The sequence below is a fragment of the Lactuca virosa genome, chromosome 7 (assembly GCF_052849685.1).
Source record: "Lactuca virosa cultivar CGN04683 chromosome 7, Lactuca_virosa_CGN04683_v6, whole genome shotgun sequence".
In the NCBI taxonomy this organism is placed as follows: domain Eukaryota; kingdom Viridiplantae; phylum Streptophyta; class Magnoliopsida; order Asterales; family Asteraceae; genus Lactuca; species Lactuca virosa.
The window spans coordinates 101,527,590-101,599,678 of NC_136432.1; the positions used below are offsets into that span (position 1 = coordinate 101,527,590).

At 40.2% G+C, this 72,089-nt stretch overlaps 2 protein-coding genes across 2 annotated transcripts; both read left to right on the top strand.

Moving 5' to 3' along the window:
* Positions 1-2,872: 2,872 nt before the first annotated feature.
* LOC145125371 (putative carboxylesterase 18) lies at positions 2,873-4,218 on the top strand. The gene is made up of 2 exons (XM_079060830.1): positions 2,873-3,561; positions 3,666-4,218. The coding sequence occupies exons 1-2, from the start codon at positions 2,965-2,967 to the stop codon at positions 4,104-4,106; spliced, it is 1,038 nt and encodes a 345-aa protein (XP_078916956.1). The 5' UTR covers positions 2,873-2,964; the 3' UTR covers positions 4,107-4,218.
* Positions 4,219-27,196: 22,978 nt separating this feature from the next.
* On the top strand, positions 27,197-28,975 carry LOC145126979 (uncharacterized). Its single transcript, XM_079062240.1, has 3 exons — positions 27,197-27,274; positions 28,217-28,408; positions 28,454-28,975. Exons 1-3 carry the CDS (start codon positions 27,197-27,199, stop codon positions 28,973-28,975), a joined length of 792 nt encoding a protein of 263 aa, XP_078918366.1.
* Positions 28,976-72,089: the final 43,114 nt, after the last annotated feature.

Genomic DNA, 72,089 nt, shown 5'->3' on the forward strand with positions numbered 1-72,089 from the left:
TATACTTAGTTCACTATAAACAATGCTCTGATACCAATCTGTCACACCCCAAACCGGAACGGTGGAAACGTTCGGGGGCGGATGACGTCTTGTACAGTATCACAACAATTGCATAATAGTAATCAAAGTACAACAACCATTACATTGATAAAGTATTGTTTTACATTCGTGTTCAAATCAATGTATACTTGACACCAAAATGTATAGCAAAAACTAAAAGACATGAGTCTATGAAGCTTCGTCTTCTCAAAACCTGTGGATACCTGTTACTGATTTCCTGAGAATACAAATAGTTTTGAAAAGAGTGTCAACAATTAAGTTGGTGAGTTCATGAGCATGTTTGTAACTGGAATCTATTATTTGTTCGTTGAAAATGTAAGTATGTTTTCCCAAAAAATCCTATATTTTCTGTTGTAATGTGTTGTAGTCTTAATACCCTTAGACCAAAATGTGTAAACGTTATTGTACTCTGATATAGTATGATGAAATTTTAATTCATATAAAACCATGAAAAGTATGTTTTCTCTGTACTGGAATAGTATTTTGTATTTGTACTTGTATAAAAACTATATAATTGTAAGTGCCTGGATTCACCAGCTGTACTTGTAAAATACTGTATTATAGTTTTATTATTTAATAAAACTATGTGAAGTTGTTTACCTATTCATACACTAATCGTTTTGTTCAATACCAAATTGTGAGTTATCATAACCATGCTTGGTGACCTAAGATGGCCTGAACACAACGTTCTTCAGGCGTCGTAGTTGGTACGACATTTGTCACCCAATGCATGTTGGCCTAACTATAGTGAATAGTTATGGTGCGGGATTGTCAGTCCCGTATAGATCTATACACAAGTGTCACGCTCTCCCTCCAGGAGACTTTGGTTATAATTTCAGGACTTGGTTGATACTTAGATAAGTACGTGAAGTGTGTCTCACAAATGCTATATTGGCGGTTACGTGTAGAATAATGAAAAGTTACTTTGAAATGGATAAACTGTAAATATATCTCATAAACTATATTTATTATAGTTTATATGTTTGTTTTCCATAATGTATTCTGAATATGTAAAATAGTGCATATGATTCATAAACTATGTCTATTATAGTTTATATGTTTGTTTTCCGTATTGTATTCTGAACTTTGAAAAGTAATATGTAAGTTCCATAAACTATACATATTATAGTTTATATGTATGTGTTCTACTGAAACGAAAACCTTTGTATTGTTAATAATTCAGCAAGTTTAATTCATATAATCTGTGATACCGTTGTTCCTTGAAATTCAATATTTACATCCAAATGGTATTAAAATAGTTTGCAAAAATATATTTTTGTTTAACAAGTTTTAAATAGTTTTATACTTATATAAATATAATATTTATATAATTATGATTAAATAAGCAGTCAAATAAATAATTCTACCCCAAGCCCACAACCAAACAAGAAACATCAAATGGAGTAAAATTATCAATTCTAAGTCTGTTGAACCTTATATATATATATATATATATATATATATATATATATATATATATATATATATATATATATGTTTTTAATAACGGCAACGATTGACAAAATATTGAAAACATTTAGATATTAACACAAATTTCTTGTGTTACACTTGTATTCCCCCCCCCCCCCCCAAAACAGTGAAAAATCATGAAAACGTAGGGGTATGGACTCACCTCGGTTGCGTGTTCTTGGTTGGTTACGATGTGTTTGTGATGATTCTCGGGTTAAAACACGTTTTAACAAACGTATCCTAATAATATTATACACACAATATTGTATTCAAAATTAGTGAAATGAATGATTAATAAAAATGTTATATTAACACTAAATAATAGAAGATACTTACCAAAACTTGTAATTATTTGGAAGAATCAAACTCTTAGAAAGAAAAGAGATTCGAAATTGAGAGAGAAATAAAGTGAAAAATATCGACTGGAAGTGTTTAAATGATCCATTTTGTTGTTTAAATATGAAGGAAAAAGGTAGGCGGTTTGAAGATTTCGGTCGAGAAAGGAGATGATTTCGGTCAAAGGTTTGCGGTCCGAAGTATAGGTGGCCTCGCACGTTTGTGATCTTAACCGCAAACCTGATTTCGGTCCGAGGAAAGTGGGTTTGCGGTCCAGCTGTTTGCGGTCCGAGGGGAGGCATCCATGCGAAGGTTTTCGGTGGAGTAGGTTTCCTGATCCATTTTTGATGTTTTCGGCCAAGTGTTATAAATTTCTAAATTCTAAAAATCAAAAACATATAGTATATAATAAAGTTATTTCCCTTATATTTAATTACTTAACGACTTTCCTTGACTTTTATTCAAATAAATTTAACTTACGTTAACTTAGTCAAATAAATTTAACTTACGTTAACTTGAAATAACGGGTTGATATACAAATCCATAAAATGTTTTCATTAGTGGACAATTAATGCAACATATGGATCAATTTTACAGGTTACTATTGTTTTTAAAGAACCAAACTAGTCTTTGGTTTTTTCTTCAATATAGGAGGATAATTTTTTATTAGATAAAAACAAAATGTTTTTTTTTTCTATTTTTTTTTTAAAGCATAGAGAATATAGTCAATAAACGACGGTAGGTAAAACAATTCACCTACAAAAGAGTTGTATTTTATCATAAATATTATAAGCAAAACAAGGTGTAAAGGTTCTCATCTTATTAGTAAATGTGGAAAAAAATTCTAGCATGATCAAACATTAAAGTATGTTATGTAGTGCGTAGAAAGCACGTTGTTTAAAGTTATTTAAAATAACAATTGGTCTAAATTATGTACCTAATATATGTTTTATGTTTGCAAATTTCCATATATAATAAAAGACATAATTTATTATTATTATTTTCAATTCAACTTAATCATACATCTTTAAACCTCTCACCTATTCCTCACAAGGTTGTACGCATTTATCAAACCAATTTCTCTTTAATATTTTGTCAATGGAGGAGACAACCAAACCTCCACAACCGTCACTCTCCTTACCATGGAAAACACGCATTCATCTTTCCTTTTTCTCCGTCGTCACGGACGCATGTTGCCGGAAAAATGGCACTGTCAACCGTCGTCTTCTTAACTTACTCGACTTCCGAATTCCGCCAACCTCAGAACCAGTCAACGGCGTAGCATCACACGACGTGGTTGTAGATGAGACTCGTAACCTCTGGTTCCGTGTTTACGCACCTACACAACACGCAGGTGAAGATCTCCCGGTGATCGTGTTCTTTCACGGAGGTGGATTCGCCTTTCTCTCCCCTGATGTCATGCCATACGATGCTGTGTGCCATCGATTCGCGAGAACAGTTCCGGCCATCGTTGTTTCTGTAAACTACCGGCTTACTCCTGAGCATCGGTATCCGGCGCAACATGATGACTGCTTCGATGTGCTTAAGTTTCTTGATGATGAAGAGAACAAGTCTAAATCGTTGCCGGAAAATGCGAATCTGTTACGTTGCTTTCTTGTTGGAGATAGCGCCGGTGGAAACTTAGCTCATCATGTTGCTCAACGAGCCTGTGAATTCAACTTCCGACGACTCAAGGTATATTAATCATTAATAACTAGAGCCACAAGCCCACAACAAGTGTCTTTAACAGTTTCTGTAATCATAACTATTGGTAAGAAAAACTTGCATCATGTTTGAAGGTGATCGGAGTTGTAGCAATTCAACCATTCTTTGGGGGCGAGGAGGGGACGGATTCCGAGACCCGACTCGATGGAACACCGATTATTTCGAAAAAGCGAACAGATTGGTTTTGGAAGGCGTTTTTGCCAGAAGGAGAAGGGTTCAATCGGGACCACCCAATCAGCAACGTTAGCGGCCCAAACGCGGTGGACATATCAAAACTAGACTTTCCGGCGACTATGGTGGTGGTGGCGGGATTCGACGCCTTATATGACTGGCAAAAAAGGTACTACGAGTGGCTGAAAAAGTCAGGGAAAGAAGTGTACTTGTTTGAGTATCCAAACATGTGTCATGCTTTCTATCTCTATCCTGAATTGCCTGAATCTGGACAAGTTCTTGCCCAAGTGAAAGATTTCGTTCACACAGTATCGAGTAATGTTGCCACTAAATTCACAAATTAAAACCTTGGCTAATAATTCGTTTTATTACGTATGCATTATTAGTTGTACCAAACTCTTATTATATCGAATGATTTTGGCCCGGTGGTTCATTGGTTGGTCTACAGATTTTAAATGACTTTTTCCAAAATAATATGTATATTTTATTTGCTTTTTTCATAATTTTTTTTGTGAGTTTTGAGAATATGATAGTTTATAAAATGATTGAAAATATTTAATTCTGACGTATGACCGATGATTGCCAACGTATCTAAATGACGGACTATTTCTTTTGGCACATATAAGGTATTGTAGAGTGCTTTCCAATCAGTCGGTGGACGTAGAAACATCCGATAATAATGGAACCAAAAAAATAATAGTGACATTAATTTTATATAAAGCATCATAATAGACTAATAGTGGCAAAAAAGGTAAACAACGCTGCTTTCCACCAGCACTAGGGATGAAAGTGGGTCCAAACTCGGATCGTTGGACCCGGATCGTTGAACCCGGATCCGGAAAACCAGGAACCCGGAATTGACAAATTATAAGACCCGATAACCGGACCGGTATACGAGAACCGGTTCCGGTTCGGTTCCAGGTATCAGACCGGGTAAAGTGGGTATGGAACCGGTTGGAACCGTAATTTGAACATTGGAACCGGAAACCCAAGATTGAAACCGAAATTTTGGAACCGAAATAAAAAAACTTCCAAAAATACCCCTGCTCTTATTTGCATTGAAGAAAATGTTTCAAATATATTGTCATGTTATTAGTCAAACACATAAAACATGTTACAGTTTACCTTGTTTCAATTAAATATAACAAAAATGAAGCTTGAATGGTAAAACCACTTCAAAACAGTCATGTAACACATGGTAAAACACATGTGTTAACTAAGCACATGCCGGGTAAGTGGGTATTATGCAACTTTACCAATTTAAAATGACAAATGACAATTCTATCCTTTGATTATCAAGTCTTTATGAAAAAAGTTAGGGGTATAATGTGGAATTGTGGATTAACAGAAAGCCATTGATAAGCATATGTCACGTGTTTCTTATACCTTTTCTTCTTTTTTAAAGTTTCAAGAAAGAAAAGTTGCATTTTGACTTTCAGAATGACCAAAAAGGTCAAAAAAAAAGGTCAAACTGTAACTTTTGTGCACAAAATCAAGATTGGAACTTAATTTATTTGAATGGGATGAAATAACCATTTGCCCTTTTAACATTTCAAATTCCAAGGCTACGATTGAAACACAAATATCACAATAGTTGATTCCATTACATAACATAATATTTGAATGTCCACCATTGTCGATTACAGTGAAGGGCAAAAAAAAAAAGAAAACAAAAAACAAAAACGAGTTGTGTATCTTCACAAGACATGAAATCAAAATTCTTGACACTTACTTGTGTATCTTCATTGTCGTCGATCACAGAGAAGGGCAAAAAAAAACATGATTGAATTTATTTGATGATTATCACAAACAGATGAGGATCCTTTCAATGTCGAGCAGAGAAAAGAGAGTTGTCGAACGTCGATCACAATAGATAACCCTTCAGTTCCGGTTCTTTTACCCTATACCGGTTCCTTGGACACTAAACCGGTTCGTTGGCCCACTAAACCCGGTTTCGGTTTTTTAAACATATCCGGTTCAAAAAAATTCGGATAACCCGGACCCGTTGGACCCATACCCGAAATACCCGGAACCCGGATAAGAGTAATTTTGGAACCCAATACCCGGACCGTTTAAGCATTTTCCGGTTATACCGGTTCCGGTTCCGGTCCGGTTTTTCGGTTTTATAACTCATCCCTAACCAGCACTTTGTGGCTTTTTAGGTGGCAACAACCACCACGGTGGTCGTGGTGAATTGTGGTATAGAGTACGAGCCATATCGAATGATTTCACTTGTTGATTAGCCTTTGAACGGCTAATTTTTTTTAGATTTTATTTATTTATTTTTATCTTTAAATACAACCCCATACAGCCATATTTTTTACATATTTCTTTTTTTATAATAATAAATAACATAAAATGGATTTTCTTTTTACTAATTTGATTCGGTTAATGATGAGGAGTTTATCGCAACATTCTTAATTGTTGTGCAAAACATAGCCGATGAAGATAGTATAATTGTTACTAATACAAGAGTAGTTGTCAAATTAGATCGGCAAGTCACACGTGAACTTCTGATATGTGATTATTTTGCTGATAATTGTCTTTATAATGATGCAACATTCGAATGTCGTTGTCGTCTTAATAGGGCATTATTTTTATGTATTAGTAATGTTTAGAGGCGCGGCATGAATTTTTCGGCAAAAACCAGATGCTAGAGGTAGAATGGTTTTAATGACATACATAAATGTACGACTACACTTAGGTATTAAAGTTACAGTGCCTATGATGCATTAGACAAGTATTTGAAAGTATCTGAGAAGGCCGCAATTGAGTGTGTAATCGACTATGATACTCGAAGCTGTTGCATCTCATGATTTGTAGATGTGACATGCGTTCTTTGGTGTTGTAGAGTCTGACAATGACAATAATGCTCTTGGTCAGTCTGCGATTTTCAATGATATATGGACCAGGAAAGCACTTTTATATGTCCTTCATAGTGAACCTGCATGAGTACAAACATGGTTATTATCTTTGTGATGGGATATACCCCGATTACTCCACTTCGAACTGAAAAACTAAAGATGTTCACAGAAAAAGGAATATGCTAAAAAGGATATAGAGAGCATCTGGAGTCCTTAATCAGAAATAAAGTTTTTTGAAAAAATGGGTCGAATTTAGAAACCCTTTGCAGGTTGATTTTTTTTCCATTTGTAAAAATGAGTTATTTTTTTGGCCCCACATAAAAACAAACAAAACAAACATATCAACATATAAAATTTACATTTAGCACCTTTAAGTTTCATAATAACCCCACAACTTATATATTATTTATTTTTTATATATTTAATTTTTCAAGTTTATATTTTAGTATTTATTACATATAATATATAAGTTTATTATTAAAATTACATAATCGAAATTTATGTAATACTTTAAGCAATAATTATTAGTATAAAAATTTAGACAAAGACTTCAAATATACAAATATCAAGTATGTCTTTTAATTTAATTTAATATATATATATATATATATATATATATATATATATATATATATATATATATATATATATATATATATATATATATGTGTGTGTGTGTCAAATTATTTGTAGAAAAAAAAAGTCATTGAAATGTCATCCTTTATCTACAAAATAGATGTCTCAACTGTCATTATCCACATGCAAAAGTAGATGTCTTAATTGTCACTATCCACATGCAAAAGCAAAAGTATGAATTGTCATTTTCATCTGAAAATATGTAAGTAAAAGTGAAAAAAAATAATTATAACTTTGTTTACGTTCAATTCATTTTTTGATGTATATATTGAATTCACCATTTTAGTTTCCATTGTCATTTTCATAAACCAAAGTTCTCACAAATTTGAAATCTCGGCTTTTCTACTTTAATTCTTTAGTCACATTTGTAACTCCATACACGAATCTTCATTCACAAGTAAACTGTAAGGTACATACTATTGCCTAAATTTCAAATATCTATTGTGAAACATTATATAAAATATGATAATTTATGTATTTTATATTATTGTTTATTTTGCAGTTAAAAATATTGTGGCATACGAATACTACTCTTGTAGATCTTCTTAACAATTATGGAGTATCACGGCCAGTTCAGTCTATTGATTTTATCACCAACCCCTTTAAGGTACAAATTCCTTTACCTAATGGTGATAGATGTGTGACAAATAATGACTTTGGATTTGATGAACCCAACTCCCAATTTAGTGAAGATAGTGTTAGTGAATCATTAAGTGATGTTGAGGATTAGTTTGACGATAATGTGAATGAAACTCTGATTGTGAGTAAAAGTCCAATTATGAACTTTATGAACGATATTGGAGACGAAAGAGACGATGACATTGTAACATCCCAAAATTCAAGACCAAAAATTTCATTTTTATTAGATTATTATAAAAGCAACCGTATAATAAAACATCCGTAATAACATCTCATGTCAAAACCAAAGTGTCAGTAATCAAAACATGTTATCATAAAATAATATCAGAGTATAATCCCAAAGATCTCATGTGCGGAAAACATAGTGTGATGCGCTGCGATCAAGCCGACTCCTTTCCTTTGAAAACGAAGTAACTGAAAACCGTAAGCACGAAGCTTAGTGAGTTCCCCTATCATACCACATACCATACTACACATATATTGCCAAGCATATCCGAGTGTTGGCCTACCTCTTCGGTATCGTTCAACCGGTATCCGGGGACTGTCCCCCTATCATTACCACGTAATAACATAGCATAACATACATAAATATATTGTCAGGCATATCTGGGTGTTCGACCTACCCCTTCGGTATCATTCAATCGGTAACCGGGAGCTAACCTCCCCTTCGGTATCTTTCAACCGGTAACCGGGGAGTATTGCACCCCTACCACTATCACATAATAAAATATCATGATCATACTGCTAGGCATGCATGGGTACTATCTACCCCTTCGGTATCTTTCAACCGGTAACTAGGGTTATATCACCCTACCACTACTAACACATATGTCGTAGCATCCTAGCACATAAAGCATATCAGATGATAACACACCAGATAATTATCACGAAGACAATCATCTAACAAACAACTCCTACTATTGGGCCGGCATTGTGGCCGTAGACCCACTCCTACTGGAAGGTAACTCACCTCACACTGTTGAAGTCCCGCAGACCCAACCCTACACTGCTGAAGTCCCGTAGACTCAATCCCAGCTGCTGGATGACAGATTCCCGAACAGTCAACACCAAAACATCACCCAATTAATAATTGGGTTCCAAAACATAACCATAAATACATACTTGGGGGGTAAATACTACTTTTCCCCTAACGTAGCTTTATTCAAGCCCAAGGCCAAATCCAAAGGCCCAAAAGTCAACTATGAGTCAAAGCCCAACACATTGCATCCAGCAGATTCCCGAACGGTCAACACCAAAACATCACCCAATTAATAATTGGGTTCCAACACATAACCATAAATACATACTTGGGGGGTAAATACTACTTTTCCCCTAACGTAGCTTTATTCAAGCCCAAGGCCCAATCCAAAGGCCCAAAAGTCAACTATGAGTCAAAGCCCAACACATGGCCCAATTTTCCAAATTGGGCCCAAACCTTTATAAGGTCTTACCATAAAGCCCAACCATTTAGTCCAGTCCAACATTCAATATTCTAATGGCCCAATATCACATAATCATAAAGGCCCAAACTGTGGCCCATCTATGGCCCAATTTTCAAAATTGGGCCCAACCCCTCATATGGGCGTTACCCAAAAGCCTAACAACATATTCTAGTCCATATGATTATTATTGGATGGCCCATTAATAATCCCATCACCAAGGCCCAATGGAAAGGCCCAACTCGAGGCCCAAGTGAAATTAGGGTTTCACATAACATGATGATTAGGGTTAAGTTTTCCTACTTAACCCATTAAGGACTTAATCCATTAAGTCCAATATTGACTTAGGTTGATTGCAAATGATTATTAATTAATATATTAAATTCATTAAATAGTTCCGATGCGGTCCCGATAAGTCCCAAATTAGGGTTTCATGGCATTAGGGTTTTCCAAACCCTAATTAGGGTTTCCAACCCATCTTAGCCCAATAGGCCCAATAGCTAGGTCCTTTGACCAATTAGGGTTCATTAGGCCCCTTATGATTTCACTAAGCCCATTAGGGTTTTAGTCCCTTTAACGAGTCACAATCCAAACAAGGCACACCGCCTCCCGACAGGGCGGCCGGTGGCGGCAGGGGGCGGCAGCCACCACCTCACGGTGGTGGTTAGGGCTTCTTTCTCATTATTCCATTTTTTTACAATTTACAATGGAAAAACCAAAAGTAACACACATACACTAACTAACACACACACATAACCACCTTGTGGTGGCCGGCGGTGGCGAGTGGCGGCAGCCACCACCTTACGGTGGTGGTGGTGGCTTTTCCGTGAACTCCGGCCAAAAAAGCTCCTGTAGCCCCTCTTACAAGTGAAACACACACACGTAAACACTATAACACACCCACAGCCACCCATACACGACGGTTAAGGGTGGCAGAAAAGAACTAGCGGCAGTAGCGACATGGGAAGGCGGAAGAGCGTAACAACCCACTTAGCACATCGTTAGGAGAAAGGTGCTTCACTGCGATGGTCGGTGGCCGATGGTGGCGACAAAACTCGGAAAAGAGCGTAACAACAAGAGAACGGGCAGCAGCAATGACCAACAATGGCCGGATATGGAACCATCATTGAAGTGGTAGCGGTGATGCAACTGCAAGACGGTAACCGACGGCTAGAAAATCACCAATCGACGGCACCCACAACGTCCACTCCTCTTCCAGTCTTCAACTGATGCAGCGTCCCATTCCCGGTTTGTAGCCGATGACAAGAGCCATTCGACGGTTCTAGGTGGTCGGAGTCAGTACCGGCGGGTGGAGGTAGAGAGGAAAGTGGCGACTGTCTTCACCCGTTAGGGTTAGGGTTTAGAACGGGGGTGACGGGTTTATATACCCCGATCCCCCAAACTTGTTTCCATAACAACAAGTTCAGCCCCTCCCTCCATAAATTATTTCGAAATAAACCCCCATAATTACCATTTAAACCCTGACCTCGAAAATCCCTTTCAAATTAAGTCCAACCTTTACCAATTAGCCCCTCTCTCTACATTTATATTCAAATGAAGTCGAGAATTTACTATGTAGCCCCTTCTTCCATAATTCCTTTCATATTAGGCCCAAATTATACCAAACACCCCCCTGTCTTCTAAAAATCTTTACAAAATAAGTCTTAAATTTACACTTTAACCCCCAATCTCTAAAAGTGTGACAATTAGCTCCTCGAGACAAACACCTTGCTATATAGTTATTGATTTTAGGGCTACTATTCATATAAACTTTTATCTATCTATTTATTTACTAAACGGGGTGTTACAACTCTCCCCCGCTTAAATTAGATTTCGTCCTCGAAATCATTCCTTACTCACCCAACCACTCTAGTAACACGGTCACCATCTTGGGAACACCCTAGCCATCCCAGGGTAGCCGTGACCAACCTTCGCAAAGCCCTAATATTCGCAGGTGAACGAATTCCTCACAACAAGTTCACATCTACTCCGTTTGAAATATGCTGTCTTTAGATGGTCTGATTCCCTGACAGGCCATTCATACTGAATCATTAATGATGAAACCAGCCCGCTTATCCCTCAACTGACTACTCGACTTCTGATAACTCGAGGTTCCCACTATAAACAGGATCACCAACCAAAGTATCCCTACTGGTCACTTATACTTGGCCGAGGCTCATCTAATCCTGCTGGGAGTGACTTGTCACTTCCCAATCAACCAGCTATTCCGTTTGTATATGCAACCCGAAGCACAAATGCTAAAACTGCCCACACGCTGAAACTGCTTGAAAACTGAACTGCTTGAAGCAGTATGCTGCTACATAGCTGCTTCCCAAAATCTATCGAGACCTTCTGTAGCACCTGGTTCCTGGTATGTATTTTATTTAAGTAATTTCGCATTTTTGGCCTGGGACTCGGCGAGTTGAAGGCCCAACTCGGCGAGTAGAAGCGGGATGAGACGCGGGATTTAAGTGATGGACTCGTCGAGTCGGGTCCCGGACTCGACGAGTAGGCTCTGACTGGACAAAACCCTAATCTGAGGGTTTGCACCCTATTTAAACAACCTTATACAACCTCCATCGCCCCTTTATGCTCCCAGAAACCCTCCATAGCAAACCCTAAGTGTTTTGGTGCAAGATCTAAGGCTTTTGAGTGATTTTTGTGGGTTTTGACCTCAAGGAAGGAGGAAGAACATAGAAGGATCAAGAGGAGACTGAAGGATTCGAGTTTGGTTCATCATTTTCAGTCTTTGAAAGGTATAAAGTATGTACCTTGCTTGCTTGTTTGTTAGATCCCTTTTTGGGGAAGAATTTGGGCTTTTTAAGCCATATGAGGTAGCCAACCATGATTGCAAACATGGTTGGGGGTCAAGACTTCGGATCTCAGTCTTGGGAGGGGTCACAAGGCAGATTTGGGTTGCTTTTACACTCAAGGAAGGCCCCATGCAACATAAGAGCCATTTTAGAGCCTTTTAGGCTCAAAAGTCCCATGCATGCATGTAAAGTTCGAAACTTTACGTGCAAGATCGAGCTTAGGGGCTTGGATCCATCTTTTGGTCAAAGGTTGTACATCAGAGATCGAGGATTTAGGGTGTGGACGTTATCGACTCGGCGAGTCCGTTCTTGGGACTTGACGAGTCCAAGGCATAAAGTCCCATGTCTGTTGAGGGTCAAAAGAACTCAGTTGGGTGTTAGAAAGGTTGTAGAAGGTCCGAAGGAGTGACCCAATGTATTGGACTTAGCCTTAGACCTGGAGTTCTTGGGACTCGACGAGTGCTAGAACAGACTCGGCGAGTCCAAGGCAATCTCCTTATGATTGAAGACGAACTCGACGAGTTGTTCATACAACTCGGCGAGTCAAGGTCAGAACTTGTTCATCAGATGAAGGTGAACTCGACGAGTTGTTCATACAACTCGGCGAGTCGGATGAAGGTTCATTCGATGTTCATATCGAAGAGGAACTCGTCGAGTCGTCGCTAAACTCGACGAGTAGGGTCGTGGATAAGGACAGTTGAAGAGATAGAGACTCGACGAGTTGGCGGCCCAACTCGGCGAGTCGGGTCAACTGAAAGTTGACTTTGACTTTGACTTGGACTTGGTCAGGGGTAAAATGGTCATTTTACCCTAAGAATAGATATCAGACTCTGATTAAGTGTTTTGTGGGGATTATAGCCGGAGGATTTCCGGAGCAGCAGCAGACAGAGAATTTCCGCACAGATTATCAGCAACTACTCGTTCGAGGTGAGTTACCTTCCAGTAGCGGTGGGTCTACGGCCACAATGCCGGCCCACCAGTAGGAGTTGTATGATTGGATGATTGTCTTTGTGATATTCATCTAGGTTTGCTACCACCTGATATGTTATATGCTAGCACGATATGTATATGTGACAGTAGTAGAGTCCGGTTGTTAGGACCGGAGGGTAGGCCAGACACCCCAGATATGTCTGACAGTATGTGATGATATGATTATATGCTGGCATGTTATGTTATATGTGATAGTGGTAGTGGGGAGGGAATAGTCCTCAAGTTCGGTTGTTAGGACCGAAGGGTAAGTCGGACACCCCAGAAACGTCTGACAGTATGTTTACGTTATGATATATGTGATAGTAGCAGTAGGGGGTGGAATAGTCCCCGAGGTTCGGTTAATAGGACCGAAGGGTAGGTCAGCACCCCAGAATGGCTTGACATGGGTATGTCAGCACCCCAGAATGGCTTGACACGGGTAGGTTGGCACCCCAGAATGGCCGTACTGGGTAGGTCAGGCACCCCAGAATTGCCCGGCAGTATGAATGCGATATGTCTGTATGGTATGTGGTATGATGGGGGAACTCACTAAGCTTTGTGCTTACAATTTTAGTTTTGGGTTTCAGGTACCTCTTCGTCTAAGGGGAAGGAGCCGACAGTGTAGCTGCGCATCACACACACACATGATTTCCGCATGGAGTCTTCTGGGATTGTACTCTGATATGTTACTATTTTATGACTTGGGTTTTTAGACATGATACATTGTTTTATGAGATGATGTGTTTTCACAGTATTTTCTTATGAATGTTTTTATGAGACAGTTAATTAAAAAGAAATTTTTGGACTTGAAAATTGGGATGTTACAAGTTGGTATCAGAGCCCTGGTTTGAGGGATTCGGACACACCCTCGGGAGTGTCTGGACTCAAATCGAGGGATTTAAAAGATTTTTACAAAGAAAATGGTTTTCTAAAATCTGAGTCAAAGGGTTTTGAGAAAGAACAAGGTGTGTGATGCGTGCGACCAGCCGATCTCAAGTAAGTTTTCCCCAAGATACCCATACTTGTTATAATAAGTTATATGATATATGATTCTGAGAACTGCATGCTAGATTAGGGCTAAGGATCTAGGAGGATGCCTTGTATGCCTGATGTATATGATTCTGAGAACTGCATGCTAGATTAGGGCTAAGGATCTAGGAGGATGCCTTGTATGCCTGTTGTACGAGTTGTATGCTAGGAATGTTTAGTCAGCAGTAGGATAGCCTGATTAGGTTATGCCTGATGCGGTTACTCGATGCACGAATGCTGCTTGCTTTGTGCTTAAGGGGTCCTGGCTAACTTTAACTAATTAGTGAGCGGTTGTTTAACAGTACTCGCAAGCTAGTTAGGGAAGGGGAGTAGGGACTCCTAGTGCAGATGATGGCGGAGAGTAGGTCAGAGAGTGCCCCAGGAAAGCCTGGGATAAGACTAGATGGAAAGGGATATTGGTTAAGGGACCTGGTGAAGTCGAGATAGTCCTTGAGGAAAGTACGGATAGATGTGGAAGGTAGTATGGGCCCGTACTACTGGAAGCAGAGGATCCGTACTCGAATCAAGGAAGGTTGAGACAGAACCGAGAAACTTGGAGAGTGTGTTAGACCTCTCGAGAGTATGTATGATCCTGACATTTATGCGTGTATTTTTCAGCATGGTGACCACGCGACATGGAGCAGGAGGTTCCGAATCAGGATCAGGATCAGGCTCGGGTGCAGGATCCGAGCAGGTTGATGACGGGCTGCGCGAGTTCATCTCGTCTGAGATCACGAGAGGCATTCTTGAGTCGACCCCGGTCATTTTCGGGTCGATCAAGGAAGGGATTATTGAGCCGATGGAGGATCGCCTCTGGGCATTTAGGAGTGATATTGCGTCTAGCCAGACGAGTACGCGCACACTGTCCTTTAAGGACTTTCGTGGGAGTGGTGCGCCGGATTATCACAGGGTGAAAGACCCCATCGCTGCCAGGAGATGGATCGCAGACATTGAGTCTGCGCAGTTGACGAGCTTCTGCCCGGAAGGGTCGAAGGTCCGCTTTGCTGCGGGATGTTTGAGGGATAGAGCTAGAGACTGGTGGGAGTCGATTGGTGACTCATTGGGAGCCCCAGCTGTCGAGGCTATGACGTGGTCAGATTTCGTGACCAGATTCAGAGCTAAGTTTGAGCCGGTTGTAGAGCTTCAGCAGCTGTCCAGAGAGTGTTTGGATATGAGGCAGACTACGGAGACTGTGGCGGAGATCACCGCCAAGTTCCGGGAGCGAGCATTGTTGGTACCCCAGTATGCAGGGGATGAGGAGATGCGGAAGACCCGCTACCATGATATGTTGAGGGCTGATATTCGGGAGCATGTCAGCTACTCTGCCTGCGCGACCCTCGAGTCCATGATTGCCAGGGCGCGGGAGAGGGAGCTCGATTTGGAGCATGTGAGGAAGAGGAAAGCTGAGTCTGAGCAGGTTACAGGGGTTTCGGGGAAGAAACCCAAGGGATCCGATGTTAGGTTGAAGGGCCATCCGGGCCAGAGCCGCTGCAGGAAGTGCGGCAGGCCGCATGAGGGAGCTTGTAGAGCAAGATCGTCAGGCTGCTACAAGTGCGGCAAGACGGGGCACTTTGGCAGGGATTGTACTGCCCCCGCCCCCACAGTACAGATGACAGACCTGATTTGCTTCCATTGCAATCAGAGGGGCCACAAAAGGCCAATTGCCCGAGGTTGACAGCAGCGTCAGCAGCAGCGGTGCTGGTTTCAGCGACAGCGCGGGTTGTAGATGGCCGGAAGGCCAAGACAGAGGCTCCAGTGGTGCGGAGCCGGGCATTTCAGTTGACAGCCGAGGAGGCACGCGCTGCACCCGATGTGGTGACGGGTATGACTTCTTGTTTATGCTTTTATGATATGCTACTGTGATTTTGATATGTTATGTATGTGCTCTGTTTAGGATCGTTCCATGTGAACGGTATCCCAGTTCAGGTATTGTTTGATTCGGGTGCTACCCGATCGTTTGTCTCTCTTGCGCTTAGCAAGAAGTTTCCGGAGTCGTCAGGCACGTTGGATTGTCCTCTAGAGGTCGAGATTGCGGACAACCGGTCAGTGCGAGCATCAGAGGTCTACCGAGATTACGTCATGCGACTGTTTGAGGAGCGTTATCTGGTAGATCTGGTTCCCATACCTTTGCGGGGGAACAAGGTTATTATCGGTATGGATTGGCTAAGCCCCAATGGGGCAGTGATTGACTGTGCGCAGCAGTTGGTGCGGATCAGGACCCCAAGTGGGGGAGAGCTGGTGATTCAGGGCGAGAGGCCACAGCAAGGACCAACTTTATGTTCAGCAGGGAGAGCTAGGCATTACCTTCAGCAGGGTTGCGCAGGATTTGTTGCCTATGTGATGGATACCCGGGAGATGGGTAAGGCAACGGTGAGCGATGTGCCCGTGGTACGAGAGTTTGCGGACGTGTTCCCCGAGTAGTTGCCTGGGATACCTTCGGAGAGGCAGGTAGAGTTCAGGATTGAACTAATCCCTGGTGCGGCTCCGATAGCCAAGGCACCGTATCGGTTGGCTCCTCCTGAGATGCAGGAGTTGTCTACACAGCTGCAGGAGCTGTTAGACAAGGGTTTCATTAGACCGAGCAGTTCACCCTCGGGAGCCCCGATTCTATTTGTGAAGAAGAAGGACGGGCCGCATAAGATGTGTATAGATTATAGGGAGCTGAATAAGGTAACGGTGAAGAACCGTTACCCACTCTCGAGGATTGATGACCTCTTTGACCAGCTACAGGGAGCATCTTGGTTCTCCAAGATTGATTTGCGATCAGGGTATCATCAGATGAGGGTCAGAGAGGAGGATGTACAGAAGACTGTGTTTCGGACGCGCTATGGCCACTATGAGTTTGTGGTGATGCCTTTCGGGCTCACCAATGCTCCTGCCGCGTTCATGGACCTCATGAACCGCGTGTGTAGACCGATGTTAGACCGGTCTGTGATAGTGTTTATTGATGATATCTTGGTTTACTCCAAGACGCGAGAGCAGCATGAGGAGCATCTACGAGAGGTTCTGGAGACTTTGAGAAGGGAGAGCTTGTATGCTAAGTTCTCCAAGTGTGAGTTCTGGTTGCGCGGGGTGTAGTTTCTCGGGCACCTTGTCAACCAGAACGGGATATCAGTGGACCCGGCCAAGGTTGAGGCCGTGATGAGATGGGAAGTTCTGAGGTCTCCATCTGAGATTCGGAGCTTTCTGGGATTGGCAGGCTACTATCGGAGATTCATTCAGGACTTCTCCAAGATAGTCGTGCCCCTGACCATGCTGACGAGGAAAGCCGTGGTGTTTCGCTGGGGGCCGGAGCAGCAGGCCGCATTCGAGACACTGAGACAGAGATTGTGCGGGGCGCCAATCTTAGCCCTGCCAGAGGGCATGGAGGATTTTGTGGTATATTGTGATGTGTCCATCTCAGGTTTGGGCGTGGTACTGATGCAGAGAGGGCATGTTATTGCATACGCTTCGAGGCAGCTGAAGCCTCACGAGGCGAATTACCCGACACATGATTTGGAGCTGGGGGCTGTTGTTTTTGCCTTCAAGATTTGGCGTCATTACCTCTATGGTGTTCGTTGTACCATTTACACAGACCACAAGAGTTTGAGGTACCTCATGGATCAGCCGAACCTGAATATGAGGCAGCGTCGGTGGCTGGATGTGGTGAAGGATTATGATTGCGAGATCCTCTTCCACCCGGGAAAGGCCAATGTCGTAGCCGATGCGTTTAGCCATAAGGCAGCGCCAATCAGGGACATCTGTCTGAGGATGACAGTGGGGACTCCACTGTTGGAGCGGATCCGGGAGGCTCAGCAGGAGGCTATGAAGGAGGAACATCGGAAGAGCAAGCGTATAGTGGGCCAGGTTTCCTCCTTCGACTATGATAGCCGAGGGTTGTTGACTCTTCACCGTAGGGTGTGGGTCCCTTATCATGGAGGCGTGCGCCAGATCCTGATGGAGGAGGCACACAAATCCAGATTTTCTATCCATCCCGGAGCGACGAAGATGTATAGAGATCTTCGTCTTGATTATTGGTGGCCCTGCATGAAGCGGGACGTAGCATGGTATGTGGAGCGGTGCTTGTCCTGCAGGAAGGTCAAGGCCGAGCACCAGAGGCCGCACGGCAAGATGCAGCCGTTAAATATTCCCTTGTGGAAATGGGAAAATATTACCATGGATTTCATTACCAAGCTTCCCAAGACTGCACGGGGAGTGGATTCGATTTGGGTAATCGTGGATCGGTTGACCAAGAGTGCCCATTTTATACCGATCCAGGAGAGCATTTCGGCCGAAAAGTTTGCCGACATCTATATCCGAGAGGTGGTAGCTCGGCACGGAGTGCCAGTTTCAGTGATTTCCGACAGGGATGTGCGGTTCACTTCCTGGTTTTGGAAGAAGTTTCATGACGAGCTGGGTACTCGTCTGCATTTTAGCACCGCCTTTCACCCGCAGACGGATGGTCAGAGCGAGCGGACCATTCAGACGCTAGAGGATATGCTGCGGGCATGTGTTTTAGACTTCGGAGGTAGCTGGGATACCTACCTTCCGTTGGCGGAGTTCTCGTATAATAATAACTATCATGCGAGTATCGACCGTTCTCCCTTCGAGATGTTATACGGGAGGAAGTGCAGAACCCCGATATGTTGGGGTGAGGTTGGCCACAGGGTCATGGGGAGCACCGAAGTGGTGCTCAAGACGACAGAGAGGATTCAGCAGGTTCGGAGCAGACTTCAGACTGCTTAGAGTCGGCAGAAAAGTTATGCCGACAAGCACCGATCGGACCTGGAGTTTCAGGTCGGGGATATGGTTCTCCTGCAGGTGTCGCCATGGAAGGGCGTCATCTGATTCACGAAACAGGGCAAGTTGGGTCCCAGGTATATTGGACCCTTCAGGGTTATAGCCCGGGTGGGAAAGGTGGCATATAGGTTGGATCTGCCAGCCGAACTCAGTCAGATTCATAGAACTTTTCATGTCTCCTAGTTACGGAAATGTTTGGTGGACGACTCGGCAGTGGTACCATTAGAGGATATTCAGGTCGATGACAGCCTGAATTACATTGAGCGGCCTGTAGCGATTCTCGACCGGAAGTCGAAGGATCTGAGGAACAAGAGGGTGGAGCTAGTGAAGGTGCAATGGCAGCACCGGAAGGGCTCGGAATGGACCTGGGAGCCGGTGGATGAGATGATGGAGCATTACCCAGAGCTTTTCCAGGAACGAGCAGCAGACTTTGAGGACGAAGTCTAAAATAAGTGGGGGAGATTTGCAGCACCTGGTTCCTGGTATGTATTTTATTTAAGTAATTTCACATTTTTGGCCTGGGACTCGGCGAGTTGAAGGCCCAACTCGCCGAGTAGAAGCGGGATGAGACGCGGGATTTAAGTGATGGACTCGTCGAGTTGGGTCCCGGACTCGACGAGTAGGCTCTAACTGGACAAAACCCTAATCTGAGGGTTTGCACCCTATTTAAACAACCTTATACAGCCTCCATCGCCCCTTTATGCTCCCAGAAACCCTCCATAGCAAACCCTAAGTGTTTTGGTGCAAGATCTAAGGCTTTTGAGTGATTTTTGTGGGTTTTGACCTCAAGGAAGGAGGAAGAACATAGAAGGATCAAGAGGAGACTGAAGGATTCGAGTTTGGTTCATGATTTGCAGTCTTTGAAAGGTATAAAGTCTGTACCTTGCTTGCTTGTTTGTTAGATGCCTTTTTGGGGAAGAATTAGGGCTTTTTAAGCCATATGAGGTAGCCAACCATGATTAAAAACATGGTTGGGGGTCAAGACTTCGGATCTAAGTCCTGGGAGGGGTCACAAGGCAGATTTGGGTTGCTTTTGCACTCAAGGAAGGCCCCATGCAACATAAGAGCCATTTTAGAGCCTTTTAGGCTCAAAAGCCCCATGCATGCACGTAAAGTTCGAAACTTTACGTGCTAGATCGAGCTTAGGGGCTTGGATCCATCTTTTGGTCAAAGGTTGTACATCAGAGATCGAGGATTTAGGGTGTGGACGTTATCGACTCGGCGAGTCCGTTCTTGGGACTCGACGAGTCCAAGGCATAAAGTCCCATGTCTGTTGAGGGTCAAAAGAACTCAGTTGGGTGTTAGAAAGGTTGTAGAAGGTCCGAAGGAGTGACCCAATGTATTGGACTTAGCCTTAGACCTGGAGTTCATGGGACTCGATGAGTGCTAGAACAGACTCAGCGAGTCCAAGGCAATCTCCTTATGATTGAAGATGAACTCGACGAGTTGTTCATACAACTCGGCGAGTCTAGGTCAGAACTTGTTCATCAGATGAAGGTGAACTCGACGAGTTGTTCATACAACTCGGCGAGTCGGATGAAGGTTCATTTGATGTTCATATCGAAGAGGAACTCGTCGAGTCGTCGCTAAACTCGACGAGTAGGGTCGTGGATGAGGACAGTTGAATAGATAGAGACTCGACGAGTTGGCGGCCCAACTCGGCGAGTCGGATCAACTGGAAGTTGACTTTGACTTTGACTTGGACTTGGTCAGGGGTAAAATGGTCATTTTACGCTAAGAATAGATATCAGACTCTGATTAAGTGTTTTGTGGGGATTATAGCCGGAGGATTTCCGGAGCAGTAGCAGACAGAGAATTTCCGCACAGATTATCAGCAACTACTCGTTCGAGGTGAGTTACCTTCCAGTAGTGGTGGGTCTACGGCCACAATGCCGGCCCACCAGTAGGAGTTGTATGATTGGATGATTGTCTTTGTGATATTCATCTAGGTTTGCTACCACCTGATATGTTATATGCTAGCACGATATGTATATGTGACAGTAGTAGAGTCCGGTTGTTAGGACCGGAGGGTAGGCCAGACACCCCAGATATGTCTGACAGTATGTGATGATATGATTATATGCTGGCATGTTATGTTATATGTGATAGTGGTAGTGGGGAGGGAATAGTCCTCAAGTTCGGTTGTTAGGACCGAAGGGTAAGTCGGACACCCCAGAAACGTCTGACAGTATGTTTACGTTATGATATATGTGATAGTAGCAGTAGGGGTGGAATAGTCCCCGAGGTTCGGTTAATAGGACCGAAGGGTAGGTCAGAACCCCAGAATGGCTTGACATGGGTAGGTCAGCACCCCAGAATGGCTTGACACGGGTAGGTCGGCACCTCATAATGGCCGTACTGGGTAGGTCGGGCACCCCAGAATTGTCTGGCAGTATGAATGCGATATGTCTGTATGGTATGTGGTATGATGAGGGAACTCACTAAGCTTTGTGGTTACAGTTTTAGTTTTGGGTTTCAGGTACGTCTTCGTCTAAGGGGAAGGAGCCGGCAGTGTAGCAGCGCATCACACACACACACATGATTTCCGCATGGAATCTTCTGGGATTGTACTCTGATATGTTACTATTTTATGACTTGGGTTTTTAGACATGATACATTGTTTTATGAGATGATGTGTTTTCACAGTATTTTCTTAAGAATGTTTTTATGAGACAGTTAATTAAAAAGAAATTTTTGGACTTGAAAATTTGGGATGTTACACCTTCCTGGTCTCAATTCATCCGTCAGTCATCTGAAATATCGGGTTTCAGCAGGCTGCGGAGCCAAAAGGACTCCCACCTAGTCGTCTCACACGACTTCTGAACGAGATCCTTCTCTGGAACTAGTTGCGACTAGTTATCCTGCCACTATGGTTCTAACAACCTCCTGACCCAACCGATCGGGTCCATGCGTCGAATCCTGACGCCATCAAGTCCAAGGCTAAATGTGATTGCCACCTAACCGATGGTAGCCTTATATCACGAGCAATCTTATACGGTCCATTTATTCCCTGATCCCATAACTGTAGTGGCACTCCTACAATCGTGTCACTGGCTCAACCTGTGGATTTCCACATCCTCAATGTTGCACCCGAACCGGTGCGTACTACTGTTCATTCCGCGTCCTAACAACGCGCTCATGCTATCTTCCAACCAAGTGAAGGCTGTAGCTACACTCACAGACTTACATCACTCAAGCACTATCTGCTAACCTTGTGAATGCTACGGCTACACCCGCAGACTTACAACACGCTAACACTATCTGTCAACCTCGTGAATGCTACGACTACCCCCGCAGTCTTACAACACTTCCAATACTATCTGATCGCTAGTGAATGCTACGGCTACACCCGCAGTCTTATGTCACTTTCCATACTATCTGATCACTAGTGAATGCTATGGCTACCCCCGCAGTCTTACAACACTTTCCATGCTAACTGACCGCTAGTGAATGCTACGACTACCCCTGTAGTCTTACAACACTTTCCATACTAACTGACTGCTAGTGAATGCTACGACTACCCCCGGAGTCTTACAACACTTGTCCCAACCGGGTCGAACACGCACTCGACCTAACCCTCAACTGAACTTGAGTCCTAACCGAAGTTCTAACCTGGTTCCCGAAACCTGATGTCTGAGAGTCTCGAAGGCTGCCTGCTGCTCAGGCCCCCAGCGAAAGGCCACCGACTTCTTGGTCAGTCGGGTCAAAGGAAACTCAATCTCGGAGAAGTCTCGTATAAATCTCCGGTAATAACCCGCTAGACCCAGGAAACTTCGAATCTCAGTTGGAGACCTCGGAATCTCCCACTACATCACGACCTCTATCTTGGCCAGATCGACCAGAATACCCTTCTGGGTGACAAGGTGCCCAAGAGATTGCACCTCGCGCAACCAGAACTCACATTTGGAGAACTTTACAAAAGTCTCTCCCCCACTTAGATTCGACTAAGTCTTCACGGCACGCGAGAATTGAATGATTCCCAATCCTTCCCGCTTTCTAATATCCCACTGATGACAACCTGCACTTACCAGTGCTAGCGATTAATCTCCGGTTAAACCTTGAGATCGCCCATCCTCGGAAATCTTAATGAGTACTCTGGAGATCTGGTCCAGTCTGACTCCTCAATCCATCTCCCATGCTGTCAATTGAAGACCTCAATCTTCACTCTGGCTGACGAATCCTCGTTCCCACTCTCAATCTCGCAGCGCTATTGAACTCTGACCGAACAGAACCCATGCGAGGAATGCAATATACTTGAACCTCTAATGAAAGAACACCCATGCGTCTAACACTCGCAACTGACTCCACTATCTTCATGCTACCAGTTCTGCCCTAGAAATGGTAGTGCCTTGAACTCCAAAGTTCATCCATAGACAATCGTCAACCATACCTGAACCATGATAAAACCATTGAACGCTGACTTCACTGGAGAACTATCACCCTAACCCTGACCGAATATCCTCTAAATAATACCCCGCATAGATCCTGGCAAAGATCCGGAATGATAACGGTAGACGCGGAACCCACTCTGCAAGATGCATCCCTCTGTGGGTTCATCAAGGACCTTTCGGCATGCAGGATGGCATATATGATCCTTGATAACCCAAACACTAGTAGGAAAACCGACCCGCGGTCTAACTTATCCAAACTCACTCACAAATCCAAAGCGATACGTATTCCAAACATCCACCTAATAGCAATAGAAGATGACATACCCGCAACCTCTGGAGGGATATTGATCCCCTTCTGCTGACATGACTAACCCCTCTACCCTGTAGTAGCCTAAACCCTTAGAGCGACAAACTCCCTTGTGCACTGTCCTGTACGTGCTGCACTGACTTAGGCCCTGCTGGCCTTTCACCCCGATCATCAGAAGTCATGGGTCTCTTCCCGGGACCCTCTACTATACTCACCTAGCACGAACCTATCTTCTCAAAGTGCTCCAAATCGATCTCGTATCTACAAACTCTTGGAAGCCATATCCTTCAGGGTCTGACACCCTGTTACGCTCACTAGCTCACTTGCCAATGGCTAAGCTGCAACACTGGAACATCCTCTGTCCCCAAACCGGGTCACTAACTCCTCCCCGAAGCTTCTCAGATTCTCCAAGACTCTCACTGATTCGAGTATGGATCCTGTGCTTTCAGTAGTACGGGCCCAATACTACCTTCCACACCTATCCATACTTTCCTCAGCAATCCTCCCGAATCCTCCAAGTCACTTCCTCAAACTGGTACACCCAAGTCTCACTGAACCTCACTACTAACCCACTGAAACGTATCCTAGGCTTTCCTAGGTTCCCGAACCCACCTAGTCCTCAGCTGGTGAAAGATTCCTAGTAATGTCAACTAGCTACCTCATGAATATAGCCACATGCAACAAAGATAAGATAATCCTTCGAGTAAAAGACCCATCCTTAGAACGGTTGGACTTAAAAAAGAGCTATGAAATAGGGTCAAATCTATCAGTCTGAGATTATCCGGCCTGTGTCCCATGTGACTTAGCATATTCACTTAGTATCTAATTCACATCACTAAGAGTCCCACAAAGAACAAAGCAAACAACATTCGGAAAATGGAAAATCTAACCATCATACTCCAATCAAAGCATTCTATCCTCTAATCAGGAATATGTACATGCAATTCAAAGGCTCATACAATCAGGCATAACCTAAACAGGCTATCCTATCGCTGACTGATCAGTACTAGCATGCAAGTCTACAAGCACATACAATAGGCATATAAGGCATCCTCCTAGATCCTCAGCCCTAATCTAGCATGCAGTTCTCACAACCATATCGTATCATATCATAACATAACATGTATGGGTATCTTGGGAAAACTTACTTGAGCTCGGCTGATTGCATGCATCACACACTTTGTTCTTTTCAAAGTTTTGTTCTCTTTTCAAATTCCTTGCAAACTTCTTTTTACAAAATAGTTTTTACTTTTGAAAATTTTAATACCAAGTTCTTAGTTTGAGTTCAGACACACCCGGGAGTGTGTCCAAATCCCTCAAACCAAGGCTCTGATACCAACTTGTAACATCCCAAAATTCAAGACCAAAAAATTCATTTTTATTAGATTATTATAAAACCAACAGTATAAGAAAACATCCGTAATAACATCTCATGTCAAAACCAAAGTGTCGGTAATCAAAACATGTTATCATAAAATAATATCAGAGTGTAATCCTAAAGATCTCATGTGCGGAAAACATAGTGTGATGCGCTGCGATCGAGCCGACTCCTTTCCTTTGAAAACGAAGTACCTGAAACCAAAACTGAAAACCGTAAGCACGAAGCTTAGTGAGTTCCCCCATCATACCACATACCATACCACACATATATTGCCAAGCATATCTGGGTGCTGGCCTACCCCTTTGGTATCTTTCAACCGGTATCCGGGGACTGTCCCCTTATCATTACCACGTAATAACGTAGCATAACATACATAAATATATTGTCAGGCATATCTGGGTGCTCGACCTACCCCTTCGGTATCATTCAACCGGTAACCGGGAGCTAACCTCCCCTTCAGTATCTTTCAACCGGTAACCGGGAGCTAACCTCCCTTTCGGTATCTTTCAACCGGTAACTGGGGACTATTTCACCCCCTACCACTATCACAAAATAACATATCATGATCATACTGCTAGGCATGCATGGGTACTATCAACCCCTTCGGTATCTTTCAACCGGGAACTAGGGCTATATCACCCCTACCACTACTAACACATATGTCGTAGTATCCTAGCACATAAAGCATATCAGATAACAACACACCAGATAATTATCACAAAGACAATCATCTAACAAACAACTCCTACTAGTGGGCCGACATTGTGGCCGTAGACCCACTCCTACTGGAAGGTAACTCACCTCACACTGCTGAAGTCCCGCAGACCCAACCCCACACCGCTGAAGTCCCGTAGACTCAATCCAAGCTGCTGGATGACAGATTCCCGAACTGTCAACACCAAAACATCACCCAATTAATAATTTGGTTCCAACACATAACCATAAATACATACTTGGGGGGTAAATACTACTTTTCCCCTAACGTAGCTTTATTCAAGCCCAAGGCCCAATCCAAAGGCCCAAAAGTCAACTATGAGTCAAAGCCCAACACATGGCCTAATTTTCCAAATTGGCCCCAAACCTTTATAAGGTCTTACCATAAGGCCCAACCATTTAGTCCAGTCCAACATTCAATATTCTAATGGCCCAATATCACATAATCATAAAGGCCCAAACTGTGGCCCATCTATGGCCCAATTTTCCAAATTGGGCCCAACCCCTCATATGGGCCTTACCTTAAAGCCCAACAACATATTCTAGTCCATATGATTATTCTTGGATGGCCCATTAATAATCCCATCACCAAGGCCCAATGGAAAGGCCCAACTCGAGGCCCAAGTGAAATTAGGGTTTCACATAACATGATGATTAGGGTTAAGTTTTCCTACTTAACCCATTAAGGACTTAATCCATTAAGTCCAATATTGACTTAGGTTGATTGCAAATGATTATTAATTAATATATTAAATTCATTAAATAATTCCAATGCGGTCCCGATAAGTCCCAAATTAGGGTTTCATGGCATTAGGGTTTTCCAAACCCTAATTAGGGTTTCCAACCCATCTTAGCCCAATAGGCCCAATAGCTAGGTCCTTTGACCAATTAGGGTTCATTAGGCCCCTTATGATTTCACTAAGCCCATTAGGGTTGTAGTCCCTTTATCCAAGCATCCAAACGAGTCACAATCCGTACAAGGCACACCGCCTCCCGACACGGCGGCCGGTGGCGGCAGCCACCACCTCACGGTGGTGGTTAGGGTCTCTTTCTCACGGTGGTGGTTAGGGTTTCTTATTATTCCATTTTTTTTACAATTTACAATGGAAAAACCAAAAGTAACACACACACACACACTAACTAACACGCACACACATAACCACCTTGTGGTGGCCGACGGTGGCGAGTGGTGGTGGTGGCTTTTCCGTGAACTCCGGCCAAAAAAACGCTCCTGTAGCCCCTCTTACAAGTGAAACACACACACACGCAAACACTATAACACACCCATAGCCACCCATACACGACGGTTAAGGGTGGCAGAAAAGAAACTAGCGGCAGTAGCGACATGGGAAGGCGGAAGAGGTGGCGGCTAGGGTTTGGCAGCGTCTTTCCTTGGTCTTGACGGATTCCTCCCGACAACCCGCTTAGTACATCGTTGGGAGCAAGGTGCTTCACTGCGATGGTCGGTGGCCCATGGTGGCGACAAAACTCGGACAAGAGCGTAACAACAAGAGAACGAGCAACAGCAATGTCCAACAACGGCCGGAGATGGTACCGTCATTGAAGTGGTAGCGGTGATGCAACTGCAAGACGGTAACCGGCGGCTAGAAAGTCACGAATCGGCAGCACCTACAACGTCCACTCCTCTTCCAGTCTTCAACTGATGCAAAGTCCCATTCCCGGTTTCCTTCGGTCTTCGCTGTAGCCATTGACAAGAGCCATTCGACGGTGCTAGGTGGTCGGTGTCAGTACCGTCGACTGGAGGTAGAGAGAAAAGTGGCGGCTGTCTTCACCTGTTATGGTTAGGGTTTAGAACCGGGGGTGATGGGTTTATATACCCCGATCCCCCAAACTTCTTTCCATAACAACACGTTTAGCCCCTCCGTCCGTAAATTATTTCAAAATAAACCCCCATAATTACCATTTAAACCCTGACCTTGAAAATCCCTTTCAAATTAAGTCCAACTTTTACCAATTAGCCCCTCTCTCTACATTTATTTTCAAATGAAGTCGAGAATTTACTATGTAGCCCCTTCTTTGATAATTCATTTCATATTAGGCCCAATTTATACCAAACACCCCCCCTGTTTTCTAAAAATCTTTACAAAATAAGTCTCAAATTTACACTTTAACCTCCAATCTCTAAAAGTGTGACAATTAGTTCCTCGAGACCAACACCTTGCTATATAATTATTGATTTTAGGGCTACTATTCATATAAACTTTTATCTATTTATTTATTTACTAAACGGGGTGTTACAGACATAGTAAATATTCAAGACAAAATTCATTTAGATTTTTATCTGAAAACAAAATAAGGCTAGGAATGTTGTTTGAAAATAAGGAACAGGTAAAAAAGGCTGTAAGACTTGGGTCGATCAACCAAAATAAAGAGTTTAAGGTTTCTGAAAGTAAAAGTAGTTTTTGGATAGAAAAGTGTAAAACTCTTGGCGGTGAAGAATGAAGTTATAATACTAACCTATATACATTGCAGTGTGCATGGTATGTTCGTGCAATGAAAAAGAAACACCATCATATGTGGAAGATCACACGTTGGGTGGACGCACACAATTGTTTCAGATCTTGTAGAGGCAATGACAACAGAAGTCTAAACTCTGCAACTATAGCCTTCTACATCATCCATTCAATTGAAAAAGATATTGCTTATCCAGTGAAACATATACAGGTAGATATTAAAAATATTATAAATGTCGATGTTTCTTATTGGAAGGCATGGCATGGTAGGAGAAAAGTCATAGAGAATATTAATGTAACTTGGGATAGTAACTTTGCAGAGTTACCCAAGTACATTGCAACTTTGCAAACTTCAAATCGCAATACTGTTGTGAAATGGTTTCATAATCCAAATGGCTCATCACATGTGGTAACATTTAAGTATATTTTTTGGGCTTTTGGACCTGCAATTAATGTATTTCATCTATGTCGACCTATTATTTCCATTGATGCTTGTCATTTGAGAGGTTCGTATAAGGGTAAAATGCTTACTGTTATTACAAAAGATATCAACAATAATATAATACCAGTTTCTTATGCCATTATTAATGAGGAAACTACACACAATTGGAGTTGGTTTTTGTATCAGTTCAGACATTTTGTTGCTCAAGACAGACAATTGTGTGTTATTTCAGACGTACATCAAGGAATAATTCATGCAATGGAAAATCTAGAGGAATGGAAGAGCCATTGGGATACCATCGATTTTGTCTTCGACACATCAGAAGCAATCTCATGAAAAAATACAAGAATGTGAGGCTTAAATCATTTTGTTGGGATATTGGAAGCACCACACAAAAAAGTGATGGGTTTTGAGCATATCTACATTCCTATGTGATCATGCAACCCTAATTGCTATGGATCTAAGTTTTTCTCTATTGAACATACAAATATGAACACCAAAGCAATAACCCTAAAACTAGTGTATACAAATCGAAATTCACATACAAACTAGGGTTAGAAGATTACCTCACTTGTTATGTACCAATAACAAGAACAATTCTTGAAGTCCTTGACTCTTGAAAGCTTAGTGCCCCAAGTGTACGTTGCACCTCTAATGGAGTCACAAACACCCAATGCAAAAGATGACTTGGATAGAGGTAGAAAATCGGCTATCCTAGGGTTTCTTAAGCTTAGGGCTGAAATTCCAAGAGATGTAGGGGATTTATATAGCTGTTGGGCTGCTAGGGTTTTCAGGTGGAAACCCTAATTCCTGCTTAAGGCTTAAGCAGCCCATGGACTTCCTCTTTAGAGCCCTTGGACGAAATCTTATGGCCTTACCCGTAAATTTCGTCCACTCCAGTCTATGGAGTCCATCAGCCTAGTTTTGCAACTATCAATAATTTGCAAAACAACTCCCTCCATTATTAATCAGTTCCTTTAATCCCAAAAATTAATCTTAGATTAATTTCTTATTAATTACCAATTAATAATGTGATTTCCAAATAATATATTGTTCTTATAATATATTAATAAAATCATTTTAAGTACCAATTTATTATTCATATAATAAATCCTACTTTCTCTCCACTAGTCATACTGTCAAGTTGCATGAGTGAAGGCAACCCAAAAGGACCATGCTACAAATCAAATCAAGTACATACCAAATATAGTTATGTGCTTAGACACCTAATCCAACAGTTTCCCACTTGGATAAGTGTGATAACTATTATTGCAAGTATGACTTCAGAATGTGACTAGCAATCGTAGCTTTCAAAAACCGTTGTCGAACTCTGATCATATCAGTAACGCGTCCTTTAGATAAGTGATCAAATATTCCTCCATTCTACAAGATATCGTATGGACATGAGACATGGATTATAATCATTCTCTCTGTCAAAGGTTTGTTTCCCGATTTCCGATTTACGACGACTAACTTAGACTATAATTGAACACATCATATTAATCTAGGCTTGGCCAAACGCTTAGGGTGTCATCACTAAATCATCGAGGGGCCCACATATATCGCTTTTATCCCATTTAGGGTAAAACGAACAGATAAACTTCGACTCATATGCTTGTACTATTTATACATCAAATCACACACAACAATACGTTTTATAACATCAAGTTACTGATGCGTTTACATATTATTAATGCACAACTGACTTGTAAACAACAACTATATGTCTCCGTTTCAAGAATATAAGATATTATCGTCTCACAATCACTCGTGATAAAATCGATGAAGTGATTCAAATGAGCGTGGGTTTAATCCAATACTCAAATTCCTATTTCAAGAGTACTCATGAACACTGCAGCAAACATTTGCTATGTCTAAGCACTTAGACAATCTACAGTCGGATTCATGACAATCTTACCTCATTACTTACTTCCAAAGTATGATCGACTGTGGATGTTTGAATAATCTTATTATTCGGGAAGTAAAGCATGCGAAGCGAAACACAAGAATAACCTAATCTAATATGGTCTCAAAACTTTTGAATATAAATAAAAGCACTTTTATTTAATCACCATATTCATTAGACTTTACTCATTTTATAATTTTTCGATTATTCAACTAAACACTTGAATTAAAACATTAGTTATGTCAAGCTCTAAGCATGCACACTATGTTCATCTATGGTCCTTTCTTTTGTGAAATAGATCAATTGAACACATTTCCAATAATGCTCATTTCACAATTCCAAATCCTGATCACAAGTGTAAGAAAACCAAATTCTTACCACTTACTAGAATATGTTTGAGTCTAAACTTACATGCAATGATCCTTTTGTAATGTCAAGGCACCAAAGTCACAGAGAATTGGCCAATGATATTACAAAGCATTCCATTGGAGATTTGTTACCAAAACGATTCCATGGAAATGAAGTCTCACATTCAAAGTACATTCCTTTGAACATCCTTCTTGCATTAAAGTTTCTAACTTACACAGATTCTTAATAACCAACTCCCACCATGGAAACATTTCCATATTCCCATATGACTATCAATTCTGAAAAAGAATTACCTCTACTGTAACGCTTGTATTTCTGGGCTAAGCATTAATGATGATATAATAGTCTAGGTCAACCATTGGAACTCGTTTTGAAGTAATAAGAATGAATTATGTGCTTTAAACTTAATTATTATGATTAAGGATAAAAATAAGCGTCAAAAATAAATATTAGATAAAGCCGATATCTATGAAGAAAGTTGTAGTGGTTGAAACAAGGATTCTGGAGATATAAAGAATACCGAAATCCGAGTTATAACGAAGAAGTTATGACTTGTCGAAGTTTCGCGACAGAACCGACACGACGCTGTATGACGTAAAAAGTGAATTTACGATAAAGTGCTTTTTAGCCTTAGAAATCTAAACGAAAGTCATAGTATTCGTTAAACCAAGAGCGTGCATAAAAAGAATGTCCAAATCTGACTTCGTATTAGAAAGTTATGAATTTTCTAATATTTGGCATAGTAGTATGCAGCTCGAAACTTGAATTTTAGATCGAGTGATTTTTATCCGAAACAACCTAAACGAGAATTGAAGATCTTGTTGATAGTAGTTCAACGGTAAAAAGACAGACGAAAACGGACGTCGGATGAAGAAGTTATGAATTTTTAACGGACTTTTCCTGTCCCTGCCTGTTAAAAATATAAATTTAAAAATGAAATCAAAATTAGCCAATGGAGTCTAAACGAAAGTTGTAGAGCATAATCTCACCTACGCGTGGATATAAAGAACGTCAAAAATGGAGCTCGTATGCGAAAGATATGGATTTTTGAAGTTCGGAGCATAAACTTTGAGGTCTGACTGAACTCACGACGTGAACAGAGAATTCACGACGTGAACTCGGTGAACGACACCTTTCGAACCTATAAGACACACGGCAAGCCTAGGAGATGACCGGGATCAAACTCACGACGTGAATATACCTGGTTCACGACGTGAAAGTCGAATTTTCAGCCTATAAATAGAAATCGAGCCCTCCGGGTTTATGTTACCAATCCTCATTTTTCTTTCACTTTAAACACTCTTTTAGCCTACTTTTAACCCCCTGAAGTCCGGTATCGTCCCTAACACCCGAAGCAAGTCCTGACGCCCCAAAGTTCCCGAGAAAATCATATTTTCTAGCCGAAACTCTTCCCGAGTAAGACCGGTTTTCAACTAAAATCCCGGTTTCATCGAAGAATATTGTCTTAACAGACGAAGTGATGTCCAATTGTCGTCTTATCAAGTGAGTGTATAGTCACTTTCATCTTACACATAGATATGAAGTATTTTATATAAAATACGTGCTATGGGTATATATGTTGTTTGTTTATTTGAGATGGATGATGAATGAATGTTTTATACAGGTTTTAAACTGCATATGTATTTTATATCTACACATATGTTGGGTAAAACATGGGTAGATAAAGAATGAGGGATGAAAGATGATATAGATGTTATTGGCAGCTGCGCCAAATAAATAACATTGGCAGCTGCGCCTAATAAATAATATTGGCAACTGTGCCAATTAGAGAATAAATGATGTTGTTGACAGCTGCGCCTAATAAATAACATTGGCAGCTGTGCCAATTAGAGAATAAATGATGTTGTTGGCAGCTGCGCCTAATAAATAACATTGGTAGCTACGCCATAGGCAAAGATGGACTTCGTGCTTATATCTTAGGTTAATCCTTAGGAATGAATGAACGAGGAATAGCTGATTTCTTAGGGTGGATCCTTAAGAGTAAAGAAGATAATGGTGGTGGGAAATTGGGTTGATTGTTTGATGTTTAAACATAATTAATAAATTTATTGTTGGTTGATGAAATTAATAAATTTATTTATTGTGGGATGAAAACTCTATATGCTCACTAGGCTCCCAAGCCTGACCCACTCAGCTTTTTATATTATTACAGGTAGTGGAACAAGAGCATAGTTGGAAGATGACGAGGGATTTTGGATTATAGGTCAGTAGTTGTAAATAACTGTTGTAAGGCTTATAATATACTGTTTATGCTTTTGGTCTGTATCGGAACATGACATCCCGAGGTTTTGTTATGAAATGGAAAATATATTTCTTTAAGAAATGATTTGATAAATTTTATCATATTTTATTTTGGGGACAAATTCCGCAACATCTTTTAAAAGATTGCTCTGATTTTATTTTAAAAGCATAAACTAAATCGGTCTTTTCTGGCCGAGAAATTTGGGGATGTGACATCTACTCAGAACATGTCAATATGGTCCTTCCAAAATTAATACTATACTTCCAACTGTACACAAGCAACCAATCTTTGGTAAACCTTAGATTGTCCTTAATAGTTGTTTAACAGCTTTAGTCAGTTCTAATCCTTTTCCTTCTTAATGCTCTAGGCATTTGGAAAAATAAGAACATGCAAATATTATAGCATATGCAATCGATCCTATACCCGAAGAATATGAGATTCGATTTATAATGTGTCACATAAAGATATGATACTTGACCAGTCTCTTGCTATAATATTTCCACATATAGAATTTCCTATGTTGAATTACTTCAACACATTATTCATATATGTTAATGACTAAGTTCCATAAAACTTCAATCTAAACTTTTAGATTTGAAATGAAGTATACTTATCCTCCCCATTAAACCTTACTATAGCGAAACAATTTCCAACCTTTGCAACTTTGCAAATTTGAAACTTTGTTTCCTATAAACAATATTGCTAACTTGCAACACTTAACATAATAATCATGCTCCCACTAGCATAATAATTACATTCTTACCAGCATAACAATTATGCTCCAACTAGCTTTGACATGTACTCAGAAATCAGCTGGACTTCTAGAAATCAATACATGTTGAATTTCTTACCAAAGTTCAGATTTCTGATTCGTGGTGCTTCGATAAGTCTCTATCTAGACTTCTTAAGCTCATACACCTTTCATCAGATAGCTTACGTGTGTGTCTAAACCTTTTCAGAACTTATAGAAATAAGTCCCGAATGTTCAAACTAATTGCCATTTCTCATAATTCGAGCTATGAAGGGGGATTCCGTAATCATATTTGAATTTGAGAACGCAATTATCAAAACTGCTAACTTTAATCCTTTAAAATCTACTAGTGAAAGCGATTACTCACAATCATTTTCACGAAGTAGAGAGAAACCTATTTCCACTTAGATTTTATGGTGTATGTGTTCCTATCCATGTGAACTTGTCATTTAGAACCACTATCATAAGACAAGGTTTATGAAAAATTCAAACTCATATGGACTGAACCTGCTTATTCTTAATTTCTTGCCATCCGGTAGCACAAGGGCCTACCAGTGCTTCCAGGTTATTGAGCAGCTCACCCACACTGATCAATGTACTTTCACTGATCAAGGTGTTTTGCCTTATACAGTCAAATGAGAACTCATAGGACTCACATGTATATTCAACTTAACTAGAATAGTCACAGAAAAAAGAATATGTCAACACGATAGGTCATCAACCTCAGGTCGTGTGCTAGTGATAACTAAAAGGTTTTTTCTTGATTAGTTCCTGAAACTTATTTAAGATCGACAAGAATCCCACTGACTTCTTGACATATAAGATTCTCTTGTCAAGGAACATTCCTTGACAAACAAATATTAAAGAGTTAGTGCGGCTTCTTATCAAGATAACACTTCATATAATTGGTCTTAGTTGGTCTTTGTTTTATCCAAAACATGACAACTACCAATTTCAAATGTGCAAGAGTTAGAAAACATTTCTACTCCACATTTCATGAGGTGTTATAAACCTAATTAGAACATATTACTCAAGGTACAACTTGAAGTAACTAGAGTGTGACTCTAGAACTTGATTTGGAACTAAGTATGACTCATCATCTTGATTTAACTATTTCAACATTTCTGGATTCCTCTTCTTAGTCATATAAATGCACTAAGGTGCCTTTAGAGGATCAATTGTGACATGGTTCCACAATCATTAGGATGATCATAAAACACGATACTAAAGTAATCTCCTTTCCTTACAGGTCAGAGAAACTTTTATATCTCCGCTTAATTGATTCTTCTTATTCGTTCTGCTATACTTTGAAACTTTTTCAAGGTATCGTAATTACACTTAATATTGTAAGTATAACCACATTTACTGAACCAACAGTAAATCATGCCGAATAGACTTTTATCGTCCTTTGTGGTGGATCTGACTAGTCCACATCAATGTGTACTAGATCCTTTATTCTTTCACTTGACTCACATATACATGGGAACAAGGAATTAGTGTTAATTTTTCCAAAGATCAAGGTGCTCATACATCACACAATTCAAATCCCATGATTCCAAGTTTCTGTCCAATTGAAACTTGGGTGATGAGAATCCTTCCCCACTTGGTAAATTATGACACTACCACTAACGATATAACTAAGAATCAAATCCATTTTCAACATTGCTAATAATATATAAACACCAATTTTCACAGATGCCATTGATAGGAAATATAAGATAAAATCAAAATTTATTTTATTGATAAAATGCGGAAAAATCTGTCCTTACAATGCAAATACATATGAAAACTATGTTTCTATATATTCCTAAGCAATCTTATCATAACTCCTAAGTAGCAGCTCCAAATTTTGATCATTGAACCATGTGACCGAAATCCATTTCTTCAGATCAAAATCAGCCTTTACTTGTCCTTAAGATTCCTTCTTTCTCTTCGATCCTATAAAACATCAAAATGCAATCTTATGACATCATGTATTAAGAATTTATAAATAAGAACTTAATAGAGTTAGATAGTGAATGTACCTGAAGTAGAGCCATACAATTCGACTTTACCATCTCTTAGATCTATAGATCTCTCAGGTAGTCAGGGCAGCTTCGCTTCCAATGCCCCTTCAATTGGCAGTAAAAACAAATGGACTCTTTAGGAGTGACACGTGGAACTATCTCAGAATCAGCCTTTCTCTTATGGTCAAACTTTTTGACCTTGGCTAATTTCTCTCCCTTAGGAGAAGAAATCATCTCTGGACTATCAACGTTGTCATTATCTATGTCCATGGAAATTTGGGAGGTAGATCTTCCAATCAATATTACTTTACCACTGTGCCAAATCATTACTGATTCAGCAACAATTAGCAAATATATCAGATCAATAAGGGTCACGTCGTGGTCTGTCATATAGTAGTCCTTAACGAACTGACTATACGACTCAGGAAGTGACTGAAGAACCAAGTCAACAGCTAGCTTCCTTGGGAAAACGACACCCAACATTCCCAGTCTGTCAATATGCAGCTTCATCTTCAGAACGTGTGCACACACATGACTTCCATCTCGATGCTTGGATGCCAATAGGGCTTAAGTGACCTTGAACTTTTCAAGTCGACGAAAACGTGGTTTAGGAAGAATCACTGGAGGAGGTGGAGGAAGAGAAGTATGATTTCCAGTTCCACCAATGCACGAAGAAGGGATTAATCTTTCACCTCGATCGTCACGTGAAATATCATCTTCAAAAGGAAAACCTTTTCCAAAGGATTAAGGAAAACCATAGTTGTCAGAACTAGACATCTACAAAAAGGAGAAATTCAAGTTAGTTGATACAATCCTTAATATAACACCCAAATGAAATATTAAGGTTAGGACCCAACACAGTAATTGTCACACCCCGAAACCGATGGCGGAAACGTTCCGGGGCGGAGGACGTCATGTGTAGTATCACAACAGTTGTATCATAGTAAGCGAAGTAAACACAAACATTACATTATAATAAGAATATTTACATTGTTGAAAGCATGGTTTATACATAACAGTATATATAGCAAAAGTAAAAGACTGTGACTTCAGAATGTTCCGTCTTCTCCAAAAGTTGGCAGGAGTACCTATCTATTGATGCCCTGAGAATACAAGTAGTTTTAAAATATCAGCATAAAGCTGGTGAGTTCATAAGCGTTTAGTTCTGGTGAAAGAAATTTTTCTTTGATCCTTTGAAAAGTGTTTCCCAAGAAAATCCTATATTTTCTTATGAAAGATGTTTGATTATCCATTAGTTATATGTTAAACGGCCTATTTATGAAAGGTTGAGTTATCCCAGGAAAATCCTATATTTTCCTTAAAAGTTGATAGTCGGTTATCGATTCTGAAATGAGGTGAACAAGTATCTACCATACTTGTATCGTTAGATGTAGTTTCCTTGAAAAATCCTGTTTACTCTCAGTGATATGTATTAGTCTTATTACATAAATAAAACTAATAAATAAGTAGTGAACTAGATCCTAAGGGCATTACTAATGCCCTCTAGTAATCAAATCGGTTATTACTTTGAGGTTAGTTCACTTGTTTCATTATTACAAAAGTAAATCTCTGTTATCTAGGTTGCGAGTTTTATAACCATACATTAAACTAGATATGGCACGTAACGGGGCCAGTATCCTTTTATGACTTTGTCACCCGTAGACCTGACAGTCCCACTGTAGCTAGCAGCGAGGTGCGGGGTAGTCAGTCCCGTATAGATCTATACACAATAGTCACGCTCTCCCTACAAGAGATTCTGGTTATAAGAGTTAGTCATACACTCACGAAATCCGGTGGAGTGTTACCAAGGACGTGTCTCCAATCCTAAAATAACAAACTTACAAGTAATAGTACCGAAAATCCTGTTTATGTCTTGTATAAATCCTTTATAAAGTATCACATTTTATGATAAGATTTAGAAGTTCCTTGCTTTAGTTTTGAAAATTGTTTCTACGAGTTGATTTCTTAATCGATTGGTAAAACGGTTTTCTGAGTTAAAAGCATGTTGAACATATAATCATTTTATGCAAAATGAGATAATTTGAGCACAAGTTTCCTTGTACTTTTGCTTGTATCCCCCCCTGAAAACATGAAAAACTCGGAAAAAGCGTAGGGGTATGAACTCACCTGAAGTGAGTGATGTGAATGTAAGATCGGAAAAGGATGCTAAGTGTCAAGTGAAGTCTTGAGCACACGCGGATCCTATTTAGCATATAAAGATATATATATATATATATATATATATATATATATATATATATATATATATATATACAATTAGTGTTTACTCAACTAATCAGGTAAAGAATAGCACTTTAAGGACTAAGAAATCCTCAATGTAAGTGTTACAATCACTTAGGATTGCATAAGGGGGTTGTAAAGCCACTTAAGGGAGTTTTCGGTCCAAGTGGTTTTCGGTCCATGAAGGGTTTTCGGTCCATGAAGGATTTTCGGTCCATGAAGGGTTTTCGGTCCATGAAGGTGACCGAAAACTCATGATGTTTGGTGCATGTGGTGATTTTCAACGGCTTTCAAACATGCATAGGAGTTCTAAGTTTTATCCAAAGCCTTAAGTGAGTTTTAAGGTCTTAAAGGCACCTTTCTTTAGGGTTTTCGGTCAAAGGAGATGCACTATACCGAAAACTCCTTTTGTTCTTGGAAAATGACGATTTCAAGGCCCTAAATCAAGTATCCTTACTAGATAACAAGTATAGGAGATAGATACTTACAATATGGAAGCAAAGAAGGGTGTTTTCGGCCCAAAACACTAGTGTGTGTTCTTGGTGTTCGTGGTGTTCTTGAAGAACACTTGAAGATTAAACCCAAAAGATGAAGTTAATGGATGAAATCGAAGGGTGTTTACTAGTTAGGAAGATCTAATAACAAATCAAGGGGAAAGAAACACTTACATTTTCGAGAATTTGAAGATCAAAGTGAAGAACTCGATGATACTTGAGAGAGAATTTTCGAGTTCTAGACTTGTAAAAAGGAAAGAATGATCAAAATGATCATGAAATATATATGTAAGATGGAGTTTTCGGTCACCTTGACCGAAAACTCTAAGGTCTTAACCGAAAACTCCTTTTTGAGGAGGTTTTCGGTTTGCTTCATGTCTAGTACTTCAAGAAATTCATCCTAACACCGATTCCTTTGATGTACTAAGTTTAGAATATTCCGTTAGTCCAAAAATAATACTGACGTGAACAGAAATAAATCCGAATTGATTAATTTAAACGCAAAGTCTTTCCCAAACTATCAAATTTGACGGAATTAAGTAAAAACTCGAATTTGATTAACGGAAATTGATTAAGGATAACGGAAAAAGTTCCGGGTTGTCACATCATCCCCCCGTTAGAGGGAATTTCGTCCCGAAATTTGAACATAGAATACAAATCATGGATTAGAAAAGAGATGTGGATACTTCTGTTTCATCTGATCTTCGCGTTCCCAAGTGAATTCAGGTCCCCGCTTGGCATTCCAGCGAACCTTCACTTTCGGGATGCGACTTTGTTTCATTCATTTGATCTCTCTATCCATGATTTCGACTGGTTCTTCTACGAAGTTCAGATTCTCGTTGATTTCAATCTCGTCGAGAGGAATCGTAAAGGTTTCGTCGGATACGCATTTCTTAAGATTCGAAACGTGCAATACAGGATGAATGTTGCTAAGTTCTTGCGGTAAACGAAGTTTGTAGGCTACGGGACCGATCCTAGCGAGGATCTCGAAAGGTCCTATGTATCTTGGATTTAGCTTTCCATGCTTTCTGAAGCGTATCATGCCCTTCCAGGGTGAGACTTTTAGCAGGACACGGTCTCCAACCTGGAACTCTAAGGGTTTTCGTCGTTTATCGGCGTAGCTCTTTTGTCTATCTCGTGAGGCCTTAAGTCGTTCTCGGATTTGTACGATCTTTTCGGTGGTTTCGCGGATGATTTCTGGACCAGTGAGAGTACTGTCAGGGACTTGCCCCTTGGCTAGCTGCGTGTCGCCCACCTCAGCCCATCACAGAGGGGATCTGCACTTGCGACCATAGAGGGCTTCGAAAGGCGCAGCCTTAATGCTGGTATGGTAACTGTTGTTGTAGGAAAATTCAACCAAAGGAAGATGAGTGTCCCATGATGCACCGAAATCGATGATACAAGCTCTCAAAATATCTTCCAATGTCTGAATTGTTCTCTCACTCTGTCCATCAGTCTGAGGATGGTAAGCTGTGCTCATATCCAGCTTAGTTCCAAGAGCTTTCTGTAGTGACTGCCAGAACATCGAGGATAATGGACACAGGCACACCGTGCAGTCGGACTATCTCTTGGATGTAGACTCACGTGAGTCTCTCCATTTTGAAAGTTTCTTTGATTGGCAGGAAGTGGGCGGACTTCGTCAACCGATCGACAATTACCCAGATGGCGTCGTGACCACTCGGAGACTTGGGTAGTTTGGTGATAAAATCCATAGAAATTTTCTCCCGCTTCCACTCAGGTATCTCCGGCTGGTGGAGTAGACCTGAGGGTTTCTAATATCCGACCTTCACCCTGGCGCAAGTCAGGCACTTGCCCACGAAGGTAGCTATCTCTGCTTTCATGTTCGGCCACCAATACAGTTTCTTGAGATCGAGTTACATCTTGTCCGAACCTGGGTGAATGGAGTATTTAGTCTTGTGAGCTTCGTTCATTACAACCTCTCTGTAACCACCGAACTTTGGGGTCCAGATCCGGTTCATGAAATAATAGACTCCGTCTCCCTTGATCTCTAGGTTCTCTTCCATTCCTCTCAAGGCTTCACCCGGCATGTTCTCTGGTTTTAAGGCTTCCAACTGAGCCTCCTTGATTTGCGTGGATAAATGGGAATGGATAGTCATGGTCAGTACCATCACTTTACGACGTGAGTACTCCTTCCAGCTGAGGGCATCTGCCACCACATTGGCCTTGCTGGGATGGTAACGGATTTCGCACTCGTAATCGCTGAGTAGCTCAACCGATCGCCGTTGTCTCATGTTCAGCTCCTTCTGGTCGAAGATATGTTGCAGACTTTTATGGTCAGTGAAAATAGTGCACTTGGTTCCGTAGAGATAATGTCTCCATATCTTCAGTGCGAAGACTACTGCTCCCAATTCCAGATCGTGTGTTGTGTAGTTGACTTCGTGTGCTTTCAGCTGTCTTGAGGCATAGGCAATGACTTTTCCCCGTTGCATGAGCACACAACCTAGGCCCTGATTAGATGCATCACAGTAGACAACGAAGTCCTCCATCCCTTCGGGCAGAGACAAGATAGGTGCACTGCACAGCGCCTGATTCAATGTTTGGAACGCAGTGTCTTGCTTTTCACTCCAACAAAAGGGTACGCCTTTCTGAGTCAGAGTGGTTAAGGGTTTGGCAATTCTGGAGAAATTCTGGATAAATCTGCGATAGTAGCCAGCGAGACCCAAGAATTGACGGATTTCTGTGGGCGTCTTCGGTGCTGACCAGTTCTCTATCGCTTTGATTTTGGAGGGGTCCACGTGTATGCCTTCCTCGCTTACCACGTGACCTAGGAAGGTTACTTTTCGAATCCATAATTCGCACTTGGAGAATTTCGCATACAGCTTCTCCGTCCTTAAGGTTTCCAACACCAATCTCAAGTGCTGTCGATGATCCTCCTCACTTCTGGAGTAGACAAGTATATCGTCGATGAACACGATTACGAACTTGTCCAGGAAAGAACGGCACACCCGATTCATCAGGTCCATACCACCGGTGCGTTGGTTAGACCGAAGGGCATCACTACAAATTCGTAGTGACCATACCGAGTCCGAAATGCTGTCTTAGGAACATCACTCTCATGGACTCGCAGCTGATGGTACCCTGATCTTAGGTCTATTTTGGAAAAGTATCTGGCTCCTTGAAGTTGATCAAAGAGGTCATCGATTCGAGGAAGAGGGTAACGGTTTTTTACTGTGAGCTTGTTCAGCTCTCGGTAGTCAATGCACATCCGAAATGATCCATCCTTCTTTTTCACAAATAAGATCGGGGCTCCCTAGGGTGAGGAACTCGGTCTGATGAATCCTTTGCTGAGCAGCTCATTGAGCTGACTGGATAACTCCTGCATTTCTTCCGGCGCTAATCGGTATGGGGATTTAGCTACGGGGGTAGCTCCGGGGACTAAGTCGATACGAAACTTGACTTGGCATTCGGGAGGGATTCCCGGAAGGTCTTCGGGAAAAACATCGGGAAAGTTGCAGACTTCGGGGATGCTCTCGAGGTCTTTAACTTCCTGCTTCTCGTTAATGACGTGGGCTAGGAATGCATAACACTCCTTTCGCAGGAGTTTCTGGGCTTGAATGCATGAAATGATACAGTGGTTCGAACTGAGTTTATCGCCGTCAATCATGAGAGTTTCATCAGAGGAGAGATTGAGGCGGATAGCTTTTTCGTAACAAAGGATATCAGCATGATTGGGGCTCAACCAATCCATGCCGATGATGACATCAAAGCTTTTTATGGAGACTGGCATAAGGTCGATGGGAAAAGAATGATCGTTTAGGGTAAGAGTACAGCCTACGAATATATCATTAGTGCTCTCTTTCTCACCGTTAGCCATCTCGATGGTAAATGTTTCAGTTAATGGTTGAGGTTTATGCCTAAGAAGATGTTTGAATGCATGGCTAACAAAACTTCTCTCCGCACCAGAATCGAAAAGAATGCATGCATAAGAGTTGTTGAGGAGGAACGTACCTGAAACGACGGTGGGGTCTGCAACTGCCTCTTCTTGACCCATCGTCAGTACTCTCCCTGTGCCACCTGCTGTTGTTGCCTTGGGACATTTTCTCTTGTAGTGCCCAACTTCTCCACAACCATAACATGTTTGACCGACGCCTGCTCCAAATTCCTGATTGGTTGGTTGGACTAGGTTTCTGCAGCCTCGAGCCAGGTGACCCTTTTGACCACAGTTGTTGCAGATCATCTCACGACATGGACCAGGGATGCGGTGATGATAACTGCACTTATTGCACCAAGGGAGGGTACCAGTATACCTACTTGTAGGTGCTTGCATGGCAGGAGCAGCGATAGGAGTAGTAGCAGCGTGGACTGCCACCGTTTGCTGTTTCTTTGAGGGCTCCTGTGAAGACTGGCCCTTCCACTGCTTCCAGAACTTTCTTTTCTCACCACTCCCTTTCGCTGGCTCAGGAGCGGTTGCCACTTTATCAAGATCAACTCCGTGATCTATGAGAGTCTGCGCCAGGCACTTAGCACTGTCAAAGGTGTTTGGCCTAGCAGCCAAGACATTTCCTTTGGTGGGTTGTGTCAGTCCCCAAATGTATCTCTCTATCTTCTTGCTTTCCGGGGTGACCATTCCCGGGAAAAGAAGCGCTAGGTCTTCAAACCTAGAAGTGTAGGTAGCAATGTCGGATTCCTTCATCTTTAGGTTCCAGACTTCGTGCTCTAGTTTCTGCATCTCGCCCCGTGGGCAATACTCAGCTATCATGAGTTCCTTTAAACTTTCCCAACCCATAGCATTTGCCACTGGTAGGGTTAGGGATTTGACCCGACCATTCCACCAGGTCAGTGCCCTGTTGGCGAAAGTGCAAGCGGCGAATTTTACTTTGTTGGCTTCAGAACAGGAACATATTTCGAAAATGGACTCGATCTTTTCGAACCATTGAGTCAGGGCAATAAACCCTCCTTTGCCGTCGAAAGATGTGGGTTTCGCGTTCATGAAGTCCTTATAAGAGCACTCCTTTTGGTGTTCCTGACCACCTTCATGATTTTGGGGATGCGTACCACCTCCCTGTCCACCAGATCCGCCAGGATTCATCTGTGACATCGCGGCAGCCACAGCAGCAGTAACAGCTGCTTGGAACATAACGGGATCGAACTGAGGGGGCGGTGGTGGTGGTGGAGCGTCGTCATTCCTTCTGATAGGTCTTTTTCGAGGAGGTATCTTATTCTAGAAACAATCAGGAAGAAGAGGATGGTAAGTCCTCGAGATATATGAAACAAAATATATCTCATCCTGATAATAAAGTGTTCTACCAAGCGATAAGCAAGAAAAGTTACTAATGCAAGTAAGTTATCGCTAAGAAACAAATAGGTAGCAACACTAGGAATGAATTTCTACAATGTATTCGGCTCTGGCTAAAATACTCCTATAGTATTTTAAGTTGCATGTTTTGTTCTTTTGATACCTTGTTGAATGGATACTAGGTAAGTTTTAGGCCTGTTGCAACACCAAAGTCACTCCCAAGCACATGTTGGACATGTCTCGAATAAATATAGTTGATCAGGCTATATTGACCCTAGACATGATTTCATAAATGCCCAGGTTTAACCGCAGTGTCCAACATCCAAAATACTTTTGTTTTGTTCTTCTCATGACACAGATTCTGGTACTCGGGTATACTTGTATACTTTTTGCAAAAATACTTGTATTTTAAAAGTATACTTTTAGTTCAGAGCACTTCGGCCCCTTAGTGTTTATAGTTGTATACCATGTATGGTTCGGTATAGTTAGTTCACTATAAACAATAGCTCTGATACCAATCTTTCACACCCCGAAACTGATGGCGGAAACGTTCTGGGGCGGAGGACGTCATGTGTAGTATCACAACAGTTGTATCATAGTAAGCGAAGTAAACACAACCATTACATTATAAGAAGAATATTTACATTGTTGAAAGCATGGTTTATACATAACAGTATATATAGCAAAAGTAAAAGACGTGACTTCAGAATGTTCCGTCTTCTCCAAAAGTTGGCAGGAGTACCTGTCTATTGATGCCCTGAGAATACAAGTAGTTTTAAAATATCAGCATAAAGCTGGTGAGTTCATAAGCGTTTAGTTCTGGTGAAAGAAATGTTTCTTTGATCCTTTGAAAAGTGTTTCCCAAGAAAATCCTATATTTTCTTATGAAATATGTTTGATTATCCATTAGTTATATGTTAAACAGCCTATTTATGAAAGGTTGAGTTATCCCAAGAAAATCCTATATTTTCTTTAAAAGTTGATAGTCGGTTATCGATTCTGAAATGAGGTGAACAAGTATCTACCATACTTGTATCGTTAGATGTAGTTTCCTTGAAAAACCCTGTTTACTCTCAGTGATATGTATTAGTCTTATTACATAAATAAAACTAATAAATAAGTAGTGAACTAGATCCTAAAGGCATTACTAATGCCCTCTAATAATCAAATCGGTTATTACTTTGAGGTTAGTTCACTTGTTTCATTATTACAAAAGTAAATCTCTGTTATCTAGGTTGCGAGTTTTATAACCATACATTAAACTAGATATGGCACGTAACGGGGCCAGTATCCTTTTATGACTTTGTCACCCGTAGACCTGACGGTCCCACTGTAGCTAGCAGCGAGGTGCGGGGTAGTCAGTCCCGTATAGATCTATACACAATAGTCACGCTCTCCCTACAAGAGATTCTGGTTATAAGAGTTAGTCATACACTCACGAAATCCGGTGGAGTGTTACCAAGGACGTGTCTCCAATCCTAAAATAACAAACTTACAAGTAATAATACCGAAAATCCTGTTTATGTCTTGTATAAATCCTTTATAAAATATCACATTTTATGATAAGATTTACAAGTTCCTTGCTTTAGTTTTGAAAACTGTTTCTACGAGTTGATTTCTTAATCGATTGGTAAAACGGTTTTCTGAGTTAAAAGCATGCTGAACATATAATCATTTTAAGCAAAATGAGATAATTTGAGCACAAGTTTCCTTGTACTTTTGCTTGTACCCCCCTGAAAACATGAAAAACTCGGAAAAAGAGTAGGGGTATGAACTCATCTGAAGTGAGTGATGCGAATGTAAGATCGGAAAAAGGATGCTAAGTGTCAAGTGAAGTCTTGAGCACACGCGGATCCTATTTAGCATATATATATATATATATATATATATATATATATATATATATATATATATATATATATATATATATATATATATATATATATATACAATTAGTGTTTACTCAACTAATCAGGTAAAGAATAACATTTTAAGGACTAAGAAATCCTCAATGGAAGTGTTACAATCACTTAGGATTGCATAAGGGGGTTGTAAAGCCACTTAAGGGAGTTTTCGGTCCAAGTGGTTTTCGGTCCATGAAGGGTTTTCGGTCCATGAAGGTGACCGAAAACGCATGATGTTTGGTGCATGTGGTGATTTTCAAGGGCTTTTAAACATGCATAGGGGTTCTAAGTTTTATCCAAAGCCTTAAGTGAGTTTTAAGGTCTTAAAGGCACCTTTCTTTAGGGTTTTCGGTCAAAGGAGATGCACTATACCGAAAACTCCTTTTGTTCTTGGAAAATGACGATTTCAAGGCCCTAAATCAAGTATCCTTACTAGATAACAAGTAGAGGATATAGATACTTACAATATGGAAGCAAAGAAGGGTGTTTTCGGCCCAAAACACTAGTGTGTGTTCTTGGTGTTCTTGGTGTTCTTGAAGAACACTTGAAGATTAAACCCAAAAGATGAAGTTAATGGATGAAATCGAAGGGTGTTTACTAGTTAGGAAGATCTAATAACAAATCAAGGGGAAAGAAACACTTACATTTTCGAGAATTTGAAGATCAAAGTGAAGAACTCGATGATACTTGAGAGAGAATTTTCGAGTTCTAGACTTGTAAAAGGGAAAGAATGATCAAAATGATCATGAAATATATATGTAAGATGGGGTTTTCGGTCACCTTGACCGAAAACTCTAAGGTCTTAACCGAAAACTCCTTTTTGAGGAGGTTTTCGGTTTGCTTCATGTCTAGTACTTCAAGAAATTCATCCTAACACCGATTCCTTTGATGTACTAAGTTTAGAATATTCCGTTAGTCCAAAAATAATACTGACGTGAACAGAAATAAATCCGAATTGATTTATTTAAATGCAAAGTCTTTCCCAAACTATCAAATTTGACGGAATTAAGTAAAAACTCGAATTTGATTAACGGAAATTGATTAAGGATAACGGAAAAAGTTCCGGGTTGTCATAGTAATTCACAATTCTAAAGAGGGATGTCGTAATCCAATTGTAAATTATTTGAAGGTAGGTAAATGACGATTTACCAATTCCACCACGAAAACAAAATTTTAACAAATTAGGTTTTATATGAAACTCCTAGATCTTTTAAGATTCAATGGCATGTTTAATCTTGATTATGCCCTTCATGTTTGTGACTGGGATACCGAGGATCACAAACAAAGTGTGAATAGCCATGCAAATTAGCTTGGTACTCTCGATGTCATTTATCGCCTAATCTATGTGCCGGTTAACCACACACGCTCCATTGATCAACGATAATTTACAAGAAACCATTTGCCTTCCTTCATTAGTTCCATATTAGTGTGTCGGTTAACCACACACGCTCCACTAACGACCAATAAGGTGCAATGAGTAATTTTATGGGTTCGCATCAAATTCACATTTTCCAAAAGTAACTAAGATTGAGAATTTATAAAAGCGTTTAGTTAGTTTATAATTCATTATACTTTTAATGAGAAATTAATGCCCTATCCTACCTGTTTGGCTAACGACCCTCCACTAGTCAAGAGTGTGGTGGGTAAGAGTGGATACCCAATGACGGTCATTTTACAGGCCGCTTCCTTAAACACCCTTTATAGACCAGCTTCGTGAATGAGGCGTACTAACGGTAAGACTGACATTTTCTTATACATATGTATATATATATATATATATATATATATATATATATATATATATAAATTAAACTTTTAATCTTATATAGTATAAAGGTGTATCATTTAAAATACTTAGTGGTTTAATCTTTTAATAAATTAATCTTTTAATTTAATTAAATTTAAACCTATCTATGTATTTATTAATAGTCTTTTAATTAAAACACTTAATTAATTAGATAATAAAATCCATGAGGGTGTATTTTAAACTATTAAAAATATTAGACTTTTACCATTTAAATTTCTAAAAATTAAAAATTTCAAATTCAAACTATAAAACAAAAAGGGTGTATTTTGAAACTTTTCAAAATCTTGGTTAAATCTTTGAATCAAAATAAGCTTATATTATCCAAAATTAACCAAATCCTTTAATTTTGATAAGGATATGATGATACCAATCAGAAAATCGATTTTAGGCAATAAAAACGAATTATGGTAATTATCCAAATCAAAATATGATCTGAAAATCGAATTTTTAGGTAACTGCCGAGTCAACTCGTCGAGTTGGGCTCTGAACTTGTCGAGTTTACCCTACTCGTCGAGTTCATCATGGACTCACCGAGTTCATGTGTCAGACAGCTAAAATTCGATTTTCAATCACTTTGGACAGTTCACTCTTGTGCCAATTCAATTGAAAAACATCCTAGGCTTTGATACCACGGATGTGTTTTGAGCATATCTACATTCCTATGTGATCATGCAACCCTAATTGCTTTGGATCTAAGTTTTTATCTATTAAAAATACAAATATGAACACCAAAGCAATAACCCTAAAACTAGTGTATACAATTCGAAATTCACATACAAACTAGGGTTAGAAGATTACATCACTTGTTATGTAGCAATAACAAGAACAATTCTTGAGGTCATTGACTCTTGAAAGCTTAGTGCCTCAAGTGTTGCACGTCTAATGGAGTCACAAACACCCAATGCAAAGGATGACTTGGAGAGAGGTGGAAAATCGGCTATCCTAGGGTTTCTTAAGCTTAGGGCCGAAATTCCAAGAGATGTAGGGAATTTATATAGATGTTGGGCTGCTAGGGTTTTCAGGTGGAAACCCTAATTCCTGCTTAAGGCTTAAGCAGCCCATGGACTTCCTCTTTAGAGCACGTGGATGAAATCTTATGACCTTACCCATAAATTTCGTCCACTCCACTCTATGGAGTCCATCAGCCCAGTTTTGCAACTTTCAATAATTTGCAAAACAGCCTCTCCATTACTAATCAGTTCCTTTAATCCCAAAAATTAATCCTAGATTAATTTCTGATTAATTGCTAATTAATAATATGATTTCCAAATAATATATTATTCTTATAATATATTAATAAAATCATTTTAAGTACCAATTTATTATTCATATAACAAATCCTACTTTCTCTCCACTGGTCATCCTGTCTAGGGGTGAGCATGGTGCGATTCGGTGTGGTTTTTGTATAAAACCGCAACCGCAACCGCAAATTGCGGTTTTTTAAAGCCAAAAACCGAAAATTGCGGTTTTGATTCGGTTCGGTTTTGCGGTTATTTCGGTGCGGTTTTGGTTTTTAACCACAAAATGAGGTGGTGCGGTTTTTTGGTTAAAAAGGTGCGGTTTTTCAGTCAAAACTAAAGGAAAGGACTGATTCAATTTTTTGGAGTCCCGCTTCGTAGCTGCGCATTCCTTAGATTAGCTAATTTATTTTTATTAATTAAATATAAGTATTATCAATATTTAAATAGTATATTAAATTATGCGGTTTGCGGTTATTTCGGTTAATTTGGTGCGGTTATTAAACCTAAAACCGAACTGCACCGCAATTTTTCGGTTTTTCAAAATTAAAAACCGCACCATCGGTTTTCGTTTCGGTTTCGGTTATTCGGCTTCGGTTTATGCGGTTATTTCGGTTTTTTTGGGTTTCGGTTCGGTTTCTGCTCACCCCTAATCCTGTCAAGTTGCATGAATGAAGGCAACCCAAAAGGACCATGCTACAAATCAAATCAAGTACATACCAAATATAGTTATGGGCTTAGACACCTAATCCAACAAAAAGAAAGTTTGTGAAGTATAAGAAAACATATAGATGCTGCAATGAATTGCAATACACCTCTACCATCACGTATGTGGCGTCTCTTTCGTAAACGCGACACTTCTGCACAAATTCATACTTTAATTGAGTTCAACTATAATGACGGTGTCTATAGAATTGTCACCAAGTTACGAATAAATGAAAACGGAGGAAATACCCACACTGTTAGTTATTATCAACATACATGCACATGTGGTAAGTGCCAGATGGAAAGATTTCGTTGTTCACATGCTCTTGCAGTTTGTCATTTTAGAGCGGATAACCCTTTTTCCATTATTAATCATGTTTACACAACTGTGACGTACAAGCAACAATAGAACGACGGGTTTTCACCACTTCCTGTTGTTGATTATTGGTTAGAGGCTAACTGGAGTATTCAAGCAGATAACTCATAATGTGTTGTCGGTCGAGGTCGGAGGCTTGAAAATCGATTTCATAACGAGATGGATGTTCGCCATCCTGATGAACCTCGTAAATGTGGACTATGCCATCAACCTGGTCATAATTGGAGAAAGTGTTCAAATTCTCAACCAATATTCAATGCGATGTGAACCATGTAATTTTTATTATTCTTGTAATTTTATGTTTAATTTAGTTTGTAATTCATGTTTAATTTCTTTTGTAGTTGTGTGTTTAATTATCTTGTAATTTCGTAATTTTGTAACATGTAATATATTCGATATTGGTATAAATTAGAATGTGTTTATTAAAATTTTCTAATGGTGTAAATCACAATAACATAATAGACAGATTTCAATTAGATGTTTTTAATATATACAAATTTTTACATTTGTTGTAAAAAAGCTAAAAATAAATTTTTTTTTATAAAAAAGGATATAAAATAAATATAACATATAAGTTGTGGATTATTATGAAAGTTCAGGATGCCAAAATGTAAATTTGTATATTGATAGGTTGGTTTCTATTGTGAGGCCACAAAAAACCAATTTTTGAAAATGGAATAAAAATCAATCCATTTTTACAAAGGGTTTCTATATTTAATCCGTTTTTACAAAAAAAAAAACTCATCAGAAATGACATGTAGTGAAAGATGTTGCACCACATCACTCTAAATAGTGAAATGTTGCACACAATAATATATTTATGTATTATAATGCATCATACGATTGGTTTTTATTTTGGGGCCACAGAAAAAAGTACAATTTTTGAAAATGGAATAAAAATCAATCCATTTTTACAAACGGTTTCTATATTCAACCTATTTTTGCAAAAAACTTATCAGAAATGACATGTAGTGAAACATGTTGCACCACTCTAAATAACGAAAGGTTGCACATAATAATATATGTATGTATTATAATGCATCATACGGTTTTCGAACATGAAGGTAGAGCGATTTGCACGTGGGATGAGAATGACATACTTAACCTGGATCAACAATTCACTCCCGATTTGGTTCAATTTTTTATTAAGTGTAGCGGTAATTCAAAATGCTAAAACGTACCAATATATTCGAGAAGTCCTAGCGAAACATCTATACCAAAACAACATGAACGAAGACTAGTAATATTTTTGAATAATGTTTTTTATGGAACTTTTATTATGTAATTTTAGGATTATTTTTTTAATGTTCAATATTTTTTTCTATGTTTTTTACTTTAGTTGGTTGGTGTTTTTTAAATTTAAGCATTGTAATGTTTTTTTTAAAATAAAAAATATAACATTTTCGTTACATTTTATTTAATTTTAATTACAAAAATGATGTGTAGTAGTGAGTATATGAACATAATATGGCTCTGTGTAGTGAGGAGGTGACAAAGATGTGGCAACCATTATATCTATGGTTAATGATGAATATTCTAGAAAGCCGAACGGTTTAGCGTCCCTAATATTCATATCAACAAAGTTATCGGTCCCCTAAAGTCATTAATCAAAAAAAGGTAGCAGATACCGGTTGTTTTCCTAAATTTGATTTGATTAGTCTAACCATTATTTGAGTAATGCAAACAAATACGTCTACCTTGATTAATAAAACATACCAATAAAGTTATCCGTCCTCTCACGTCATTTTTATTTAATTCTAATATTAGCAAATGTTGACAAAAAAATATATAAATTGATCCAAAACTAAATTATGTTATACATTACGTTAAAAACTACGTTGTTTAAAGTTATTTAAACTAATAATATTGTCGAAATTGTGTACCCAATTATGTTTATTTATCTTTTGCAATATATTGAAGGCATATACTTTATATTCATCTCAATTAAGTAGTACATCTTGAAACCTGTCACATATTTCTCAAAAAAGGTTGTACACAGATATCACAACCGTCACTCTCGTTACCATGGAGAAAATCCTACAAATTCGTAGTTCGCTTAAACTAATGCTCTGATACCAACTGTGACATCTCCATTTTCACGGCCAGAAAAGACCGATTTTGTTTATGCTTTGTTTAAAAATCAGAGTAACATTTTAAATAAAAGTGTTGCGGAATTTGTTCACAAAATAAAATATGATAAAGATTTATCAAAGCATTTCCGTAGAAATGTATTTCATTAAAAATCTCGGGATGTCATGTTCGATACAGATCAAAAGCATAAACAGTACAATATAAGCCTTACTACATTTATTCATATCTACAGGCCTATATCCGTAATCTCTCATCCCAAACATCATATCTATGCTCGTGCACCACTACCTGAAATATATGAAACTGAGTGGGTCATGCTTGGGAGCCTCGTGAGCACATATGGTTTTCAACCCACAATAAATAAGTTTAATTATTTTCAACATCCAACAATAACCCGATTACCCATTCCCGTTATCCTCACATTACGTCCCTAAACACCTATCATAAGGGACTTAGACTAAGGATCATCATCGGGATGGACACTACTGCCATGGGGGTTCCTCAGCAATAAATGTCCTATAGGCAACCATGAGGGGGATGGAGTACACCGGTGAACACATCGTTCACAAACACCTACATGTTGCGAGCCTGCTAGCGTTCCACTGGACTGTCTAGAAGAGTTCGTGATTGTCATCCATACTCCGCTAGATGACAGAATCAACAACAACAACATCGAGACCTCTCATCATTTTATCACACGTTGTCTATTACATCTACCCATGTTTAACCCAACCTTTTGTAGATATAAAATACATATACAGTTTAAATCATTTAAAACATGTATAAAATTCTTTCATCAGCATAGACAACAAGTATTCAGACAATATGCACACATAGCACGTAATTTATATTAAATACTTCATATCTATGTGTAAGATGAAAGTGACTATGCACTCACCTGTTAAGGTGGTGACTCGGAACTCGGACAGCGCTTTGTTATCTCAAAATAAGTTTTCCCTTGACAAAACCTAGTATCAATACCACTAGGGTTTAGTCTAACGTTAACCGCGACTAATTAATAGTTTATCTATTATTATTATTATTATATAAGCGTTAAACAACACTCTATATAACTCATAATAATAGCCAGAATAATTATTTTAAGGACCTAATAACATTACTATAATTATTTAAAAGCTATATTAAAATTTTCATAGGCGTAGCTCACTTACAACAGATTTTAAAGAAAAACCGGGCTTCGCTTGGAGCAGCATTTCCGAACCGAAAGACCCTTTTTCTTGGGACTCCGGGAGCCTCGGGGCTTCCTTCGGGTGCTAGGGGGGTTCCCTAGGGTTTAGGGGGCTTAAGATAGGCTAGAGAGAGAAAGAAACTAGAGAGAGAAGTGAGAAAGGTGTGAAAAACTCGGAACTCTCGTCCCCCTTTTATAGCCTGCGAGGCCTCGGATTACGCTGGGCGTAATCCTTGGCTGCGCTGGGCGTAGATCGGATAAGGGTGTCAGCTCGCGTACAGCTGGCTCGCACTCGGAATCAGAAGGGATAAGGCCGGGGTACGCTGGGCGTACCCAACCTCGGACGCGGGGCATAATGCGCGTCGACGTGTCCTTCATCCGAAGGGAGGCGTGATCAGCAAGCAACGGCTAGGATCTTGCCACGTCATCAATCGAGCAACAGGCTTCGCAAATTCGAGTCTAAATTTTAAAAGTTATGTTTTTAACAGGCCGGGACAGGATTGGTCCGTTAAAAATTCATAACTTCTTCATCCGACGTCCGTTTTCGTCTGTCTTTTTATCGTCACGCTACTATTAACGATATCTTCGATTCTCGTTTAGGTTGTGTCGGCTAAAAACCGCTCGATCTAATATTCGAACTTCGGGCTGTACACCGCTAAGCCAAAACTTCGAAAAATCATAACTTCTTCATATGAAGTCAGATTTGGGCGTTATTTTTATGGACGCTCTCGGTTTAACGTTTTCTACGACTTTCGTTTAGATCTCTAAGGCTAAAAGTCGCTCTATCGTAAATTCATTATTTACGTTTCCTGGTATCGTGTCGGTTCCGTCGCGAAACTTCGACGGGTCATAACTTCTTCGTTATAACTCGGATTTTGGCGTTCTTTATATCCCCGGAATCCTTGTTTCGACCAATACAACTTTATGTAAAGATATCTGGCTTATCTTACACTTTAATTTTGACGCTTATTTTTATTCTTTATTAATTATACATTTATAATTAAGTTATAAGCACACAAATACACATAATTCACATAGTATTCAAATATTTCATCTTTATTACGTCAAAAATAGTTACAATAGTTGACCTAGACTATTAAATCGTCTAAAAATGCTTAGCCCCGAAACATGGGCGTTACAATTCTCTCCCCCTTAGGATGATTCCGTCCCGGAATCATGCGTCAGCAAACAGATGCGGATAGCGACTCATCATGTCACTTTCTGTTTCCCAAGTGAGATTCGGTCCATTCAAATGTTTCCATCGGAATAGCACTAGGTCGACCATCTTGCGTCGTAACTTCTTAGTCTTACGGTCAACAATTGCCTCGGGCTCTTCGATCAACCTCTTATTCTCATCCATCCTTAACTCTGAGATTGGAATTATGTCGGGAACTTCTCCCGTGAATTTCCTCAGATAACACACATGGAAGGTGTTATGAATACCATCGAGTTCTTCGGGCAATTCCAGCTTGTAAGCTTGGTTCCCAATCTTCTGAAGAACTTTGAACGGTCCAATAAATCTTGGACTCAACTTTCCTGGTTTTCCAAATCTTATAAGTCCCTTCCATGGTGAGACTTTAAGCAAAACCGAATCCCCAACTTCGAAGGTCATTGGTCGTCTTTTCTTGTCAACATAGCTCTTCTGACGATCCTGAGCTGCTAACATCCTTTCCCTGATCACCTTTAACTTTTCAGCAGTCTCATGGACTATCTCGGGGCCCATAAACTGCTTTTCTCCAGCCTCAAGCCAACAAGATGGCGTACGACACTTCTGTCCGTACAAAGCTTGATAAGGTGCCATCTTGATGCTCGAGTGGAAACTGTTGTTGTAGGAAAATTCTACTAGAGGTAAGTGCTCGTCCCAGTTCGCTTGGAACTCGAGGGTACATGCTCTCAGCATATCTTCCAGTGTCTGAATCGTTCTTTCGCTCTGACCATCAGTCTACGGATGGTAAGCTGTACTCAAACACAACTTCGTACCCAATTCCTCATGTAGACTTCTCTAGAACGTTGATGTGAAACGACTATCACTATCGGATACAATCGTTAGAGGAACACCGTGAAGTCTCACAATTTCCTTCACGTAAGCATTTGCAAGCTTATCCATAGACCACTTCTCGTTGGCTGCTATGAAGTGTGCACTCTTGGTGAAACGATCCACGACCACCCAAATCATGTCGTGTCCGTTCTTCGTCCTGGGCAGTTTAGTCACAAAATCCATGGTGATGTCTTCCCATTTACCCATGGGTACATGTAAAGGTTCTAAACTCCCATACATTTTCTGATGTTGTGCCTTAACTCTTGCATAAGTTACGCACTCGGCCACATACTTTGCAACATCAAGCTTCATCGTCGGCCACAAGTAGTAGGGTTTTAGGTCCCTATACATTTTTGTGCTGCCGGGATGAATTGAGTACATGGTCTTGTGCGCTTCTTCCATCAAAAGTTCTCTTACTCCTCCTGTCTTAGGTACCCAAATCCGATCTTGGAATACCTTCAGTCCTTGACGGTTTGTACCGAATACCAATGTCTTTCCCAAACGTTCTTCCTTTCGGTCATTCTTTTCTGAAGCTTCTTCTTGAGCTTTCTTGATACTTTCCACAATTGTCGAGACAACTTCAATTCTCAACGCTCTTGGCCTTTTCCTTTCAAGATTGACTTTCCGACTGAGAGCATCAGCAACAACATTTGCTTTACCGGGGTGGTAAAGTATCTCACAGTCATAGTCCTTGAGTAATTCTAGTCAGCGTCGTTGTCTCATGTTCAATTCCTTCTGATTAAAGAGATATTGGAGACTCTTATGATCAGTTAAAAGCTTGCACTTCGTGCCGTAGAGGTAATGCCTCCATATCTTTAGGGCAAAAACTACTGCTGCCAACTCCAAATCATGAGTGGGGTAGTTCTTTTCGTGCTCTTTCAATTGTCGAGAGGCATATGCTATCACTTTTTCTCTTTGGGTCAGAACACAACCCAACCCGACTCCATATGCGTCACTGTAGACTGCGAAGTCTTCGACTCCATCGGGTAGAGAAAGAATCGGTGCTTCACATAACTTCTTCTTTAGCTTCTCGAATGCCTCATCGTGTTTCTCACTCCATGTATAAGTAGCTCCTTTGTGGGTCAAAGCTGTTAATGGAGCAGCTATCGAAGAAAAGCCTTGGATAAATCTTCGGTAATATCCGGCTAATCCTAGAAAGCTTCGAATCTCCGTGGGACTCTTTGGACGTTCCCACTTCATTACATCTTCGATTTTTGCTGGGTAAACCATTATTCCCTCCTGGTTAACCACATCCCAAGAATTGGACTTCTCGGATCCAAAAATCACACTTGGAGAACTTTGCATACAACTTCTCCTTCTTCAATACCTCCAACACCTCTCGTAGATGCTTGCCATGCTCCTCCTGGCTTTTCGAGTAGATCAGAATGTCGTCGATGAACACTATCACAAATTTATCGAGGAATGGTTTACAAACCCTGTTCATCAAATCCATGAATGCTGCTGGAGCATTGGTTAGTCCAAACGACATAACCAAGAACTCGTAGTGTCCCTATCTCGTTCTGAATGCAGTTTTCTCAATATCCTGATCTCTCACTTTCAGCTGATGATACCCTGACCTAAGATCGATCTTTGAGAAATAGCTCGAACCTTGTAGCTGATCGAATAGGTCATCAATCCTTGGCAAAGGGTACTTATTCTTTACCGTTGCCTTGTTCAGCTCTCTGTAGTCTATGCACATTCGCATGCTTCCGTCTTTCTTCTTTACGAATAGCACCAGAGCTCCCCAGGGTGATGAACTAGGTCGAATGAAACCGTTGTCCAACAGCTCCTGAATTTGCGTCATGAGCTCCTTCATCTCCGTCGGTGCTAATCGGTAAGGTGCCTTTGCTATCGGTGTTGTACCTGGTAACAAGTCTATCCGAAACTCCACTTGTGTATCAGGTGGTAAACTGGGAAGATCTTCGGGAAAGAGTTCCGGATAATCACACACAACCGGTATATTCTGTACCTCTTTCTTTTCCTTCTTAGCATCGATTACGAATGCCAAGTATGATGCACATCCCTTGGACAAACATTTTATAGCTTTCATCAGGGAGATGATTCCAGAATTTACTCGGCGTTTGTCCCCGTACACCATAAATGACTCTTTTCCGGGTGGGTTTACCCTTACTATCTTCTTTCGGCATTGAATCTCAGCATCGTTGGTGCTAAGCCAATCCATTCCTAGAACGATGTCGAAACCGTTCAATTCTATGGGTAACAGCTCCTCGTGGAATTCATTTCCGTTTATGTCGATGACTATGTTCTTAATACGATCACTAACAGGTACGAACTTGCCACTGGCAACTTCCACAATTAGGACACTATCAAGTTTTTCTACAGGCAATGCTAATTTCCCACCAAATTTATGCGACACAAAGGAGTAGTTGGCTCCGGAATCAAATAGTATATTGGCAGGCAATCCATTTACAAGAAAGGTACCTGAAGCGACGTCTGCTGTCTCCTTTGTAGCCTCGAGCGTCATCTGGAAGGCTCTTGCCTTCAGCTTCGGTGGAATGTTGGGTCTTCCCGCCTCCTTCTTCTTCGGGCAGTCCCTCGAAATGTGCCCTTCCTCGCCACACCCATAACAGACTTTCTTGGTGAGGGTGCATTCATTGGCATAGTGCCCGGTCTTTCCATACTTAAAGCAGGTGACTTCTCCGTCGCATTTTACGGAGTGCTTCTTCTTGCACTTGTCACACCACTTTGCTTCGGCTCCTCCTCCCTTCGAACCGGACTTCGAGAATTTACTTTTCTTGTTGGACCTTGAAGATCCATCGAATTTCCTTTTCTCACCAACCACGACCCTCTCCAGACCCCTTTCCTTTTGCTGGGTCTCCATATTCTTAGCTGCTCGAACAGCTGATTTCAGAGTGGTTGCCATCTTGACTGTCGGGCCAAAGTCGGCTGGCAGTCCATTTGTGAACTTCTCAATTTTGGAGAGTTCGGTTGGCACTAGGTATGGAAACAACTTCATCTTTTCCGTGAATGTAGTAGCATAGTCGTCAACGCTCATTATCCCCTTCTTCAGGTTTTGAAACTCATTGTTCAGATCAATCAGATCTATTTCTGAACAGTAATGCAACTTCAGTTGTTCCAAGAACTCATCCCATGACATCTTTAGGGTTTCTCCTCGCAGCATTGTATTTGCCAGTAACTTCCACCAGCTCAAGATTCCAGTTTTCAGTTGTCTTACTGCGAAGACGGTCTTCTGTTTCTCGCTACAGCTGCAGCTCTCGAACACCATCTCCATTTCGGAGATCCAATCCATAATCTCAACAGGCTTTGGGCTTCCTGAGAGACTTGGTGGCTTGGCACCCAAGAAATTCTTATACATCCGCCCATCCTTGTCGTTTCCCCTCTCTGGGTCATTCCTTCGTTCTCCTTGAGTCCCAACTTGACTCACATGGCGGCTATAGTTCCCTTCCTCCGATTTCTCGGGAATCAGCTCGGGTTGCTCAACGGGCATGGTAGGTTCGTCCCTATTCAACATCTGCCTCATTTCCTCCCTTTGTTCTGCTAACATAGCACGAATCATGGCTTGTACTCCAGCCATGGTGATTGGCTCGGGTGCAACTTCTACTACAACATGTATTTGCTGAATCACTGGGGGTTGATTCCTATTCCCATTCGCATTCCCGGCTCCACTGCGGGTTCTTGCCATCTTGATCTATACACCGAATAAGGTGAATTTAGATCTTTATTCAGGATAGACGTTTAAATCATCCTTATCTCTCCGAAACGTTTACATGCTAGTTCTAATATCATAGTCGTATGTTTAGAATCCTAAACACAAAAGGTTTCCAGATCCGGTCGACAACAGACCATAGATCCGAACAATTAACAGCACATAAGGCAATAAGCATTTAGCACATAAAAGCATTTTAGGCATAATTCCTAAAATAAGCTAGTGCTCACATCTCACAATCATCGCTTAGCATTCTAAGTTTAAGTCTAGAAATCCTACAAATTCCTAGTTCGCTTAAACTAATGCTCTGATACCAACTGTGACATCCCCATTTTCACGGCCAGAAAAGACCGATTTTGTTTATGCTTTGTTTAAAAATCAGAGTAACATTTTAAATAAAAGTGTTGCGGAATTTGTTCCCAAAATAAAATATGATAAAGATTTATCAAAGCATTTCCGTAGAAATGTATTTCATTAAAAACCTCGGGATGTCATGTTCGATATAGATCAAAAGCATAAACAATACAATATAAGCCTTACTACATTTATTCATATCTACAGGCCTATATCCGTAATCTCTCATCCCAAACATCATATCTATGCTCGTGCACCACTACCTGAAATATATGAAACTGAGTGGGTCAGGCTTGGGAGCCTGGTGAGCACATAGGGTTTTCAACCCACAATAAATAAGTTTAATTATTTTCAACATCCAACAATAACCCGATTACCCGTTCCCGTTATCCTCACATTACGTCCCTAAACACCTATCATAAGGGACCTAGACTAAGGATCATCATCGGGATGGACACTACTGCCAAGGGGGTTCCTCAGCAATAAATGTCCTATAGGCAACCATGAGGGGGATGGAGTACACCGGTGAACACATCGTTCACAAACACCTACAGGTTGCGAGCCTGCTAGCGTTCCACTGGACTGTCTAGAAGAGTCCGTGGTTGTCATCCATACTCCGCTAGATGACAGAATCAACAACAACAACATCGAGACCTCTCATCATTTTATCACACGTTGTCTATTACATCTACCCATGTTTTACCCCAACCTTTTGTAGATATAAAATACATATACAGTTTAAATCATTTAAAACATGTATAAAATTCTTTCATCAGCATAGACAACAAGTATTCAGACAATATGCACACATAGCACGTAATTTATATTAAATACTTCATATCTATGTGTAAGATGAAATTGAATATGCACTCACCTGTTAAGGTGGTGACTCGGAACTCGGACAGCGCTTTGTTATCTCAAAATAAGTTTTCCCTTGACAAAACCTAGTATCAATACCACTAGGGTTTAGTCTAACGTTAACCGCGACTAATTAATAGTCTATCTATTATTATTATTATTATTATATAAGCGTTAAACAACACTCTATATAACTCATAATAATAGCCAGAATAATTATTTTAAGGACCTAATAACATTACTATAATTATTTAAAAGCTATATTAAAATTCTCATAGGCGTAGCTCACTTACAACAGATTTTAAAGAAAAATTGGGCTTCGCTTGGAGCAGCGTTTCCGAACCGAAAGACCCTAGGGGGGTTCCCTAGGGTTTAGGGGGCTTAAGATAGGCTAGAGAGAGAAAGAAACTAGAGAGATAAGTGAGAAAGGTGTGAAAAACTCGGAACTCTCGTCCCCCTTTTATAGCCTGCGAGGCCTCGGATTACGTTGGGCGTAATCCTTGGCTACGCTGGGCGTAGATCGGATAAGGGTGCCAGCTCGCGTACAGCTGGCTCGCACTCGGACTCGGAAGGGATAAGGCCGGGGTACGCTAGGCGTACCCAACCTTGGACGCGGGGCATAATGCGAGGTGACGTGTCCTTCATCCGAAGCGAGGCGTGATCAACAAGCAACGGCTAGGATCTTGCCACGTCATCAATCGAGCAACAGGCTTCGCAAATTCGAGTCTAAACTTTAAAAGTTCGTATATTCCTCGTACGAGCTCCGTTTCCGACGTTCTTTATATCCACGCGTAGGCGGGAACGTACTCTACAACTTTCGTTTAGACTCCGTCAGCTAATTTTGAGTCTATTTTAAAAGTTATATTTTTAACAGGCCAGGACAGGATTGGTCCGTTAAAAATTCATAACTTCTCCATCCGACGTCCGTTTTTGTTTCTCCTTTTATCGTCACGCTAATATTAACGAGATCTTCTATTCTCATTTAGGTTGTGTTGGCTAAAAACCGCTCGATCTAATATTCGAACTTCGGGCTGTACACCGCTAAGCCGAAACTTCGAAAAATCATAACTTCTTCATACAAAGTCAGATTTGGGCGTTCTTTTTATGGACGCTCTCGGTTTAACGTTTTCTACAAGTTTCATTTAGATCACTAAGGCTAAAAGTCGCTCTACGTAAATTCACTATTTACGCTTCCCGGTATCGTGCCGGTTCCGTCACGAAACTTCGACGGGTCATAACTTCTTCGTTATAACTCGGATTTCGGCGTTCTTTATATCCCCGAAATCCTTGTTTCGACCACTACAAGTTTATGTAAAGATATCGAGCTTATCTCACACTTTAATTTTGACACTTATTTTTATTCTTTATTAATTATACATTTATAATTAAGTTATAAGCACACAAATACACATAATTCACATAGTATTCAAATATTTCATCTTTATTACTTCAAAAATAGTTACAATAGTAGACCTAGACTATTACATAGTCTAAAAATGCTTAGCCCCGAAACCTGGGCGTTACACATACCGAGTAAAAGTTTCATTTTAAGTATGTCAAAACCATTCATTTATTATCCGAAAAGACGATCAGAGTAAAAGCATTCTGAAAACATCAGAGTAAAATCATAAACAATGAATGTGGAATAAATCTCCAGGGGATGCAGTGCGTTCAATTCAGGCCCTTCCTTTTGAACCAGAAGTACCTGAAAGCTTTTTAAACATAAACCGTAAGCACAAAGCTTAGTGAGTTCCCCCAAAATACCACAAACAATATATATATATATATATATATATATATATATATATATATATATATATATATATATATATATATATATATATAAATCACAACAGGTAGCTGTATTGGGTCCATAAAAACCCTGTGTTCATATAAACCTTGATTCGATAATGACTTCGAGCCTAGATCGGCTCCATCGGGTCCGTATAAACCCTAAGTCCATAATGACTCTGATCCCAGATCAGATCCATCAGGTTCATATCAGCCCCGATTCTATAATGAATCCAAGCCTAGATTGGCTCCAAATATACAATCATACTAGCTATAGTTACATAGACACATGCATCCTACATACTCAATTTAATGGGCCGACATTAGCCGCCTTCAACCCATGAGTAGTAGTGAGAAGACTCACCTGAACTATTCAACAGAAGTACAACAGCTACCTCAGCAACAAAACAACCAATCCAAGCTTCCTAAAGCCAGACCGAGACTAATCCTTAGTCAAATACTTAATTCTACACATGTTTGACCAAAAGACAAATTTGTCAAAAAGGCAACTTCAGCTGACGTCCACGTCGTAGCTACGACGTGGCTACTCAATCCAGTCCCGATCAAAATCCGCTACCACACCGTAGTAGACATTGCACCACGCCTTGGCAGAATCTAGAAAAAATAGTCACAAATAAATTTATCGCCACGCTGTGGCGAGCATCATGCCATACCGTGGGCACGTCCAGGAAAAACAGACGTGATAAGTCCTGCCTCCACGACGTGGCCTTCCTTGGTCATGTCGTGGTCTTCAGTCTGAAAGGCTTTTCTTCAATAAGGTCTTAATATATAATGACCAAATCCAAAATCATCAGATCTGATTCCTAATAGCTTTATAATGGATAAATTTCCAACTTTATCCATTCGGATGGTCCAAACCACCAAGATCTAGACTTTAAGTCTCAAAAGGACCCAAAATGGAAATTACTAAAGTAAATCCATTAACTCCAAGTCTTCCACTTTCAGATCTGAATCAACAAGATGTCTAGACGGATAAAGTTTCCAAATTTACCCATAATAATGTAACAATCTTTCAAGATCAAAACTTTAATACACCAAAAATGTCTAAACGACTAAGATAAGTTGTATGGTAAGAGGGAAGGCAAAAGATCATAACTTTCCTAGTCCTTGAGATCCAAGAAGCATTCCAAACCGATCAAAAGATGTTGGAGTCCAATCAACTCCTAGATCACTCCTAAAATGGACCAAAAGTGCCAAAACCCAAAAATGAAGAGATCTAAAGGACTAAGGAGCAATATTGGAACTTTATACTCACAATAGTTCGAAAATTTAGTGCCTTTGATGGATCCAAGCTTGAAGCATCATTCCTTGCAACCAAAAGAGGAGAGAGGAGAGGGGGGGAGCTCAAATCTTGAAGATGGAGGCTAGGGTTTCTCCCAGGGGTTGTAGATATGATGGAGGCTACTAAAATGTATAAAAATGCATAACCTTATGCTTAAATACGTTGAAAACCCTAAAATATAGGCCTTGGGCATGACAGACTAGCACTTTGTGGCCACGTTTCTCCACGCCGTGGAGCTCTAATCTCCTCTCTGTGGCAAGGGTTTTTCACCCAAATCCATTCCAGTTTCAATTAACCATAACTTATTCGTTTCGACTTTGTTTTTGGCGATATTTATACCCACGAAAAGGTATTGACGATCCCTACAACTCTATTTAATTACTTTTGAATTAAAACATACTTAATTAAAATCCTTACTTCATTAAAGAAGTCTGAAACATCACTTTACCTATTTTACCTTTTCACTCCAAAACACAAACCACAGGCTTAGATCACATAACCAATATTATCAACATCCAATATGGTCTAAGCCCTATTCACTTGAAGCCCAAGGCATTTACTTGATCCTTTTATTGTCCATAATCCCCGAAATAAAAAACTTGTCAAAACAAGATGTTACAACACTCCCTCAATTAAACTGGATTTCATCCTTGAAATCAGTATTGGTTAGGATCTCTAAAAACAACGCCAACATATTCCATAAGCTTCCTCTAACCACTTCGAAATCAAGGTGTCTTATAAAGAAAACTGGAGAGAGCACTCGAAAACCCACAGCTGCCAACAAACAACCCAATAACTTGAAAATATTTAACCGCAAAACTATCTTTCTCTCCCTAACTATAAGACCCAACTTCCAGTGAAACCCACTCAAACCAGGAACTCTCAAAACTACGACGACAAACCAACTCGATCATTATACTCCCCGAAACTAGGAACCCATCAATCTAAACTTCAAAAACCATACCCTAAGACTGATGATCATCCATTCATCTTACATACCCTTGGTTCCCTGACTAGGAACTATTGGATTAGGTGTCTAAGCCCATAACTATAATTGGTATACACTTGAATTGATAGTAGCATAGTCCTTTTGGGTTGCCCTCATAACTAGCAATTAGACAGGATAAATTTTGGAGAGAGGTTGAATTTATTATTTGAATAATAAATTGAAATAAATGATTTATTAATATATTATGAAAATAATATATTAATGAAAAATAATATTATCTAATTAATATTTAATCAGAAATTTAATTGGAATTAATTTCAGGATTAAAAGAATTAATTGAAAGTGTAGGGACTATAGTGTAATTGTTCAATAGTTGAGCAAGAGGCTCCAGAGCCTTCCTAAGAAGGTATGGACGGTTTTACTAAGGATAATTAGGGTTTCTAGATTATCCTATAGATAATTAAGGAGGTGGATAATTACCAATTTGAATTAATAATATTTTATTCAAATTAGGGTTATCCAGTGTATCCTAACTGCACCATAAATAGACCCATAGGGTTTGAGATTTTCGGCCATCTGAATCCCAGAAGGTTAACCGAATTTCTAAGAGCTTCTCATCCTCTCTCCTCTCTCATCCTCTTACTTAGTTTGGGTGTGATCTACTAGAGGCGTAGCACTTGTGACGCTTGATCTCGAAGTTCAAGATTACTAGGATTTCAATTGTTATTGCTATATAACAATCAATGTATGTTTTCTTAACCCTATTTTGTAGATTTCAAAAATAGTATATACCTTCTAGGGTTTTCTGTTTGATGTTGAAAAGTTGTATGTTCAATTAGAGAAAACATATTAGGGTTGCATGCACACATAGGTTTTTGTATGTTATGCTCAAAACCCATCAGGAACACCACCAAACCATGTAGAAAGAATACTCAAAACATCCCGATCGTGAATTTCCTCTAATCCCAAATCTGGAAATTGTGCCCAAAATCCTTAAACACACACTTGACTTCTTGAAAAGTAATCATCAACCCGTTGCACCTAAAGTGTAATCATTAATTGGAATTAATTTCTGGACTCAAAGAATTAATTGAAAGTGTAGGGACTAAAGTGTAATTATTCAATAGTTGAGCAAGCGGTTCCAGATCCTTCCTAAGAAGGCATTGACGGTTTTACTAAGGATAATTAGGGTTTCTAGATTATCCTATGTTGATAATTAAGGAGGTGGATAATTAACAATTTGAATTAATAATATTTTATTCAAATTAGGGTTATCCAGTGTATCCTATCTACACTATAAATAGACCCATAAGGCTTGAGATTTTCGGCCATCTGAATCCCAGAAGGATAACCAAATTTCTAAAAGCTTCTCCTCCTCTCTCCTCTCTCATCCTCTTGCTTAGTTTGGGTGTGATCTACTAGAGGTGTGACACTTGTGACGCTTGCTCTCGAAGTTCAAGATTACTAGGATTTCAATTGGTATTGATATATAACAATCAAGGTATGTTTTTTTAACCCTATTTTGTAGATTTCAAAAATAGTATATACCTTCTAGGGTTTTCTGTTTGATCTTCAAAAGTTGTATGTTCAATTAGAGAAAACATATTAAGGTTGCATGCACACATAGGTTTTTGTATGTTATGCTCAAAACCCATCAGGAACACCACCAAACCATGTATAAAGAATACTCAAAACATCCCGATCGTGAATTTCATCTAATCCCAAATCTGGAAATTGTGCCCAAAATCCGTAAACACACACTTGACTTCTTGTAAAGTAACCATCAACCCGCTGCACTTACTGTGACAACCCGAAAATTTCCACCTTGTAATTCAATCCAATCAACCAAATGTCAGACTCGTTTCTATTGCCTTTTAGCCTTGTTAAGGATTATTCTAATGAGTTCTAAGCCTAGTACACTTAAGGATCGAGTGTAGGGATATGTCAGCTTAAGTTCTTTAAGTTTCAATGGAGCCGGAAACTCCATCACAAGGAGTTTACGACCGCAAACTAGAGTTTATGGCCGTAAACTCTTGGTGTCCTTGAACTCCACATGATAAGCATAGTTTTCCTTCATTTGTTCTTCATTTCTCACCTCTTTCAATCAATAACACTCAAACTCTCTCAAGTATCATCAAGGGAATCCATCATTTCTCTTAAAAAACGTAAGTAATTCATCCATTTTGCTAGTTAATCTTCTTAATCATATGAATCCTATGAATAACATCCTTGAATTCATCACTTTTGCTTCAAGATCTTCAAATCTTCATCTTTTCACCAAGAACACCCACTTGTTCTTGGGTCGTAAACACCCTAAAGACCTCCAGAGTGTGAGTATCTCTTCTATCATCTTGTTATCCATTCGAAGCTCTTGTATCCTCATAAGACCAACACCTTATAAGCATGAATCTGATGGGTTTTGAGTATTCTAACACTTCCTAAGTGTACATGCAACCCTAATAACCTTGAATCTATGTTTTCTCTATATACATGCAAATTTCATTTCCAAGGTTATTTCCTAACTAGCATGGCATGGGGATTACACAAAACATAAAACTAGTAGAAATACATACCTTGTTGTTGCTTGGATTCCTTCAAGACTTTGTGAGCCTAGCACCCTAAATGTTGTGCCTCAAATGCTTCACACAACACCACAAGACTTGGAATAACTTGAGAGAATACTTCTAGCACTCAAATTTGGTTATGCCCTCTCTAGTAAAACTATGTCCACTAGGTCTACTAGCTCTCCATTTTGCTAGCCATAGGGTTCCTTTTATACTGTTGTCATAATTAGGGTTTACACATGAATGCCCTTAATTGTCATGACTCTTGATTTCCCATGACCCATGGATTTGTAACTCCCATGGACTATCCATGGAGTTCCATATGGTTACATCCATAACCCATAAACCATGGATCATTAATCCACCATAAAAGAATTGACGATTGTCATAATCAACCCTATATATTTAATTAGTCTCACTTTGATCACCAAATTAATACTAGATTAATACTTGATCAATACTAATTAAATAATACTATTATTAATATATTAGAACTTATAATATATTAATAATGATAAGTGCCTTATTCTCTCATTTAGTCTATCTAAGTATTGCAATGCCATGCAACCCAAATGGACCATGCCGGGTCGGGTCAAGTACATACCAAATAAAGTTATGGACTTAGACACTATATCCAACAGTCTCCCACTTGGATAAGTCTAATAACTATATTTGCAAATATGACTTCAAAATCCGACTAGCAATCGTAGCTCTTTCAAAGTCTCTCGGAACTGAGATGATGATGATACACCATTTAAGATAAGTGATCATATAATCCTCTGTTCTCATGATATCAGCCGGACAAACACATGGAACATGGTCTTACTTATTGTCCAGCATTTGTTTCTCGATCTCTGATTTGTTTCGACATAGAACTAAATTGAACACATCAATTAGGTTCTGACCGGGCCCGGTACATAGGTCAAAACCAAATCATCGAGGGGCCCAGATATCGCTTCTATTTCTAGAAGGAACAGATAAACTTCGACTGATATGCTTGTACTAACTACTTGTTGAATTATTCACAAAGGCACGTTTTATAACATCGAGTTACCAATGCGTTTTCGTACAATCAATGAATAACCAACTCATAGTCAACAACTCATATCTCTAGGTTTGAAGATTTATATGATATTACCGTCTCACGATCACTCGAGATAAATTCCATGAAGTGATGCAAGTGAGCGTGGGTTGGATCCAATACTCAGCCCTTATGAGTACTCATGAATGTTGTAGCAACCATTGCATTGTCCAAAGCACTTTTAGACAAATCATACAAGCCAAATTCATGACAGTCTTAAATCAATACTTACTTCCAAAGTTTGACTGACTGTGGATGGTTTGAATAATAACATAATTATTCTGGAAGTAAAAACATGCAAAATTGAAACATAGTAAACAATCAACACAAGATAGTAACACCTTACTCATAAATAAATAACAACTTTTATTTATCATCAAATGTCAATTACATTTTACAAGTTTCAGGAATCTAATTATTGAAACTAATATCATCCCTCAGCCCAATGCGCCTCGCATGCTGTAAATGCTTAACCCTGCGCAGTCCCTTCGTGAGGGGATCTGCCGGGTTCTCATCTGATGATACCCTCTTAGCCACGAGGAGTCCTTCTTCTATTCGATGTCTGATGAAATGGTATTTTCTGTCAATATGCCTAGATCTCCCGTGATCTCTCGGTTCCTTAGCCAAAGCAACCGCACTTTCGCTGTCACAGAAAATTTCCATTGGCTCCTTTATGGCTGGTACAACTCCAAGGTCTCCGATGAAGTTCTTTAGCCATATCGCCTCCTTAGCTGCTTCACTTGCTGCTATGTACTCTGATTCACAAGTAGAATCAGCTACTGTCTCCTGCTTGGAACTTTTCCAAGTAATTGCCCCTCCATTTAGGATAAAGACCCAGCCCGACTGAGAGCGGAAATTATCCCTATCAGTCTGGAAGCTAGCATCGCTATACCCTTCCACTCTCAAGTCATCACTGCCTCCGAAGGTAAGGACCCAATCCTTAGTCCTCCACAGATACTTGAGAATGTTCTTTACCACTGTCCAGTGTGCCTTTCCAGGGTTCCCTTGATATCTACTGACCATGCTCAAAGCAAAGGCCACATCAGGGCGAGTACAAGTCATAGCATACATGATCGAGCCCACAGTGGAAGCATATGGTATATGACTCATCTCAGCTATCTCAGCCTCTGTACTCGGACTCTGAGTCTTACTTAGCTTGGCATTACTCTGGATTGGTAATTCTCCTTTCTTGGAATCTTGCATACTGAACCTCTTCAGTACCTTATCCACATAAGTACTTTGACTAAGTCCAATTAGTCTCTTACTCCTATCTCTCAATATCCTTATCCCTAGGATATAGGCAGCTTCCCCAAGGTCCTTCATAGCGAAACACTTCCCAAGCCAGGACTTAACCTCCTGTAAGGTTGGGACGTCGTTTCCTATGAGAAGTATGTCATCCACATACAACACCAAGAAGCTAACTATGCTCCCACTAGCCCTGACATACACACAAGGCTCATCCTCACTCCTAGAAAAGCCAAACTCTTTGACTTTCTCATCAAAGCAAAGATTCCATCTGCGAGATGCTTGTTTCAATCCATAAATGGATTTATCAAGCTTACACACTCTATTAGGGTATCTTATATCGACAAAACCCTCTGGTTGAGCCATGTAAACATCCTCAGCCAACTTTCCATTAAGGAAAGCGGTTTTGACATCCATTTGCCATATTTCATAATCATGAAATGCAGCTATGGCTAACAATACTCTAATAGACTTAATCTTAGCTACTGGTGAGAAGGTCTCATCATAGTCAACTCCCGGAGTTTGAGTAAAGCCCTTCGCAACCAGTCGCGCTTTATAAGTGTGTACCTTCCCATCCATGTCGGTCTTCTTCTTAAAGATCCATTTGCACCCAACTGTCTTACGACCTGGTACATTGTCAACCAAGTTCCAAACTTGATTGTCATACATGGACTGAATCTCGCTGTCCATAGCCTCCTTCCATTTAGCAGACTCAGGGCCTGCCATGGCTTCCCTGTAATTATTAGGTTCATCCAAATCTATTAGTGTACTATCACTAATAAATGTATCACCTTCAGTGGTGATGTGATAACCATAATAAAAATCAGGTGTGTTCCTCACCCTAGTGGAACGTCTTGGAGGTACAGACTCGTCTATCGGATCAACAAGAGTTTCCTCCTCAGGTTGGTCGATAGCATTTGAGGTTCCTTCACCACTTGACTCTTGAAGCTCTTCAAGGTCAATTTGCCTCCCACTGTCCCCTTGGCTTATGAATTCTCTCTCACGAAAGACTCCTCTTCTTGCTACAAAAACCACATTATCACTGGGTCTGTAGAAGAGGTAACCAAAGGATCTCTGTGGGTAGCCGATGAAAATACACCTCTCACTTCGAGGTTCAAGCTTATCATGAGTCTCACGCCTCACGAAAGCTTCACAACCCCAAATCTTGATGTGGTCCAAATTGGGAACTTTCCCAGTCCACATCTCGTGAGGTGTTTTGGCAACCTTTTTAGTAGGGACTAGATTAAGGATATAGGCGGCAGTCTCTAAGTCATACCCCCAGAAAGAGATTGGTAACGAAGCTCGACTCATCATGGAACGAACCATATCCAACAAGGTTCGATTGCGCCTCTCAGCTACACCATTCAACTGTGGTGTCCTGGGAGGTGTCAATTGTGAGACAATCCCACATTCCTTAAGATAGTCAAGGAACTCAATGCTAAGATAGTCTCCTCCTCGATCGGATCGGAGCATCTTGATGTTCCTGCCCAATTGATTCTCCACTTCCTGCTTAAACTCTTTGAACTTTTCAAAGGTTTCTGAATTATGCTTGATCAAGTAAATATATCCATATCTACTGTAATCATCAGTAAAAATCACATAATAGCGATTAGCATCCCTTGTAGCAACTCTGAAGGGCCCACACACATCCGTGTGTACAAGGTCCAACAAACCTTCACCCCTATCACAAGTACCTGTGAAGGGTGACTTTGTCATTTTTCCAAGTAAACAAGACTCGCAACTATCATCTGACTTGAGGTCAAATGATTCCAAGACTCCAGCCTTTTGGAGTTGGCCTATGCGCTTCTTGTTAACATGTCCAAGACGACAATGCCATAAGGATGCTTTATCTAAGCTATCTGAAGAATCAATATACAACACATTATTTCCTTGATTGTCTACAACATTCACGGCTTCATATACACCATCACAAGGTAATGCTTTAAAGTAAAATACATCATTGTAATAAACATTAATAGCACCATTTTTATTATCAAATGAAAATGTAAAACCTTGTTTGTACAAGCCATGAAAGGAAATAATATTTCTCGCCATTTCGGGCGAGTAACAACACTTATTCAAATCTAACATTAACCCATTATTAAGCAATAAAGAATAAACTCCTATCTTGGTAACAGGTGATGCTTTCCTGTTGCCCATGACTAAGTTTATCTTCCCGTGCTCCACCTGCTCACTTCTTCTTAGTACCTGCAAATCAGTATATATGTGAATACCACAACCTGTATCAAGCACCCAAGAATTAGCATTAGATGAGTTATTAGACAATATTGTGTAAATACCTGCATGGGTGGGTTTAACCTTCCCATCCTTTAGATCTTGCAGATATTTAGGGCAGCTTCGCTTGAAGTGTCCCTTATCCTGGCAATAGAAGCACTGTGCTTCCTTTGGGTTTGAAGAAGGAGTAATGGGACCTTTCTTTGTCCCACTTGAAGAGGAACCATCAAGAGTCTTACCCTTGGTACCCTTCGAAGGGTTTTTCCTCTTCTTGCCCTTTCCCTGCCCAATAGCCAGAACAGGGGCTGTTGAAGGAGTAGAAGTAGCAACCGCTTTACCCTTAAGGCCATTTTCAGCTGTCCTTAAGAGTCCTTGAAGTTTGCTAAGTGTGACTTCCTCCTTGTTCATATGATAAGTCATACGAAACTGATCATAACTTGGAGGTAAGGAATGGAGAATGATGTCAATCGCCATTTCCTCAGGAAAGTCAACATTTAGCTTCAGCAACCAGTCAACGAACCTTTGCATCTTCTGCAAGTGACCGGTGATGGGTTCACCATCCTTCATCCTTGCGGTTATCATGGAGGAGATGATTTCATACCTCTCCTGACGCGCACTCTGATGGTACCTTTCCATCAGATCCAGGCGCATCTCATAGGGGTAGAAATCTTTTGAAGTTCACGAGTCATGGTGGCCATCATGATGCATGCTACTTTAGTAGCATCCTTTCATTGTGCAACAAACTCC

Excerpts from the sequence above, each read along its gene's own strand:
- LOC145125371 (XM_079060830.1), top strand. The coding sequence starts at position 2,965 with ATGGAGGAGACAACCAAACCTCCACAACCGTCACTCTCCTTACCATGG. Across the intron at positions 3,562-3,665 it reads TCAACTTCCGACGACTCAAG|GTGATCGGAGTTGTAGCAAT; the intron begins GTATATTAATCA and ends TCATGTTTGAAG.
- LOC145126979 (XM_079062240.1), top strand. The coding sequence starts at position 27,197 with ATGGTGGCGACAAAACTCGGACAAGAGCGTAACAACAAGAGAACGAGC. Across the intron at positions 27,275-28,216 it reads TCCAACAACGGCCGGAGATG|TGTGCATGGTATGTTCGTGC; the intron begins GTACCGTCATTG and ends TATACATTGCAG. Across the intron at positions 28,409-28,453 it reads ATCCAGTGAAACATATACAG|GCATGGCATGGTAGGAGAAA; the intron begins GTAGATATTAAA and ends TCTTATTGGAAG.